A 65279-nucleotide genomic window follows, 5' to 3' on the forward strand; every position below is an offset into this window, starting at 1 on the left:
AGCATGGATGAAACACACATCATGGTGGGGCCCACAACACCGACTAGTAACAACTGGCTACTACCAGCATCAGCATCACTTTATTTTGAATATACATATAGCCACCTACACTTCAAGGATGCTTTTGAGGGGTCCACGTTTATTTAAAAAAATTAAATTAAATTAAAAATTTTAAATAAATAAATAAATAACTGTTATTGTTGAGTCACTCATGTAATGAGAAAAACGCCTTTATAAAAATTGAAATGGCATAGCCTGTTAGTGTATTTCTCAAAAGAATGATAAGTTCATCAATTTTAACTTTTACAAGCCATTTTCATCATTTTAAATGATGGATGTGGCGGTTTTTTTATTTTCTTCACATTAGGTATTTTTGATACACTATGGGTCCTCTAAAACACCTTTAAAATGTGAGTGGTCATAGCTAAAATAAAGTTGTGGTTTTATCCAATCAAGCAATAATGCGGGTGGTGATCCAAAAGGCCCAAAAATCAATGCTAAGTTGCTAACATCATTCTGCTATTACAAAGTAGTGGGTTGAATTCTTAAGCTGCTCATACTCTCTTGTGGCTCCAATAGCAAGGATGTATATTAGTAACAGGCTGATCATGAATTTCTCAACCCCTACTCTCAATTGTGCTTAGGCAATTCAGCACACACAACATGCCTTCTATTAAAGCTGGATTGGACCATAGTGACCAGCATGCATAAATATCAACAAGATGTCCATTGAAGTGTGTTAGTAATCAAGAAAGACCATCTGCTGGGTAGAACGGGAGGAGAACCTCATTCCACACACTTTCGGCTTAGCTTGCCATAGAAATATAAGGATGTGATAATACTCAAATTCCAAAAGCAAATTATATTTTAAGTTTGATGGTGGTAAAGAATACAAGTGGATTATCTTTAATAACTTGTCACTTGTGTTGTGTTGCAAGTTGATAAATACTATTATATGGGGGAATCTAATTGGTGATAAGATTGATGACTTCGCTATATAAGTAATTCAGAGTTCTGAGTGCATCTATTGAATTTTTTTTGTATTTTCCATTGTATCAATAATTGGAAAACCTATCAAATCAGATACCTATCAAATGAATGCATTAATTACATATACTCAAAATTGTGTGAAAGATTACAGCATTAGTGTAGTAAGAGAGAGAGTAAGAGAGTTTACGCTTAAGAAAGAATATAAGAGTATTAGAATGATGAGAGAGGGTACGAAAGCAAGAGAGTTAAAGAGAGAATGAGAATATGAGAGTATTGGAGTGATGAGAGAGTTAAGAGAGTTGAGAGAGATTGAGAGTATCATCATGAGTGAGAGCGAGGGGCTTTAGGGAGTTGAAAATTGTTGTTTAGGGGTGTTCGATACTACGACACAAATGTCTTCAAGTTCATATTAATAATTCTAGAAACTTTGTGTAGTTGTCACAGGATCTTCTCCAAACAAATCTGTAATTCAAAATCGATCAAGCCACTTTCCTAGCGTAACGAAATCCGACCAATCTAGGGGCCTTCATCATTGTACACTAAAATAGCAATACTCAATCCCATCCTCATATATACAAGAGGATATCTAAGGACACAAAGTCACCTACAGGACTGGCTACTTTCACAATGCAATGATTAAATCAAATCAAAGATATTTGTAGGTAACAAGTCCACACAAATGGCTACAATCCACATCGTGAAATAGACTATACCAGGCATATGCTGGGACTACAATACATAAGTCATCAGACATGAGTCATGACTCATCTCATATCCTCACATATGATGGGTGAGCCCACAACATCTAACAGTATCTACACAATCTTTGGGGCCTTCGCAAAGTCGAAGATGGACGGCTCATGCCCAGTGGTCTGCCTAACTACTACAAGATTGAAAAGAATCTAATCACCTCTCTGATTTTACAGTCAGGATAGTCCTAAGACACGATCAACAGTTCAGACGATCTAGAAGCAACCTAATGGACAATGGTTTGACTCATTATTCTTCTTAAAATTCTATCTGGGATTCTCTTATACAGGGATACATATACCGAGGCAATGCCTCCCTTTTTATAAAGGGAGGGAGGGATGGAGAGGATATGGGAGCAGTTTGGATGCGATAGGGCTTATCCCTATCACAACTAATCTCTCTCCCTTATCTCAATCCTCTTCTTGTTTGAATTTGATGTTCCAGAGAAGAGGGTTAGAAAATGGATATTCGGCCAAGAATCTTCTGAGTTCTAGCCGTGGGACCCACCCACTAGTGATTGCTCACGAGCGGGCCCCAGAGACCCATATCCAACAAACAACTCAACCCGAACCCCACCAAATTTCAATTCAGGTCGAAGTTTTCCAACCCTAACCCCACCTGAGGACCCTAACAACCCAATCTAGACTTGGGTTTGGTCACCCAAACCCAATTTGCAGCCCTATTATGTAATAGAAAATCAACCTTTACACACACATGATAGTTGATACCCTGACATAATGTCATGATTCTTGTAAGAACATCAACATTAATCTCACATTGACATTAGCAATACAAAAGCTATTTAATGTGACAGGCAAAATAACCTATGCACAACACAGACAAGAACTAATAGAGCAAACCTCAACAAACACGACGAATCAAATGTGATCTAATAACCTCTCAGGCCACAGGGACTTAGTTGCATGATCCTTCTAACTGGGTGCCACTCCCACTCAACCTTTACACACACATGATAGTTGATACCCTGACATAATGTCATGATTCTTGTAAGAACATCAACATTAATCTCACATTGACATTAGCAATACAAAAGCTATTTAATGTGACAGGCAAAATAACCTATGCACAACACAGACAAGAACCAATAGAGCAAACCTCAACAAACACGACGAATCAAATGTGATCTAATAACCTCTCAGGCCACAGGGACTTAGTTGCATGATCCTTCTAACTGGGTGCCACTCCCACTTTCAATCATACTTCCAATTCCAGCTCCCACTTCCAACTTGCTGATACTTGCCAACATTCTGAAACTGATGCTTCCCCGCTCTCGCACCCAAATCCGTTGCCACTTTTGTGTCACTCTTCGTACAGCTATAGCACAAATGCCATGTCAATGTTTAAATACTTGGACTCAGAATGGAATGCACCCAAGTCAAGTCAACTGCCTTTAAGTCACGATTGACCTACCAAAGTCAAACGAAATTACGGGCCCAAATCAGATCAGATTTTACTAGGCTTGGTTAGGCCAAAACCAAGTTGCTTCAGTTAATCAACAATTTGATCGGAGCAGCTTTTGGACACTGATTTAGAACATCAATGTGCAACCAGTGAGGCATATCCTTCATTTACTATGGTAGCCTTCAACCGCCGATCTTTCTTTGAAAAGAAAATGCTACGATAATTGAATTAACTTGTGAAGATCAAAAGGGGAAGAATACATGTTGATTTACCATCTAACTCATCACCCCATTCCATCTGTCCACCAAAGGAATAGATCCTAATTCATCTTTCTTGAGAAAGCTATCGCTGTTCTAGTAATTTAATGAACATGGCCTTCCACCATATCTAGAAAAAGCTCATCAAAATAACACCATTTATGTGTTTTTTTAAAGCTTAACACCATTTGTATGTTGATCTGTCTTCCAAAAGAAACAATACTGACAGGAATTATTGACCTCCATTTTCCTAGGGTAATTCATGTTTTCACTCATACAAGGCGCTCAAGAGCTTTCCAAAGACCTCTCAGGCACAATAAAATAATATTCGTCCATACCATCTTAGCACAAAAGCTGCGTAATTCACTTTTTAGAGTGACAGTTCAGTAGTAACTCAGGTGTTCCAGCAGTTTTCATCCATGTCATTTGATTTCCCAACCACGTGCCATTCTCGACTACAAGGAAAATGTTCGCTATACTGCCATGTCTAAAAGTCACAATGAACGAAACCAATGATGTGGACCAATTTGGTGAACACTGATGCTATGACTCAATTTGTTAATCCTCAAAAACTTTGGGTAAATAATTGTAAGAAGATGAAGAAGAGTTGTGAGAGTTAACCAAGAAGACAAGAAATGGGAGGAGTCAATCCGAGTTAGAACTAAGAGAGCTTTAGCCATATTAGCATAATTTGGTTTTGTTATGTTATTACATAGCATTTTACATAACATTTTATGTCCTACTCTTTTCATCCTCAATTGAACTCCATTAACTTTTACAGTACCAATATCCAAAGGGCTCATCCTTTATTTGACTAGGCTTGAAGTCAATTTGCATCATGGCTACTTTTATAGTAGAGTTGGATTATTATTGGAGGTAGTTATCTTCCTTGACTTTTACTTCTTGCATCTCACTCGCAGTTCCAAATGCCCTTATTTACATATATCCAACAATATTTTAAACCACGATCACTCTGGTCAATCAAAAAAAAATTATGACCACTCCATGCCGAATAGAAAGGACATCTAATGCAATAAATAAGACTTCAAATATTAATGGAAGTAGCAAAATTTAAGAACCAATTATAACTTAAAAACAAGCAACCAGCCAACCACATTCATTCATAGTATCCACCAATACTCAGGCCCGACACCTGAAGTTGAGAAATCTTAAGCAATGGAAGTGTTGCAATATTCATGGAGTATCGGAGATGCAAATGAGCAGCACATAATTAGTTGAGGAAGTCTCTGCATTTCCATTGAAGAATCTGAGGGTTGGTTTACAAATCATGGGGTGGTTCTTCATTCCCATAATTTGTTTGGAATCATTAAATAAATAAATAAATAAATAAAAACTCATCACGAAAGAACCTCCTCCCCAACTGATTTGTAGACTTTTTTTTTGTTAGCTTGTTAGTACACCCCACTGTCAGTTCACACTTCACTGTTAGCCACCCCCACTAGGGATCGATACCAAGACCTCAGTGTTGAAACAAGGTATCTTTCACTCAGTCTACCACTTGAGCTATGGATCAGGGTGTAACTGATTTGTAGAGGCACAGAATGTATTCATAAAGAGCCCCAAAATGAAGGATCTTTTTTATTTCTTATTCTTTTCCGAACAATGATCCCAAGGTAGATGGCATTTATCAAAATCAGAAATGCTTTATCTTCCACGCAAGAAAATGAAAGAATTAGATTCCAATTGTTTGTTGAGAATGCTACACAACACATAAGACTGCATGCATACCAGTCATAATTAGAAGTTCATCAATATCTTGTCTCTTGAGACTCCATCTGTGGTGAGAACAGATATAACGTCCTGCCAAAGTGCAGATATTACCAACATGAATTCTCAAAATTTGGATTCCCAAAATCATAGGAAGAAGGTAGCACTAAATTTTCCGATGTGTCAAGTACTAAAAGCAGTTGAAATTTATTTCAGTCCTTTTCATTCACACCAGCAGCTCTAAGAGGCAAGTAGTAAAAGTTCTTTTAGTGCCTTAGACAGCAAAAGTAATAATTCGCACCTAATTGACCAACAAAACCATGCTACTAAAATTTAAAAAAGCCATCACATGGAAGAACTAAAATATAATTTAGTTATCAGAGATTTTATAAAGAACCAAAACATTCAGCAGATCATCATCATCTAAGCCTCACCCAACTAATTGGGGTTGGCTACACAAATCCTGTTCTGCTGTCAGGAATTATGATAATGGTGGCAGAAGATGTCGGCTCCCAACCTGACGCAACCCTCCTCCTTTAGCAAGACTTCTGATCGGCAATGAGAGGGCAAAACTCCCGCCGGCACAGTTAGATTAAAAAAATAAAAAGAACAAATTGAAAAACACGTGGGATTATTGGCTGTGAGAGGGGTTTTACACGCATTATTGGATACACTATCATTTTCCAGATTGTGCATTGATTATTTAAGTCCAATTTGTCTTAACTCTCCATCACAACTCATAGGTTGAACCAAAGTGTTTTATGTTTCCCCTTTGCTGGCAAAAACTAGTTAAATTAGGGAATAAAAGGAAATGTTCTGGGACTAAATGCCAATGTAGCCAAAAGTGAGGTAGCACATAAGGGAACTCCAGACTCCAACTAGTGAAGCAATGAAGCTAATAAAGTAAGAAAATACAAAATAACAAGCAAATAGTTAAACCTAGTAGCATCCCATCAAAATTTGGCAAGAATATATCGGCACTTAACACTCAATTCATACTGCGAAAAAAATGGTGTTCATGCCACTTTATAGAATTAGCTGAATATATGAGATAAGCGATCGGCAGCAGTCATTTTCCTCGGGGAACAGTTTATATTTATCGAGATTAGAAGTTCATTATCCCCTCCCTCTCAAGCATTGGGTAATCACATGCAGGTAGTGGAGGTATATTTCCGGTTGTGGTGATGCATGTGGTGCACCTCATGAGGCACTAGATCATTGGCTCAGAAGCTATGCATATCGATGCAAGATCAAGGATCAGGATCAGATGTCATTTTTGGGATGGTTGGGGTGAGCAATTTTCATGTCTACAAACGTTGTTCACACAGCAGCTATCGTGTAGATTCAAAGCACTTGTGATTAAAATTACCTAGACTTTCCAATAAATTTTCTACCAAAGTCTCATCTCTAAGATATTAAAGGACTCACTTGGATGCTGTTTGGGATCAGTAAACGAGAACTTGACTTTGGCAAAGCCATAAACTTGTTAAATGCATGGATTTGCATTGGATTTGGATTTGGCATGGTCCGAAGTCCACTGTTTGGGAACCAAACTACAAATTCATGGATTTGGGGAGCATTTAATGCAATGGCAGGCAATTTATTGCAAGGAAATACCATAAAGGGAAGGTCTCATATGTGAGTTGTAGATGAAAAACAGTGCAACTAGATGCACGTGGGGCTCATCATGGTGTATGTATGACATCCAATTCATCCAACAGGGTTGGCCCATCATGAAACTAGGATGACCCAAAAATCACGTTGATCTAATCATCATGTGGGCCACATGATAGAAAAGACTGGACAACCACCCAAAAACCTTGAAATTCACATGGTGGCCACTTGATGGTTGGATTGACACAAGTTTGTGGGCATCCAATTTTCATTATGGGCATATGAATGAGGGGATTAAATGGCATCGGTATGGAATTGCATTAGATGGAATTAACACCATTATTGCACAATGATTGCATGTCTGGAAATACCATAGTATTTTGACCGTCCAATCCCCCGTTTGGGATCAAATTCTTCATTTGCAAAAAAAACCATGCACAAACCGACATTTGGTGGACCATGGAATTGTAATCAATGGACCAGATTTCACAATTGATGCCGGTCACCTGTATGCATATGCAACTCAAATGTCACATGGGAATGACGCATATGGATGGACGGCGTGGATAAAACACATGCATCAACATGGGGCCCATATATGTAGTGGATTTCAAAATCCACCAGACATCCAGCAGTATCTACTATTGGGACTGGATGAAATGATACCTCAATTACTCCCATCCTTCCTGTCGTTTCCAAACACTGGATGGAATTTGCATGGGACCAAATGCAATTCCATCCCACCTAATCCCACGTTCCAAAAAGCCCCTTAGTATTTTTGGGTATTAGGACTTGCTTCAAATCCACGGATTTATGGAGGTGTGAATATCGAAAATCCATGGATGTGGCAAATCCCCAACACAAACAACTATTTAAGTGAGGGATTTGAGGTGGGGATTTGTAAAATCGATGGATTTCAAATCTCCTCTATTGGTGTTTTGATGAGGATTTGTCAATTCGTGGATTTCCAAAACCACACCCACATAAATCCATGGATTTGGGGCAAATCCAAATCCCCCAACATACTAAAGACTTTGCAAATCCACAAAATGGGAGACTTGCTTAAAAGCAATAAAAGTTATTCCATTGCAATAAATGCTTTGACATCACCATAAATGCTCTCAAATACAAGGATTTATTGCTTGATTTCCAAACAGTGGATTTTGGGATTTGCCAATTCCAAACGCAATGCAAATCTATGAATTTGACAAGTTCATGGATTTATCAAATCCATAGTCTCATTCCATGACCCTAAACATGGCCTTAGAGTTTTTCGCCAGCCACTAGCTGTTAATGGAACCTTCCACCAACACAACCATATAGTGTATCTCATGATGCCATCTAGCAGAAAGTATAGTCAGCCCAAATTTGAGCACCCCTGGAATGAGACTACATACCTAGGCAACTATACCAAAGCTCAAGTACTTGAACACATTGACAGCATGCTTCCCTAGAGAAAAAAGAACATGCCAATGCAACAGGTATGTAAATTATCAAATTGATCTTTCAATTTCTTAAAACAAGTACACAGCAGCTCCATGGTGAGAAAGTTTAAAATGAGTTAGCTATAGGTGAAGGTAGCAATTGAGCTCCTGCGGTAATTATCCATAACAACAAATTGAATCCATCTCAACCAAGCTACAAAAAGAAGTTCGCAAGACTTCTCTTCCTAAACCATAACAAACCATGGACCTTGGTAGGTCACTTAACTTTTGAAACTAGTAACAAACGACCCTGTTGGTGAACACCTTAAACCAAAAGACATATCCAACAAGTACTGCAACTGCTAAGGCAAGCTCTAACTGGAATTACTAACAGAAGCATTTTAATTCAAAAAGGAGACAAACCTCAGTCATTTGTTTGTGCCCACAAAGAACTGCACCAGTGGACAAAGGGTTGGATATTTGTTTGGCTCTAGCAAAAGCAACCTGCAGATAGTTACTCAAAGATAATTAGCATGATGTAGAAATTATGATTTGCTTCTTATAAGTAGAGCCCAAATGTTGATATCAACTAATAAATTAAAAGATTAAAAACACTAACTGTACATAGCCACTTTCGCCTTTCCATCTATCATCCGGTTGTGATAATACGGGTACGATTCGAACACCAGAAGATTTCCAATCCTTGAACCTATCCTATTGTCAGAGAAAAGTGCAAGAACCTATGTTAGACCTGTAAATAAATAAACAGGTAAATATATATATATATATAGTTTTTCATGGCTTGCAGAAATCTGTAAATATTTGAGGAATAAATTTATAATATGTTGAATTCTATCTTCCGAACCTGATAGGCCATTCTCTAAAGGTTTCTAGCCCCATAATAAAGCCGTACATCTGATCTCTTATCAGCATTGAAACCTGTCTCGATAAGGGACCGGATTGGACTGCCAACAAGAAATAAAAATAAAAACCAGATCATGAAAGGATAAAACAGAACAGTTACATTCCATGTGTCAGATTCTAACATGTTACAAAATGAAAAGGTTGGAGACATGCCCACTTATCTATTCAAACACTTTAAGCCCACTAGATAAGAAATACATATGAGCCCCTTTACTTTTATGAATGGTGAAATCTTTTATGAATAACTCTACCAGGTAGCAATGCGCCATCTAGTCCCAGCTTGGATAGAGGAGGGTTGATGTAGGGTAAGCAGCTATCATTTAAATTTTGGCAAGAAATCAGAACCCCAACACCTAAAAGTTAGGACAACTCTATGATGATGAGAATGATGTGAAGATGAGAAGGATACATCAAGGAAAAGATTCCCCAATACAAACCACACTTCTCAACAGACCCTCTCTTCTCTAAAGTATCAGCTATCATGTTAGCGTCTTCATGAACTTGGCAAAAAAGCAGCTTTAGTCTGGAGGATATGTTTGTATGTCATAAATCACATGGAAAATGAATGTACCTCCATGGTTGAGAACCCATGAGAGAACCCAGGAAATGACATTACTGCAGTTGATAAGCAGGAAACCTCCAAAGGAGCTTTTACTTCTGCCTCGTTATAATCATCATGTACTCTGGCTGATCCAGATGAAGTTTATGTAATGGTGTTTGGAAATGTTGACAAGACAGTCTAGAACTCTGGATCTTGCCTCTTTTAGTGGTGGACTGATGAGATAAGGGCTCCATCCAAATGCTAAATAGGATATAACAGCAGGACTTTCCAATTCTTATTCAACTTGAAATTTGATGTGGAAAAAGGTGGAAAAACAGAACCCTTCATAATACAGTGCCCATTTTCACGCCATATGCGGATACATATTGATCAGGAAGAACAAATTGGTAAGGGAGAAAGACTTCAGCAACAGTTTATAGATCGACTTTAATATGGATCCTTGGAACTCTGCAATGAAGATTCCAATGAAGCGTGTGATTACATACTCTCAAAATTCCAAGGTGAAGATAGTTATGTCAGCTACTGAATTAACTATTCAAGAATGACTGAAGAGGTTATTGAATGCCTGCTCATTGCATCAGACACTGTGCTATTAACTAAATTTATACACCATTTTTTCCAAGATAGTTAGTCAAGCAAATATTTTATTTTCTGACTAAAATACCCTTTTTCAACACCCCGGTGTTGTGGGTAGGGCTGAAGATGGCTACTGAGATGTTGGATCTAATTCTCTAGAAATGTGTTGTAGCGGCAAGTGCGTGCAAGCTCTTCATTTAGCCAGCCTTCTGTGACAGTACCATGGCCCAAAAATTAGGCCACTTTGGCTATCAGATGGACCACACATGTATTGAGAGAAATGGATGGCTGCCCAAAGTCCAAATTTACACATGCATTGTACAGATCAGATGTATTGTGTCTGGCCACATGACCACATGTGCTGATCTTTCATCTTTGCAGGACAACATCAGGTAATCCCCACTGTATAGGTGATCTGGCACAAAAACCTGGTCAGATACCTCATTACTCATTAGGTGGGCTAATACTAAAATGGATTGTTTTAAAAATTTTGCCACTGATCCACATTCAGTAAACGCTTTCAGCTATCCAGACGTGTGGATTGATCTTATTTGAGCCAGGCAATCTACATAGTGTGAATCACCTGACTCATGGTTCAAATGCCATCTCCATTTGTAGCCACACATACAGGTGCATGCACCCTAGAAAGACTCCTTGGTATTGCTCAATTATGCCATGTTATCATCAGAACATGTGCCATCCAGTACAAGAGCAGGACAATTGATTTCAGGGGGTCCACCATGGTTAGGTCAAGGACCAAAAGTTACACCTTTTGCATCATCATGACCATCCAACTAGTGACCTTCAAATGGACTGCAAACAGAATTAAATAAGAAACAGCCCACGCTCCACTGGCGATCAATGTCAACATCAACTGCAAGCAGATTACTAGCAGATTACCTGCCTCTAATGGCATAACATTTTTGTGCCTCTAGATTGTGTAACACACATGCGGAACATGCGTATAATGATCTGAACCAAGCATCCTGTAGGCTCAGCCCTTAATTGGCCCCTATATAAATTTTCCTATGATTGGATTATCTTGACCATCTAATAAATTGACATTTCCTTGCCTAATGGGAGCAGTTTCTGATTTCCATCTTTTAGTGTTCATTTGTACACCACCAATGAAAGGGCCTGTCCAGACACTGATTTTTAAACCATGGCACATTGGAGATAAAATAATGAGGGTTTCAATCCCATTCATCTGTTCCATGTGTTTAGATACACCCCGATCAGGACTAGTTTGATTTGTGTTCAATGGCCCTGTAGAAAATAATTGGTCCGAATCTTGTGTCCTATTTTGTATTGCATTATATAATGCTTGGACAAAGAGTATGTATATCACCATTTGGGTTGTTAGTTAGTACAAGTGAGATCATGGCCCAGTGATCAAAACCACTAACATTACCGGTCCCACTAAGGTCGGCCATGCATGATACTCCCTGGAATGGAATATTTTCAAACCTTTAAGATCACCAAGATCGTCAAAGAGAACAAATCAATGGTCAACATTCAACCCGCAACGTTAAGGGGAGAGTAATTAGAAGTAAAATATGAACAAATTTTCGTCTTGAATAGAATGTTTGCTTGATTTATCAATGTATAGAAAAGTAATTATCTCGAAAAAATTGGTGTATCTTTAATTGGAAGAGAAGTAGGCATATCAGTGTAATTACACAACAAATACAGAGATACATCTGAAATTTTCCATAAACAAAACCCAGATTGGTTTTCAATCTGACATACCTGATTCCGGACCCAGTTGCGAAGATCAGCACTGTCTGGAACAACTCCGGCTGTGATATCGCATCGACGTCAAATCCCTTCCCCATCACCGGACTCAATTCGACCACATCTCCTTTCTGGAGACCGCACAGAAGCTCAACAGTGGAACCCGCGACGGTCTTCACCAGGAACTCGAACTCGCCTTTCGAAGTAGCGAGAGACGGCGGGGAGGCGATGGCGAGGAAGGCAGGCATGGCAACATCAGGGACGCGAAGCTGCAGGTACTGCTCGGGCCGCGAGTGGGATGCAGCGAGATCGGGAGAATCCGAGACGTTGATGCTGACGTGGAAGAGAGACTCGGCAGCAGGGGAGATGAGGGTCCAGACAGTGGTGTCTTGGCGGACAGCGGCGGAGATTGAGGAGAAGCTTCAGCGGCTGCGCAGGTTAAGTCGTGGGTGCAGGTTAAGGTGGCGCAGGATAGACATGGAGGAGGCATGAGGGTGGAGAGGGGAGAGCGAGAGGTGAGCCGGTGAGAGTGTGAGAGCCATTCCTTTTTGAGTAATGGATTTGGGGAGTGGTGAGTGACTCCGTCGTCGTCGCGCTGAAATTGGGGCAGCTGAAATTTGGAAGGAGTGGATTAGGTGTGACCAGGGTAACACGTTAGTTAGATAGTGTTGCCCTGACCGTGGGGACCACCTTGATGAATGTGGTGTATATCCACGCCATCCATCAGTTTTTCCAGCTCATTTGAGCACAGGTTGCCTAAAATGAAGCAGATCCAAATCTCAAATGGACCACACAGTAGGGATTTGAATGCCAACCATTAAAAACTTTTTGGGACTACAAAAGTTTTGGATCAAGCTGATGTTTGTGTTTATGGTGACCTTATCAAAACATTATGGTGGGCCTAGGAAGCTTTTAATCATGGGAATTCAATCATCAATGTTTCATGTGGTGGGGTCCATTTGAGATTTGAATCTGCTATGTTTTTCGGACCATACCTTTAAAATTAGCTGGAAAAATTGATGGACGGCGTGGATATACATCGTGTTCACCAATGTAGCCCCATTAGTGGTAACAACTGAATCGCTCCAGGGGACTGACAGGAGTTGAAATGAACCCGGCTACGATCTTGGTTGATCTAGCCCAGCCCTATTGGTTAAGGAGTAATGTGACCAAAGGGTTGAAATGGGCCGATCTCTGGGGGGGCGGGTTGGGCGGGGGCGAGGAAGTATCCCTTCCATGCAGAGTCGCACAATATAAAATGATTTTAAGTAAGCATGGGAACATTACTGCAAATCTAACCGTGCTTTCAAACTAATTAAATAGGAGCCACCCAAAGTGTCTTTAAATCATCCATTCTTTTTATGCATATGTGGCCCCATTTAATGATTGGACTGGTAAACGGGGTGTTTTATAGTTGATCCAGGCCCCACCTTAGGTGATGTTTAGGACCCCAAGCCCCGACACTAGTTAACAAGGTAATCTGATCTCCCATGCACCCTACCATAAAAAGGGCCTGAGCATACCCCCAATAATCTAATATATGATAATAAACTGCCTAATTGATACCACGGAAACAGACAATTACAAATATCCAATCAATGCAAGTTTTAAATCATAGCCTACACATTGGATTCCACGGTGCAAATGATGGGAGAAACCAAAGGTTGAAAAGATAAACATAGCCTATAAGATGAATGATCTAGTTGGCTAAGTGCGTAACAGCATTACAATGCAACAGTTTCATCTAGTGCACATTTTGAAAAGAAAACACCATGGTATGCTTCATGACAGCGTTTGCTGTTACACAACGGTCACAACAAATGCCAGGCGTAAGATACCCATTGGACCATCTGGTTCAGCCAAGCTATCACCATCACCCAACTACAAATCAAGATAAGAAAATCACTTTTCCTTCCACAACATGTGGTGATGCACGCATCTCATCCGTAAGGTAAGGTCCAACCTCAATGAACCACTTGGCCAGGTTATCAGAGTTTCAATACCCTCACAAGGTAAACATTCGCTTGAAACAACGGTCGGAATCTATCAGATTTCAACACAATAGATCTTGATGATCATAGACCATCCTGAGATGGGCCATTACATGAAAGGATGGATCACAACTTTGAAAAAGATGCAAACCTCCCTGCTAAACCTACTACGTAATAACAAATTTCACAGAAGGTTTCAGCATATCTCAAATGGAAGCTGATAGTAACATGATTGATTAGCTGGGCCGTTCACCTGCAATAGATGTCACCGGGTGGCCCAGCCCCAGCCCTTTCTCTGCATTGTCTAAATTGTCAACAAAAATCAGTTATGCTTAAAAAAACAATTACACCAATAAAACATCCAACCGACTGGCACAAAACAAAAAAAGCACCAGAAGCCAATGCATATGAAAGGGATTCAATGATCCAACACAAGTACTTATGAACATGTCCGCCTCTTTTTTATTCAGATAAAAAGGAGGCGCCCCTGAGGGCCAGCCATTGCTCTTTTCCTGAAACTAACACAATCCTGTCAAAACGAAAATGGAAAGCCAAATAGCAGTGACCTCAAAAATGCAAATTTGGATACAGGCATTGACTGTATCAATCAAATTATTCATTAAAACAAGAAAACCAGCCCATTAGGTCGTAGACTCCTTGGCAATCTTTTCAGCCTTAGCGATGACCTCCTCAATTCCTCCCACCATGTAAAATGACTGTTCGGGAAGATCATCAAATTTCCCATCCAAAACACCCTGTCAACCATGACAAAACCATGTGCATTAAAAGACATGATAAGAAGTGAAGAGCCAAGTGTTAAATTAATAGAATCTGTATGCTGTGTATGAAACAATTTGACCAGGAAAAAAATTAGATTCAACACAAGTCCGTGAAAGGCAAGTAACACACTAACTGATAATTTACTAATAAATTGGGAATGCAAAGCATCCAACACAAAGTGCCAATATATAAGCTCATTATCTGTCAGGCCTACACTGGTTACTGTCAGGTGTGGTCAAAAAGCAATTGCTACAGCAAAAGTGTCACTGAAGCTTAACATTAAAGCTCGTATACTTTACGCCAGTCATCAAGCACTCTAATATCCGTACATTCAGTCCATTCATCTGGAGGCCCTATTGTGGATGGTGCGGTCACAGAACTAAATAATTGTGGCCAAAATCAAGTTTGGCTACAATCTAAGTGCCACTAAACATAAAAGGTATTGTTGCCACCATCAGAACGCAATGCAGGCGGGACCTACGTTGTGTTCAACAGTCACTTAGCTTGCCAGCTACAAATCTTCAAAGGCAATTAAGACACCACTTTTAGCAAGAAATCCTACCCGAGTAACTCCGAACTTTGAGAGAAAAATGTTCCATGGATATGACTAGTCATGGTGATGATGGAGTATGGACCCGACTTGGAGCTACTTTAACAATTGCAATATTGCTCGTGTGACCCATCATCACAAAATTTAGCAGTGACATTCTTTTCATTGCTATCGAAAAGAGCCACATCGGAACTTACTCTTCTTTTTTCTTCCTTTTGTCTTATAGGTAATTGTATACCTCTATAATGCACATACAATGAAATTACAATGCTTCTACAAGTAACATTTTAGAACAATATATATGTTAAATGTAGACAACAGAGAAGGATGAGGATACGCTAATGCTATCTGCCAATCTTCCACTGGTCCAAATTTCTTAATATTCATATTCTAGACAGAAAAAGAAAACTTGAAAATAAATGCCCATTCAACGAGGCAGAATTTCTTTATTCCTTACCTGGAAGCTGGCAACGGATTCCGTCAATTCAACATATTTTCCAGGAGCACCTGTGAACACTTCAGCAACATGGAATGGCTGACTCAAGAACCTTTGAATTTTACGGGCACGAGCCACAGTCAACTTATCATCTTCACTGAGCTCATCCATTCCTAAAATTGCAATAATATCTTGAAGATTCTTGTAGTTCTGGAGAACCTTTTGGACACCACGAGCAGTATTGTAGTGCTCTTGTCCTAAAATACGGGGGGAAAGCATACGAGATGTTGAATCAAGAGGATCGACAGCAGGATAGATACCAAGCTCTGAGATCTAGGCACAAGTAGAAAACGACCATCAGTGTCATCATAGCCTTGTCCCAGCTAGTTGGGTCGATTAGAAGACAACCATAAATTATGGGGGGCCAAACACAGAAGAAATCCTTCTGTGAAGCAGCAACTTAGGATCAGTCGAGAAATAAACAAACCTGTCATGACAACACAGTCGTGGCGTCAAGATGAGCTAAGGTCGTTGCAGGAGCTGGATCTGTTAAGTCATCAGCGGGCACATAAATAGTTTAGACAGAGGTGATGGAACCTTTCTTTGTTGTGGTAATACGCTCTTGCAGGCCTCCAAGATCGGTAGCCAATGTTGGTTGGTAACCGACAGCAGATGGGATACGACCCAGCAAAGCAGACACTTCAGAGTTTGCCTAGAAAAGAAAATTCTCATTATGATAATACCATGCAAAAGGATGACCAGATCTTCAATAAATTCATAAATAAGGCAACTTACTTGGGTGAAACGGAAAATGTTGTCAATGAAGAGAAGCACGTCCTGCCCTTCAGCATCTCGGAAGTGCTCAGCTACAGTCAGCCCGGTCAGCCCAACACGAGCACGAGCACCAGGGGGCTCATTCATTTGCCCGTACACAAGAGCACACTTGCTTTCGCTCTGCAGCATATGAAACAGAGATGAAGAGAATGAATGCATAACCTATGAGAATAATGAACACCGGATGGATGTGCCAATCATAACAAATCATGAATAAGATGTAATGATACAGACCTGTTTGTCTCCAAGCTTAATAACGCCACTCTCAATCATTTCCCTGTATAGATCATTACCCTCACGGGTACGTTCACCAACACCAGCAAAGACAGAGAAACCACCTGATGCGATGAAATTAATTTTTATTTTTTTATTTTTAAAGTAAGCAATAGAGAAATCAAAGATGCATTCAAAATGGGCTTCCCCATTATTCCGTGACCCACCATGAGCTTTGGCAACATTGTTAATCAATTCCATGATAAGCACGGTCTTCCCAACACCAGCACCACCAAACAACCCAATCTTTCCACCTCTCTGGTAAGGTGCAAGCATATCCACGACCTGGGCAATTACAAAGTCAGATTCAAAGTCACTGAAATAGGCACTAAGATCCAACAACGCCGAATGCCATGCTTGTGAAACATGCAAAAAAGGGAGTCAACTACTTGGAACTCTCCAATACGTGCAGTTTTAAGAAATAAATAACAAACATCCAATATATCAGATAGAATATAAAAAAATTGTCAAAAGAAAAGCACACCTTAATTCCAGTCACAAGAATCTGTTGTTCAGTTGCCTGTTCAACAAAGGAAGGAGCTTCACGATGGATGGGCAGAAAGTGGTCGGTCTCTGTTGGACAACCAAACAGCAATATAAAACATGGTGTGCATGAAGCAAAATTACAATAAATAAAACAGCATTTTCCAATTAATAAATGAAACTCAGCAAGGGCACAAAAATCTTACTTATTTCACCCCTCTCATCGATCGGCTCCCCAATGACATTCATGATGCGGCCGAGGGTAGCCCTACCCACAGGCACCTAAACAACAATCAAACATAAACAAGAAAAGGAAAAGAAAATTCATCATTGATATCCCAAGAACAGATGAAGCAAATACAACACAAACATCACATAAACAGCCAGGAAGTCATAAAGTAAAAAACTAAAAGAACCACATCCACACATATCAACAAAGAAAATCAAATAAAAAAACTATAGATCAATAGTTTCAAACCTATGAAACTCATGAAACCATTATGTACTTTCTAGTAACAACTCAAAAGGCATAGATCTTGGCCAACATCAAACTCAAAATTGAAATTTTAAAAGTGTGTTCAGACAGCCTCACATTTTGGACAACAAATGCATCACTGTCCAAATACAAACAGCAAAACTTCAAGCCTTAACATACTTTTCTGCCCACTATTTAGGACAGAATCATGTTGACTACCCTGTCCAGATGGCATTTTCTAGACAGATCCCAAAAGCTCCCGAAACACCATTGGGGGAGAACAGCATTGTACAGACTGTAATGCCCCTCAAAATGCATCTAGGTTTACACCAGTATTAGGACAGAATTAAGTTGTCCCCTCACAAATGGCATTTTTATACAGGTTGAAAACAGTCAAAAAAACAGAAGACTTCATTAAGGGGTCGTTTGGATGCCTGTAAATGGGGCTAGTTGTAAATGATTTACAGGGAAGTCATTTACAGGCGGTGTTTGGATGCTGATTTATGCCTGTAAATGATTTCCAGCTTTTACCCTTTAGATTTCCCAGCCAAAAACTGGGATTTCATTTACAGCTTTTACCTCCTCTTTTTTTTCTTCTTTCTTTTGTTTTTTTTTTAGAAAGATGCTTTTACCCCCTTTTGAATATCCAATTATGGGATTTTTTTTTCTTCTTCCTTTTGTAGTTTTTTTTTGAAGGATGCTTTTACCCCTTTTTGAATATCCAATTACAGGATATAAATAATTTACAGACTATCCAAACACAGACAATCATTACGTGTAAATCATTTACAGCTTAAAGCCAAACACGACAGGTTGTAAATGATTTCTGTAAATCATTTACAACTTAAACAATTTACAGGCAACAACAGCAAAACAGACTGCAAGTCCCTCAAAAATGCCATGGGAGGAGACCTCATACCTCATAAATCTTACAATTTACTGCTACAATTTCAATCCAAATACAAACACTACATTGTACAAACTGTGATACCCAAAATGCCTCCAGTTTTGCAGCTGCAATTTTAGGACCGAATCATGTCAGCTTCACTCACAAATACCATTTTTCTAAATATGTCCCAACCATTCCCGAAACACCATCTATGGGAAAAATGCATTATACATACTGTAATTCCCCCAATATGCCATTTGAGGGGAAATCCAAACACCTCAGAAATCTTAAAATCAACGAATTTCAATCCGAATACCAACATTAACATTCACTGTAAATATATCCATCAATCATCAAATCCATGATAAATCAGTACTAATAGCAATAAATCTTAATCCCGATCTGAGATCTACATACATCAACACATAATCTAAGAGATAAGCACAATCAAAGTGATGAGTCAGCAGAAACCCTAAATCCCAATCCACATTTGCAATCAACCCGACAACATGATCAGCCAGTCTCAACCTACATTTCAAATCAACCCTAGACGCCGTAAACCCATACATCTCATCATATATGCAACCGATCGAGGGAGCAGGAATAGAAAAACTCACACTAATAGGTGACCCAGTGTTCAAGACCCGCTGCTTGCGGACAAGCCCGTCAGTCCCGTCCATAGCGATCGTCCTCACCGTTTTCCCCCCAAGATGCTGGGCAACCTCCAGCACCAACCTGATCGAATTGTCTAAGACCTCGAGCGCCATCAGGATCGGCGGCAGCCCGTCGTCGAATCTGACATCGACGACAACACCGATGACATGGCAGACTTTTCTGACCGACCCGGCACCGGTGAACTCGTCAGTGATCTTGTCGGTGGGCCCTGGAGTGCCTTTCGCAGGGGGCGGAGGGGCAGGGGCCGCTGCCGTCGTCGCGTAGTCGACGGCGCGGGTGAGGAGGAATCCAGTGGGAGAAGGGCGAGAGATCGGAGATGGAGATGGACATCTAGGGTTTGGGATGGAGTGTTTGGATGGGGAGCGACGCAGAGAGGAGCGGATGAGGGTAGATAGTAGCTTGCGAGAAGCCATAGATCTCTGTATGTAGATAGATAGATTTCAGAGGGAGAGAGAGAGAGAGAGGCGCGTTGATTTGGGATCTCGCAGATGAGAAGACAGCGAAGATGAGAAGAGACGGCGGGGTTTTGGGATCTCGATTTCAGCACGCGGATTTCCTACCGGCGCGGATTGGATACTGACAAGGTCAGTGGCTAAATCGCTACTGAAGTGACGTCACCAAGCTATGTGGACCCCACCATGATGCATATGTTGTATCCATGCCGTCCAACCATTTTTAGAGATCGTTTTATGGCATTAAAAACAGAATGAGATAATCTAAAGTTCAAGTGGACCCACCACGGAAAACCGTGGGGGCCATCACACCCACCGTTGAAACATTTATAAGGCCCACGGTGATGTATTTTTGAGATCCATCCTTTTCATAAGTTAACATATAGATAGATGAAGTGAAAACAAAAATATCCGCTTCATTGGAAACTATTGTGGCCCGTAAGAAGTTTTGAACGGTGGATGTCACTATCCCCACTATTTTGTATGGTGGGATTCACTTGAACTTTATATCTATATCATTCTCTTTGGAATGCCATAAAAAGATCTCTAAAAATGGTTGGACGGTATAGATAAAACACATGTATCATGGTGGGGTCCACAGAGCTAGGTGATGTCACTTAAGTAGCGATTTGGCTACTGAGCTTGTCAGTATCCAATTCGCACCGATTTCATATGCTCGAAACTTAGGTGGGGCCTACCGTGATGTTTGTGAGAAATCCAACCCGTCCATCCGTTTTTTGAGATCATTTTAGGAGTTGAAAGAAAAATTGAGAAGGATCCAAGACCCAAGTGGGTCGCAATAAAGGAAAATGTATACAGGGAAATTCTTGCCGTTGAAACGTTCCTAGCGTAGACAGTGATGTTTATATGCCATCTACACAGTTTATAACGCCAGTAGTTATACTGGGATGAAATGAAAACAAAAATATTATCCTGATTCAAAGCTTTTGTGGCCACACAAATATTTCTACCGTTGACATTCAATACTTACATTTTTGGCTCACCTGAGTATCGGATACGGCTCATTTTTATCCTTGCGTCCTAAAATGAACTTGAAAAACGGATGAATGGAGTGGATTTCTCACAAACATCACAGTAGGCCCCACCTAAGTTCCCGGCACAAGAACTTCCTGCGAAAGCCTTTCGCAGGGAATCCCCGTCCGTGAGTATCGACTTGGGTTTGTTGAGAAATTCTCTAGTTCTCTTAGAACACTATAAGTTATAGTCCTCCTTGGTTGTACGTGGAAACTTTTATAGTTCATTCAATTGATCTTGACCATCTAATAGGTTTATAATATATTTTTAAGCTAAAATTTTCAATAATTTATAATCACAGATGCCCTAATTTCGAATATAATTGTTTTAGTCATTCGTTTTGCAGCAGCGTATGAGATGGCGAGCATAGGACACAGGTTACCTGGATTGGATTGCCTAGGATGCTCTATGGGCCCTGCCATGACATATTTGTTTTATCCACGCCATCCATCATTTTTCCATCTCTATTTATGACATTATCATAAAGGTAAGCAGATCCCAACCTTAGGTGAATCCCAACATAGGAATCCGTGGTGATTAAAGGCCCATTATTAAAAGCTTACTAAGGGTCAAAGAAGTTTTGGTTCAAGCCAATATTTGTGTTTTGCCTTCATCCAAGTCCGCGTGACCTTTTCAATAGGTTGTATGACAGATAAATATTACAGTGGGCCTTAGGAATTTCTTAATGGTTGCCATTTAATCACCACTTACTTTCCTATGGCATGGTCCACCTAAGATTTGGATCTTACTTGTTTTTATATTATGCCCTAAAATGAGGTGGAAAAGTAAATGGACGATGTGGATAAAAAATATTCATTATAGTGGGCCCATGGAATACCATCCAGTAGCCAGGTGGCTACTAGCACTGTCGGTAGGCAATCCACGTCCGGTCTCCTAGGATCCCTGCAACGACAAGTGCTATATATCGACCCCACTTGTGTTATATCCACTCGGTTGATGGGTTTCAGTAGCTCATCTTAGGACGAGGGCACAAACAGAAGGGAGATCCATTACTCAAGTGGGCCCACCAGAAGAATAGTGAGCCCACCGTGTGATTCTTTGTAAATATAAAATAACTGGTAATGATCCCAATAAATTGATTGCTCATCTTGTTGATTAGTACCGCTTTCCATGAGTGATCTTAGACGTCCGTTTTACAATGCTTTGATCAGATTGTTGCAATTGTTCGACTGGTGTGACTTTGATCCAGGAGTCTAGAATGTGTTTAGACCTAATGGACAACTCAGATTCGTCATCTGAGAGCTACGGATCATTCTCAATCTTGTTACTTCGTGGTTCGTGACCAGGTCCCACCGGTTTGCATGGACGGATTAGTTGGGACTATTTATCTTGAAAGAGTATTGGGTCTTGCCCTACCTTGACTAGGCGCTATGTGGGGCCCACCATGATGTATGGATCTAATCCACTCCATCCATCTATTTTTTTAGTATCATTTTGGGATATGAGCCCAACCAAAATATGAGAATGGCAGTGTCAATGGTAATGGCACCTATAGTTGAAACCTTTTTAGGACCACCCTAATTTCTATTTGCGGTCCAGCACATTCATAAAGTCACATGGACCTAGATGAATGGAAAATGCAAGTGTCCGTCAAAACTTTGGTTGCTTCTATAAAGTTTTTAATGGTGGGCATTCTGTCCCACTGTGTGGTCCATTTAAGCCTTTGATTTACTTCATTTTTCAACTCATATTACAAAATGATTTAGCAAAATAGATGGAATGTGTGGGTAACCATGTCTTGAAATGTATTGAATTTCAAGCCACACGTCAAGTTGATTTTGAATTCTCAGCTATGTTTGGTAGCTTATATTTGGAACACACTGATACATTTATAGACATTTGAATTTGATTACTAAAATAACTTTAAAAAATCCTAATTAAAGTACATATGTTTGACATAATAATTGTAATAACTTAAACCAAACAAATTAGAAAACACAATATAATGGTGTATTTCAAATACATTCGATTCCAAAAATTTATAAATTCGCATTGCCAAATGCACTCAAATATGATCAAGGCTTTGGTTTTCTAATTACAATGATAAATAGATGTGAATGGATGATGATTGTTCATTCGTATAATTATGTAGTCTTGTAACTTATACTTACTGTATTGATAATTTTGCTACATTATTTGTTTCACCTATAAATTCTTGAAAATGTAGTGATTACAATTACTTATTTTATTTATAAATGTATTTGACTCTAACTTATGAACCATAATATAAATTTAAATGACCAACTATAAATAATAGCAGTGGCTTGATTACCTTTTATTTAATAAAATATTGAAAAATCAAGCAAGCTCTTAAATCCATGATTCCAGACAACTCCCAAGGGATTCCTACAACCCTAAGCTCCATGGGGCATTCAACTCATTATATTCACAGCTTAATTTTAGCCATGAGCCCAAATATGTGATATATCCAAATCTCAAAGTAGAACACACCAGGTGAATGAAGATTAAACATCTACTATTCTTTTAATCTTTTTTAACACACTAACTATGCTCGGGACCATGAAAGGTTGAATAACAAAGATAAAGAAAATGAAAAAAGAAAAAGAAAAAAAGACAAAGCTAAAGGAAAGATACGAAGAGGAATTTTTTAAAAATAAAATAAAAGAGAGATATAAACAGCCAATCAAGACACCCAATCCCTAAAACAAAGATTCAACTTATCAATAACCTTAAAAGACAAATATTTTTATTCTAAGTAATGATCATTCCTCCCACATAGTACTAAAGAAGAGCAAGCACAGCCACACTCCATCTCCTCTCACCCTTATCCACGTACCATAAATGAAACAACTCTTTGATAGAATTCGGCGTCACCTAAAAGATATTAAAAGTCAAAGATGAATAAATTAGTAATCCAGTAATTATACATTCTTAGAGAAGACAAAAAATTGAACTGAATATAGCCCATTAAAACCTTTTTTAGGCCATGAATGAATGTCCTGGACTAAGTTGAAATTTGCGTGTTCCCTTGTATATGATCGAAATCCACCCTAGAATAGGTCACATGATAAATAAGCATCAAGGTGGCCCAAGGAAGGCTTTTGAGTTATTTTTGCAATTGTTTCATATGGTGTAGTTCACTTAAGATTTGGATTTGCCTCGTATTTGCCTAAATTAAGCAAACCCAGCAGCATAGATATAACACCGTGGACCCCACAAGCTTTGCTAAAGATATAACCCAGCAGCATAGATATAACTCATACCGTAAAATATCCTTTGCTAAAGATCCGTGGATAAAATTAGATGAAAAATATAAAACTGAAGAAATCAGTACTCATAAATTCTGATCGACAATTATGTCCACTTCAAGTTTAAAAATGATCAGCCAATTCTCTCCTAAGTAACCGAACTACAAAACTTGGTTGATGAATTGAAGATTAGTGGATAGATCTTCCTGAAGAATTCCTAGTCGGTGTGGTAATTACAAAATTACCCTCATCTGGTTTGATTATAAAAAGAAACTGAAACATGATGAAAGGAAGTACACTCTTGAAGGGCTTCAATGACATCTTCGTATAGAAGAAGAGTTCAGAAACCGAGACAAGAAAGAAAGTGCTTCGGAAAATCATTCCAAAAGTGCTTCGGAAAATCATTCCAAAGCAAATATAGTAGAAGATGACAAGCCAAAATCTCAAAACTTCAAACGAACAGTCTACTCGCCCCATTTATTTAAACATGACATACCCAGAGCATCAGAAAACAAGCAAAGCAATTCTTCTCTACAAACGAACATGAACTCTATCTTCTCTTTTGACAAGTTAATAACAATTTGAGTTTATAACTCACTAAGTTTCTCAGTTCTAGAGCTCACTGAGTCCACCTGATACTAACCACATTAGCCAAGTTCTTATAGTGGTCCCTTCGTGAATGTTGCTTGCAGTACCAATAAAAGGCCTATCATATTTTGTAAGAAATTTATCAATAACCTGTTAGTGATCTTTAATATGAGAGGAGAAGTGGCAAATCACACTTTAAGAACAACATATCTAACACGTATTTTCGGTCTAATTGAATTATTTTTCTTTTTTTTTTCAATATCCAATTTATCATTTTTTTTTCTTAACAATCTTAGAGCGTAATTTGGAGGATGAATATTGAATCCGTTGCATCAATCAACTGATGAACCAGGACCTAGTATGGCTTGACCAGTTCGATAGCACAAACTTCACCAGATAGCAAGACAGGTTGAAATCCATTCTCAATGCTTTTAAGATATTATACATCTTAGACCTGTACCTACCATCACTTTCAGAAGTGACAGTGATACTGTAAAAACAAATAGTTGCCAAAACCAAGCAACGAAAAGATGAGTTGTCATGTCGCGGCCACATCCTAAACGCCTTATCCAACTGCCTTTATGACTTGTACACGGAAAAATCTTCAGCCACAGAAATATACAAATATAGGGCTGAAGAAGAGGGAACATCGAAATTTCTAATTGCCAGGTACTTCGATTTCACGATAGTAGACAATAGGTCACTTTTGACATAAGTCTAAGAATTGCAATTGATCTTAAGTAAGATAAATGTCTAAAAAATGACCTGCGTGAATCTTTTTAAATTGGGGTATAATAGCCAAATTGCCTCCAAATTTGAAAGATTACAAGAAGAAATTATTGCATAATCTGAAAAATTCAATTTAGAATATTTAAAAGCATATTTGAATTAATGAAGAATCTTGCAATCGAGACAAGAAATATGATGCAAATGGTATATCCTCATACAAAGTGAATGCAGTAGAAATGCCATCCCAAGATAATAATATTGAAAGAATGAATCCTTAAAACCCAATAAAAATAATGAGAAATTCAAAAAGTCCAAAAAGAAAAAGAACAACAAACCCAGTGGTCATTGCTATGTCCGCAGAAAGACCAGGTATTTCACTTGAGTCTATAGGGAACACAAATGACCTAAGAAAGAGGCTAGTGCAGTGGAAGACAATACTATTGCAAATGATCATTGAGGTTAACATGGTTCGAGGAAAAGTCCCTGGTTAGTGGTACAATACAGCTGCCACAACCATTGTATGTTATAACAAATTTGTATTTAAGACCCATGAAGACATAATCAATGGTTAAGATGTCCAAATGGGGAACGAAAGTCGTCGACAAAGGAAACATGGAACTTATGTTTGCCTTTGGAAAGTAAAATTGCGCATGGTGGGCCCACGAGCTATGCATGCAGAAGCTTAGCAGAGCTAGAGAATTAATGGTTATGTCATAGAGGGGTGAGGTGAATAGAATGACTTAAAAAGTTTACCAATTAAACAATAATTACTTAATTAAACTAATATTTCAATTTAAAATACGGCAAATAATATTAAAGCTTCTAAGCTATAGTGGGTCCAATCACATAAACTATAATAGATATGTCAACGAAGCAAGTAATATATAATTAATGGTGTGCTTGTGTGTGCTTTACAAGTTAACTGCCTTAAAACACAAGCAAATTCAAGTATTCAACAGATTTAACTAATTAAACACATAAGCATGAATTAAACATGTACGCAATTCACGATCTCAAACACAAGCATATATGGTGGTTTTATTTTCTTGCTCCACTTTCGGTGGACGTACTCTCACTGAATGTATCGATATTCACTATCAGATGTTTTAAATAAGGTTCATCTATGACCTATACAAGTATACACTCCTGCCAGAGGCCTACACAAAGAGTTGTCAAGCATACACTCCCGCTGTCAGAGGCTCCCACAGGAGACTTTAGCTGGTTTTTCATCAACTAACCAATAACCTCGATCATAGTATAAAAACATACGTTAACTCCCACTGAAGACTCCCATTGATATTAACACATACGCACCTATTTCTGGTGTATTCAGCAATACACAAAAGCCGAGGTCCTACACAAGAATCTATCGAGTTTGGGTCACATACTCTTACCCTCAATCATACACAATGAGAGTATGTATTCGTACATGTCACTTATCGGATTGAACTCCATTGATGCGCCTTCTTGGGTTGCTTTTTAAAGTTCTCCCATGATTGAATCCACTCCCCTTTTGCTCTCTCGATTGTTGATGTCGATGTTTGCCAGTGCTTCAGCTCAAAGATCAAACACCTTGCATATGATTCTCCATTAAGGTAACGAAGGTTATGGGAGGGTTGATTCTCGTACAATGTATGGAAAGGTTGTAATCCAATAGGATTCACCTATATGGGTCTTATAAATTATTTAAATAAAGGATTTGCCAAGAGGCTTGCGTCTAAACTCAAAAAAAAATATGATCGAGTTCAATATCATATTCAAAGTAAATATTAGAATTCTTATTATGGCAAAATTTTTAAAGAAGATGGCTTGAAACTCATGGGATTAGAGGTATAGTATGATTGAAAAAATTACGCCCTAAAAGATTATTATAGGTGTTCTGTTTAGGAATACTCCTGAAAGATTACAGAGGTTCACTTTCGTATTTGAAATTATTTTGAGATTGTTGGATTTTAATTACTTGTTTACGCGATTTAGTGAGATATTACTTATAATGAACTCCTTTCGTTATATTGAAATTGTGTTTGGTATTGATGTGACATTTTTAATTTGGAACAATATGACCCTACAAGTCATCACATTCACACACATTTAAATTATTTTGCAATGTTTGAATATGAAGAGCCAGCTTGACAAGACCGGAGGTTTTCTTTTTGTTTGTTTGAGAATTAGTTGATTTTTAATGTATTTGTTGATTAGGTTAAATTGAATTGAATTTCAATGTAATGAATATGATTGGTGATAGTTAATAATAAATTTGTGAACATTTTGTTAATGGTTGACTTCAGTTATTTTCCATATTAGTTTGGATATGATTCATATGAAAATGAATGGAAAATCGTGTGAAATGCAATTAAATATGATTTAATATACATCGTTATTTCAGAATTCGAATTTGGGTCTGGCCAACTCAGGTACTGAAATTTGGGGTGTAACAGCCTATAACAGCAAATACAATGGAAATTCAAGACACATGAGTCCGAGACATAACGATATAAGTCAGTTGATTCGAAATGGAATTATTGCGATCTCATATGTGAAAAGTATTGGGGGACTGTAGAAGTACACAGAGATGAATCAAGTGAAGTAATCCAATCGCACCAATCTAGCACAATGTAAACACACCGAATTTAACGTGGAAAAACTCTTTCGAAAAAAAACCATGGCACAAAGCGACAAGTAATCACTATGAAAGCATAAATTACAAGAGTTTAGAGAATACCTGATCCGAACAAGCCTTGAATTACCCCAAACTATACCATTGAAACCCTAGGAACGAATTGGAAAAGGTATGAGATACACCCCAATCCCGATTACACCCATATGTATAACCTTAGGAAGAATCACAACCAAAATCATAAATAAAGTCCGCGAATACGCAACTCTGTGATACGTTCGATGACTCATTCGATGAGACTTCGATGTCATCGACAAACCGTCAATGGCATCAAACCCACTTCGATGACATCGAAATAACGCCAAAATAGTCTAAAGACAAAACATATAAAATTAGATTTTATCTATTGCACTTTAATGAGTGTCGATGGCATCGAATTTAAGTATCGATGTCATCGAAACTAAGCTCAATGGTATTGAACAAGTACCCAAATAGTCCAGCAACCGATTGGAGAAATTATGAATTTCTTCGATGGGGATCGATCAACTATTCGATGGTATCAAATGGTCTGTTGATGACATTGACAAATCCTGATTTTGAATTGATTTAAGACATTAAAAACAACAAAAAGTAATAACTTGATTGATCATTTCACTAAATCTATAACAAAAGAGGTAGTATGGATGTCATCTAGAAGAATGAGGTTAAAATTATTTACTAAAAGTTCCACCAGTGATGGAAATCTAACATAGCATTAGAAAATATCAAAATTCGAGTTCAATGAATGAGAACAAGTCACTGATAAGTGAAAAATTTCAGTACCAAGTACAATTAATACCCTCATCCATGATGAATAGTACTAGTCGTTAAAATTTGAGGGATGAGTTATAGAACTCTTAATGAAATTCAGTTTAAAGAATAATTGTTTTAATTGTAACAGGGCCACTAAAAATATTTTCCTTATGTTAACGTAATGGCGGTACCACTTCTCATGAGAGTTAGAGTTTCTATAGGGATCGCTCATGAAATATGATAAGCATATAACCATTAAATGTGTTAAATGATAAATATGAGGGAGACCATATAACATAATGTGATTATATATGTGGTATCTCTGAACTCTGGTTATTTCATTAAGAAATAACTTGTTCAAGGTTACAGCTATTGGAGATTTTGATAGAATTCTAAAATACTTACACTATGGGAAGATTCAAATTGAAATATATATTCATTCATGCATAAGAATTATATTTATTCTCTGCTAAGATTTTCTATTATTTAATTTAACCAAGTAGATGATTGTTGAGATTTTGGTTAAAATCAAAATAATTGAAAATTTGAAAATTTTAATTTGTTTTTCATTTTCCTCCCCAAATGTTTTAAAAAAAACTATAAAAAAGCTTCATCCCACAACGCTTAGAGATTAAAAGTTATTTTTTCCCCTAGTTTATGAGCTATCTTGTGGTGTGTTTAGTTAGAGAAATGGAGAGAGAAAACTTAGGTTGCATGTTTTAATGCGGAACTCTAGAACACACGTATGTGCACATGCTCGTGATGGCGCGGTTGCTGGAGAGGACGAGGGCATTGGCAGTAAGGCGGTGTAGTTGTAGAGGCACTAGTGGCACACCCGCATCGTGTCACAAGTGAGCGCTCCCTTACGAATAGTTGCGAGAGATGCTAAGTATGAGAAGTGCGATCACGGTGTGAGAGGGGCTAAGTATGAGAAGACAAGCTTCAAGTAGTCGTTCCCTGACGACCTTATGCGAACCATCGTGAGATGGTACGATCGTGGTGCGAGATGTGCTGAGTTTGAGAAGACTAGCTTTTATAGTCTATGTCAAACAGTGAGATCCGTCAGTTGCAAAGAACGACTAGAAATTGACGTTGGTTAATGTTGACGGTAGAAAAAAAAAAGAAGGCTAGCCATTTGGTGATCCAAGTGGTTGGATCAATGATCCAACAGATCTAAACGGACAAATGATTGATCCAACGGTATGGAACATTTGGATTAATGAGCCAATGGTTGGAAACATTTCTCGCAACATTATAACCATTGATAGCCTCAAATACAATGGTCCACTTGTCCTATCTGTATAAACATGGCCTCTTTAGGTACAGAGCAACAAAAAATCAGCAAACCAATCATTCTCTATAGAAATACAAGCTCTCTATTCTCTTTTGATAAGTTAGTAACAAATTAAGTTTTAGAACTCGTGGAGTTTCTAATTCCCATAACTCACCAAGTCTGCCCAAAACTGACCGCGTTAGCCGAATTCCTACTGAGGTTCCTTTAGCATTGTTGCACACAAGACCATTAGAAGGCTTGTAGTATCCTAAAAGAAATTCATCAATAACCCATCAATGATTTCTAGTTTGAGAGAAGAGGGAGATAAATCACTCTTCAAGGACAATGTATCTAATATGTGCCTGATTGAATTAATTTTTTAATATTATTTTTGGTATTTATGTTATCATTTCAATTTTTTCCAACACTGAGCTAATTGGTTCTCGCATTTGGGCTTCATATCATGTCACTAAGCCTATTTGGGCAGGCAGTAGGGGTGCAACTCAGGTAGGTTGGGTTGTGTTGAAGGTCAATCCAAGCTCAACCAACCCTTAATATGAATCCACTTACAAGCACAACCTAAAATCCAACTCAAAGTGACTAACCCAGATTCCTTTGTATTTATAAACTTAAACTCGTTCAACCCGATGCATTTTTCAATCCAAGCTTGGCCCGAGGACTTAAACAACCTTACCAGGCTGGTCAATTAGGTTAGGGTTGACCCAAACCTAAGTTATAGCCCTACGCCCCGACCCTACCTCAGTCATTTTAAATACTAAAAAATGGAATTATATTAGGTGAGACCCCTATCCACTTGGGTGAGAGAGACCCTTGACTGCGGGGTTCATAGTGATGTATGTGCCCTGTCTAACCATTTTAAAAGATCATTTTAGGGCATAATTCCAAAAAATAAAGCAGATTAAAATCTTACGCGGAACGTACCACATGAAACAATAGTGATTGAATCCCCACCATTAAAAACTTCATGGGGCCACCGTGGTGTTTACTTTCCATAAAACCTGTTGATAAGGTCACAAAAATCTGGATGAAGAGACCACACAAATAACTGTTTGATCCAAAACTTTTGTGGCCCATGAGAAGTTTTTAATGGTCAATTACCATTGTTTCCTATGTTATGGTTTACATGGTATTTGGATCTACTTCATTTTTTGAATCATACCTAATTTGAACTTTCAATATGGATGAACAGTGTGGATGTAATCACATATATCACAATGGGCCCTATGGGCTCCCCTAGAAAATAGAGTGGATTAGGTGAGACCCTGGCTTCACCCAAGACGGTGTGATCCTCATCGTGGGCTATCGTGGAGTCCACCATAATGTAGGAATTATGTATCCACATTGTCCATTCATTTTTCCATATCATCAAGGCATTATCTCAAAAATGAAGTTGATGCAATTATCAGGTGGACCATACCATAGGAAACAGTGGCGTTCGATCGTCATACCATTAAAAACTTCTTAAGGTGTACCTTAATATTTTAGTAGGGTTTATTTACCATCCAATATGAAGATAAGGTCATAGAAGCCTGGATGAACTAAAAAAACAAACATCAGCTTGATTTAAATCAACATTGTTTGTTTTCCATGGTACAATTCACATAATTGAATCTATTTTTTTTTGGACAATGTTATAAGATGATTTAGAAAAACGGATGGACAACGTGTATACATGATACATACATGAAGGTAGGTCCCACAGTAACCCCATTTTAAGGGCCGGACTGTCTTTGGTGAGGCCGGGTTCTCACCTAATCCACTCTCTAGAAAAGAAGAGTGGTTTCGTGGAAAACCACGCTGAAGGTCCCACAGAAGGAGCCTGGGAAGGAATCCAAAGGTGTATAGTAGATAGATAATATACTGTATTATTTGGTCCTCGGAGGGTTTTGATGGACACAACCCAATTTTAGAGGGTCCACACCCATTATTTAGGACCCATCAAATGGGTTCAGATTCAGGTCCACTTCATATGGTGTGGTCCACTCAAGCCTTTGATGCCTCCTTTTTGGGCTTATCCCCTAAAATGATATTTCAAAATGGATGGACCGCGGGGATAAAACACATAAATCACAGTGGGCCCCACAGAGCCCCTATCAGGACCGTCCGTCTCTAGCCAGGTCCTGGTGGGGTAGTATCCGCGTCCGTTAATATGATCACCAGTCCACATCAGCACACACGTGTAGCTCGCCAGTGGGCAGACCAGCCTGGGACTTCCTAATCCAACCATTAACTGCTCGGATCCCGCACGGATGAACACTGCACACAGCCAAGGGCGTGCGCGATATGGCCGCACGTGCAAGCTCACTCCCGCGAGTCCACTTCCACTTCCTGTTCCCCGTTTTACCCAACCATACCAAGCTTTCGCGCCATCTCTTATTGTCATCTCTCTCCTTTCAAATCTCCATTTTTGTCATTCCAGAAAAAATCAAACCCTAACCCTAATACCCCAATCCCATGCCTCCTCTTTTCCCCACCAAAACCCTAACCCTAGATTCATCCACCCTCTTCATCTCCTCCTACAAATCCTTCACCGCCATCTCTTCCCAAACCACCCCTCCTATCTCCTTCAATCTCCTCTCTGTCGAATCCCCTCTCCCTCCAATCCCTCCCAACTTCCCCCAATCAAAAATCATCCCCAAAACTCGATTCGTGATTGACGGCTTCAAATCATCTGGGGATTTCTCCGTCTCCTATTTCCTCTCCCACTTCCATGCTGACCACTATGCAGGCCTCGGCCCTGCCTGGTCGAAAGGCATGATTTTTTGCTCCGATACCACGGCCCGCCTCCTCGTTGAAATCCTCAAAGTTACTCCTCTCTTTGTTGTCTCACTGACTCTCAACGAAAGCATCATGATAGACGGCTGTGATGTCACTCTCATCGATGCTAATCACTGCCCAGGCGCTGTTCAATTCATGTTCAAGGTTCAGGGTGAGAGGTATGTTCATACTGGTGACTTCCGTTTCCGTAACTCAATGAGAGCAGACCGGCTCTCAAGGGTTTTGTGGGCGCAGATGCAGTTTTCTTGGACACGACATATTGTCATTCGAAATGGGTTTTTCCATTGCAAGATGAATCGATTGAATACGTGGCAAAAACGATAGAAAGAATTAGAACTGAAAATAAGGGGCTGGGCAATTCTATCTTGTTTCTTGTCTTAACATATGTTGTTGGGAAAGAGAGAATTTTGCTTGAAATCTCGTGTCGGTGTGATTGTTTATTGCATGTAGATGGTAGGAAAATGGAGGTTTTGCTTGTTTTGAGGTTTGCAGATTGTGGGTTTTTTACAGAGGATGCTTCTGGCAGTGATGTTCATGTGATTGGTTGGAATCTGTTGGGCGAGACATGGCCTTACTTTCGACCCAATTTCGTGAAAATGAAGGAGATTATGGTTGAGAGAGGATACTCAAAAGGCTGTGGGATTTGTTCCCACAGGGTGGATGCATGGAGCCAAGAGAGACGAGTTTGCAGTGTGGGAGAAGGATTCATGTGAGATTCATCTCATTTCGTATAGTGAACATTCAAGCTACGATGAGTTGAGAGATTATGTGAGGTTCTTGAAGCCGAAGCGGGTCATTCCTGCTGTGGGTTTGGATGTTGAGAAGCTTGATAGCGAGCATGCTGCTTCAATGCAGAAGCATTTTGTGGGTCTGGTTGATGAGATGGCCAATAAACATGAATTCTTGATGGGCTTTCATCGGAAGTTACAGGAGACTGATGACAAGGAAGTGGATGTTGGCGTCGTTGATTCGAACAAGGGAGTTGATATGGAGAAAGAGGATAACACACCTTCAACAGATATAGAAAATGTCAATGGTTTAGAGGATTCAATTGCACTGAATGAGAAATATATAGGATTATTAGAAGAGCTTCAAGATTGTTCGCCGAAATGGGTCACCCGGGAGCAGATGTTAGATCTGCTAACTAGATCTCGTGGAGACATTGTTGAAGCAATTTCTGACTTCTATGAACGTGAAACAGAATTACGTGAGCAGGCAATTGCCAATACTATGTCTGTCACCAGCTGTCAAACAAGCCTGTGTAAAGATTCCTCTTCCCTTCCTGAAATAAAATCCATCAATGGCACCCCTAACGAAAACATTACCACAAGTCAAAATAACAAGTCACCTAACACAACTAGCTCTATAAAAAGCACTGTTTCTCTGAGAAAAAAGGGTATGAGCACTGAACATAAACCAAGGAAGAAAGCAAGATCAAGTTTAACTTCAGAATCTACTGGATGCAAACGCTTTCTAGTGCCGCGGCCAAGCAATGTCCCAATAGCTTAGACTTGCCATTAAGTGATGCTTTGGGATCATACAAAGAGTTGGGTAAATGGCAATATATTGAGAGATGATGCAGCTTCTATATTGGAGAAGGCAAAAGGAGATGTTAATCTGGCTGGTGTATCTGACAATGACGAGGGGAGTTCAAAGCTCTGCAGCACATCAGTTTAAACACAATGCGATATTGCTACGAATGAAAGCAATCGCCCTGAGGAAACAGCAAATGTGCCTAATGTATTTGCACAGGGCCTTTCATCACGGGATATGAATGCAACTTTTGTATCACTACCACTTGAAAAGTATTGTCCTGTTGAGAATGGTTGGTGCTCCCACTGGATTAGCAGTTAGTTGAGAGTTTTGTCTGTAATTGCGTGATTTATTATACTCCATAGTCCATAGGTTAGGACTTCCTGTTACAAACCTTGCATGATGGTGTGATGCATTTGCAGCATGCTGGAGGGCTGGACAGCCTGCTCCCTATTTACATCTTGCTCGGACATTTGATTTGGTGGAGCGAGAAAGAGGCAAGATAAAAGCCACTGGTATGCTGTGCAACATGTTCAGAAGGTTTGTCCTGATGGGTTGCTTTGTCATTTTTGACCTAGTTGTCTTATTTGTTGATATGGAAGTCAATCTTTTTATTTTCAAGGGAGTCCAATGTAATATTATTGATGTATTTTAAGGCAACGTGTTTGCTGCATTGCCTCATAACATAGCTTGCTTGCCTTATCGCCTGAAGATGTGCTACCTGCCGTGTATCTGTGCACAAATAAAATTGATGCAGACCATGAAAACATGGTTCGTTTACATCCATCCTAACATGTATACTATCGTTTGACAACAATGTTTTGTTTTCTTCCTTCTTTTGTATTCCATGTCAATTATTTTCTTTCTTTTGTATTCCATGTGAATTATTTTCTTTGACAACACCAGATTTCTTGTGCACATGCTATTAAGAGCTTCGTTTTAGGAGCTTGTATGGTTTTTTTTTTTTGTACCAAGATGACTATGTGGAAATTAAATAAAAGTTTACAAATTGAAATGGGAATTAGCGAGTTTTTTTTATACATTACATTGTTTTTTCAGTTAATAATGTACAATTAATGCTCCCCTGCCTACTTTTTCAACTGGATTTCTTCATTTATTCCCTTGCATCTGCGATATTTTCAGATTTCTGGTGTCTTTTGTTTTATCGTTATTTATTCTTGACTGAATTGACCTTCCAATTTTTTGTTTTTTTTTTCTTGTCTGAATTGTCATTTGACTAGTGATTTTCACCATCACAAGTTTCTGGAATTCCAAATCCACATGAAAGATCAGAAGAAGATTCAGAACCAAGTTTTTTTTTCTTTTAATGATAATCACAATCAAGAACCATACATGTTAAAATGTAACCCTAGCAATCCTTCAAAACCTAGCAAATTACAATTCACATCATCTAGTACTATTTGCAAAATATCAACAATCAATCTTAAATTAAGTCAATGAGCAAAGGTACCCTGGAGAGCTGGAGCCTTGCATTTTGATTATAATCCACACGTAGTGAATTCTCATTTAGCCAGAAATCAATTTAACTTATCATGTGTCTCCCCCGTCTAAGATTTCTGGGAACTTTGAGTCAGCACCAAGAATTATAACGAATGCGAATAGTTACCTTTTCCAGCCTTACCGAATTACAGTTCATGTTATTAAGGCACCATAGCCTTGCCATTCCCATTTCAGATGCCTATTCATCATAAGAAATCCTAGTAACAGGAGCCTCACATTTAAAGTAAGAGTGTTTTTGAATCGATGAGTTTCTTAGTTGCCGTCTATTATGGAGCGGAGTTATACCTATGAGGCTACTGATTGAAGAATACCAATTGCTTGTTGAGTCTGGAACTAAAATGTATGTTATGAACAAGGTAAGAGATCTACTATAACTTGACCTGTTATGTTGCTGCTCTAGGTCAAAACATTCTCTTAGCAAGAAAGAAAGCAATGCGATGCTCTAAGATAATTTGGTTGCATCTTTTTATTTATTTATTTAAAATTTATTTTTAATTTTCATTTTCGAGAAGTAAAGTTTTGTTGTAGTATATATAAGTACAGAAATTAGGACTATAATCTTATCAGTGCAAGTGACTAGTGTTCACTCAATGCGCAAAGTTTTTTTTTTTTGGAAGGATCTCAATGGTTAAAGGTTGCAATGTACTTTATTATTGTTGTTGTTGTTGTTGTGCTTGTTATTGTTATTATTTATATTCATATTTAATTTGACCGTGGTGTCATGTGTATTATTCCCAAAATTGCTCTTCAAGCCATCTGAATCCCGTCCCTATACTAGTTTTTAATTGATTACCATAATGCCTTCTTTATATATCTTCAGTTCAATAAAATCAGTGTGATTATTCTTTCATAACATGCTACTTAACTTTTTGACGATTAAGGAATTTGAAGTTTTCTCCAGTTTGAGCTTTGTTTATTTATTTCTTCATATTTATCACGAGCTGTTAAACTGTAGTCGAGGCTGTTTGTTACCAAGTCTGTTTCTTTCTTTTGTTTTTTCCTTTTCTTTGGGGAGTTCATTTTCTGTTTTATGTAACTTTTATCTGGCAGACTTGTAGTTAGACCACTACCTCCACTTATTCTTCTTCTGTATTTTTGTGAATGGTGTTAAACCACTTTGTAATATGTAATCACAATTCCAGGAACTGAACATTGGTGGAAGCTTGGTCTCAGCTGCACTCGAAGAGGCATGTGGAACAAACAGGTCCAAAATAAGAGACATGTATAATAACTTGGGTGATCTGGGTAGAGATGAATAGTTCTCTGCAAAATCTATTTCTTTTTCTTGTCTACATTCTCTTGCATAACTTACTGATGGTCTGTGATCTTTAAAGGTGATGTTGCACAAATATGCCGGCAGACACAATCATTACTTGCTCCCCTTCACCCACTTTCAATCCAAGAAGTATTTGTTGTGCTTCGAAAGATAAGGTATTGAATTATTTTAATTTCAATTCAATTTCTAGCACTAAACCCTGCAGTCTGATGCTGTGTTGGTATATTGAATGTAACCTGTTTTTTAATCTTTGGTAACATGAGAAATTCCACTATTTATAATTTGCTTCTTTCCAGGTGTCCACTTGAATTGGTGAATTAGGCTTATACCTCTGTTTCTGGGTGTTAATGCATGATAATTTTTTGTTTGTTTAATAATTGTTATTCTATGAGGACACTACCATCAAAATTGGGAGAGACGAGTATACCTCTGTTTCTGGGTGTTAATGCACGATAATTTTTTGTTTGTTTAATAATTGTTATTCTATGAGGACACTACAATCAAAATTGGGAGAGACGAGTAACAAACAATAACATGGGAGAAGTTTCTTGGTTTGAGTAATTTATTTGTTTGGGTATTATTTGAGACTGGAAACAAACAATCAAAAGGAGGTTAGAGTATTTTATCTGTATTGGTGTATGCACTATATGCTATTCCTTTACTTTTTCCGATTATGTTGGTCCATTTTTTTTAAAAAGACAATTGTATGACAATTTTGACATTCATTATTGTTCCACGCTTTTGCACGGACCAGCGAGTCATCTTCAGCTAACACTTGTCTACAAAATGGACCAAATTTAAAGCTCAGCTTGTCGGGTTTGAAGTTAGAAAAGAACTTCAAGGATCCAAAAAATTGGGATGACTTAGATGAGTCACATGTCCGACTCACTGAGCCAATGTGACGACTTGCCTGCCTCACGACTTCTTATATTTCCTCAACCTAGAAAATAGTGAGATGGGAAAAAAGAAAAAAAAATATAGAAAGCCTAAAGGTCTTCTCACATTCTCTCAAAACGTTCATGGCTTTGGGATTATCATTTTATTTTGCCAGGTAAAAGGAGACATGCTAGCCAAGAACATTCAACTAGGAAAACCTCAATGATCTCTTCTGCATCTTTATCATAATTCATAACGAAAATAACACTTATGTCATTGATGTTTGAGTCAACAAATATTTGCCTCCCAAAAGCTGTGATAGTATGATTTCTTTAATCAGAACAAAATTATGGCATAACCAATTGAACATAAAATTCATATCCGATCAGATCTGGTCAAATTCTGAAGCAGAATGTACATTCTTTTCTATATTCATCTACATTTGTAACAGTCGAAGAAGGTTTTTAGTCGGAAAAGGGAAAATGAGAGTTCCACAAATTTCCATCTATTCATGTTTCCTCTCCCTTCCCTTTGCTTATATTTTCTGTTGCCTTCAATCAGATGAATTGCCATTTTCTTTTCTTTTCTTTTCTTTTCTTTCTTTCTTTCATTCTTTCTTTTTTAAATCATCATCATGTGAGCCTTATACCAACCCAACTAATTGGGGTCAGCTACATTAATCCTTTTCCATCATTCTACTCTTTCAAGGGCCATAGCCTGAGTTAGAACATAGGTCGTCAGGTCTTTCTTACCACCTCCACTCATGTCCTTTTGGGCCTTCCCCTTGCCCTTTTAGAGCCTTTAGCTTCTACCAACTCACTCTTTCAAACCGGCGCAATTCCTAGTCTCCATTGCACATGAGCAATCTAAGTCTACTTTCCATCATCTTATTACCTATTGGTGCTACTCCTATGTTCCCTTATATGCATTCATGTCTAATTCTATCCTTGTCTTGCCACTTATCCATCTCAATATCCTCATTTCAGCTATGCTCATCCTGTGAACATGTTGTTCCTTAACTGCTCAACATTTTGTCCCATAAAGCATGGCTGGTCTTATAGCTATCCTATAATATTTCCCATCAGTTTGAGTGGTACATGTGATCACATAAAACTCCCAAGGCATATTTCCATTTCTTACACCCTGCTTGAATTATGTGGGCAACGTCCTTCTCAATATCTCCACTCCACTCTCATGAATTATCGATCCAAGATATCCAAGGGGTCATTTTGGGTAACATTTTGGTCAACAATCTTAACTAATTCCTCGTTCCCACTGTTATTGTTACTAATATTGCTCTCTATACACTCTGTTTTAGTGTGTGATTAATTTTAAATTCTTTAAGATTCTAAAGCAACCCTCCATAAATTTATCTTTGCGTTTACACCTTCCTCATCTTGTCAATCAAAACTGTCATCTACAAGCAACATACACCATGGCATCTCTTCCTACAAATGCTTTGTCAACCCATCCATAACCAATGTGAAAAGGTACAAGCTCAATGCCAACCCCTAGTGCAAGCCTATGTAATTGGGAACTCATTGGTCTCTCTACTAGTGGGCCTCACATTTGTTAGTGCTCCTTCATACATATCCTTAATCAAGTCAATCTATCCTCTTGAATCTCCTTTCCCAACACCCACTAGATTAATTCTCTAAGGACCCTATTATAAGCTTTCTCTAAGTATTAAAAAAGAAGAAGTCGGGATCCTTCCTCTCCCTATATTTCTCCATTAATTGTCCAAGTAGAAAGATAGCTTTAATTGTAGACCTCCCTGCAATGAAAGTAAACTGATTTTCCGATACGTTTGTCTTATGCCTTAGGTGTCGTTTGATAAACCGAAAAATAAGCTATGAAAATAAGTAAAGTGCTGAATTGTAATTCTGAAATAATTTTAGGGATATTTTAGTCAAAAGTGATTTTTTTAAAGCACCATTGCTTTCAGCATTCAGCCTTCAACATTGAGTGAAAGGAGGGGAGCTGAAAAAATGACCCATATTTTCAGTGAAAATTAATTTAAGCACTTAATAATTGTGATTCGATAAACGATCTGAATCATATAAAATTACTGAAAATATCAAATTTCAGTGATAAGTACTAAAAATAAGTTTTATCAAACTACCCCTTAAGTCTTTTCTCAACCACTTTTTCCCAAAGTTTTATAATATGGCTCATAAGTTTAATCCCACAATGATTAGTGCAGGTTTTTCTTATAAATAAGTACCATTGCACTTTTCCTCCATTCATCTAGCATTTTCTTCGATCTTATAATCTTGTTGAGCAACTTTTTATTTTTATTTTTATTTTATTTTAGAGATCTAGTTGAACAACTTTATCAACCAAAATATCCCAATATCTCCTATACACTTTGAAATATCTGTTAGTATACCATCTGGTCTAAGGGCGTTTCTTATTTTCATCTTTCTCAAAGCTTCTTTCACTTCAAATATCCTAATCCTACGGAAGTATCTATGGACTCTTGCGTCATTCAAGTTTATGGTTCATTATATCCCTATGTTCTCAAAGTGATTGTCATTAACAAGTTATGAAAATAACTTCTTCACCTTTTGACTAATACACTCTGATCATCCCTTTTAATGCATCTCACATGATTCGGGTCCCTACTTTTCTCCTTTCTCATTTTTGCAAGTTTGAAGACATCTTTCTCACATTCTCTTGTTTCTAATTTATTTGTAAAGATCATCATAAGCCTTAAGTATAGCCTCGCCGCTTTCTTGGCAATCTTTTTGACAGCTCTATATTGTTCAAGATTTTCATGGTTTCTAGTCCCTTGCTAGGCTTCGAAACATGAACACTTCTCGTTAATAGCTTTTTGTACATTGTCATTCCACCACCAAGTTTCCTCATATGATTGGCTTTTCCCCCTAGATTCTCCTAAAACTCCTCTCTCTCTTCTTCTTCTTCTAGTTCTTCTTCTAAATATAACTAAAAAATATGAGTTGATGATTGAATCATAGGGATCAACTTGAATCGAAGTGACGACCTCAAATCAGACACATGAAAAAAGCTTGTCATCTCATAAATGTCTGTAGTTTTTCTATAGAATAGTTTTCCTGTTGAAGGGTAACTTTAGAAGTGCCATTACCTCTGGTATCTATAATCCATGACATAAAGAAGAGATCAATGATACTAAATGATTCATGTGAATGAGGTAGTGTCTTTTGCAACAAAGATCAGTTAACTATCTTTTAATGATGGTAACCAGGGGCATCAATGTAATCGTCAATATTGATTCATTCTCATCCATTCTCTAGCTACCTTTTTCAATTCAAGTATGCCTCACCTCATCATGTGTTCACTTCCTAGTCTTTGCATTTCCATTCAATGTCAGTGCGTAACATTCTACCATCAGTTCCGTACCCATTCTCCGTAGGAAATGTGTTTTTTTCATAATTTCTTGTTAGGTTACTATCAGTTCCATTTACAGCCGCAACTTGCTGGTCTCAATTTCACCAAAAGTTGCCTCTAGGCTTCCACCTGTGTCAATCCTTCCAGTTCCCTATCAGTTCTAAAAGTTTCCAATTCCATTTCATCGTCTTATTGCTCCTTATCTATCCCAGTCAACACCTTTTCCCTCTGGTCACAAGTCACAACCATTATCATCTGTTTTCTTTTTGTCACTGAATCATTTGACCATACCATCACTCAGAGTGGGGAATAGAGAGAGGAAAATAGTACCCCTGTATCTTCCCAGCCATCAGATCTCTCTCTCAGCTGGTCAGTCTATCGGATGTCTTTTTCATCATTGCATCTCCTTTTTATTGCACCAAAAAAAAAACACACACACACACGCATTACACACTAAGTAATACATGCCCTCCATGCAAATACAAGAGAACGAGCATAACAAAATACCCCCACTGGATTGTCCATAATGTCTGTAAAGCACCTTCTGTTTCTTTCCTTCTAGATGGCCCACAACCCCGCTAATAAGAATAATCTTCACTCCTTAGAAGCTTCCCCACCTATACCCCCCCTCTGCCGGTGCCGGAAAAAATAGTTGATGTGATCCGGAAGAACCCAAGCGATGCCAAAGAACTGAAAGTTGAAAGACCACACCTCCCTGGAGAAACTGCAATGCATGAACAAATGTGGAACCAACTCCTCATCCTTCAGGCAAAGAGGGCACTCATTGGTAAGGAAGTGGGCCCTCTTAAGAAGGTTGTCCATAGTAAGCACCTTATTCCACCCCACTAGCCAAGCAAAAGCCACCACTTTAGATGGAGCGCCATAGGACCGAAGGTGTAAAGTGTGTGCCTTAGTTACTACTCCGCTTTGGCCAGTAGTAACGAGGGAAGAGTGGAAAGATCTCACTGAAAATATCCCGGACTTATTACTAATCCAGTGCACTGAATCAACCCCATCCGAAACCGAGACCCCTTCCAACAGGATAAGGAGTGCCAAAAACTCTTGAAGCTCTACCTCTCGGAGGGCTATTCCGCATTACGGATTCCAAACCCCATTGCTACCTATGAGCGAGAAGCAACAGCTGATAGAAATATCTGGATCCAAAGCAGCGAGGGCAAGATTTGGGAAAATGTTTTGCAAGGCTTGCTCACCAAGCCAGATATCCTTCCAATGCCCCATCCCCCACTACCTAAACCACTTTTTGAATTATTGCTCGAGTATTTTCATAACTTATTAATTAATTCTTCATCCTTTCTAGATATTATTTTTTGTGCTATAACCTACTTTCTTTTGGAACATGTTTTTGTTAATAGTGTTATTAACTGGTCAGGCTTAGTTTATGCTAGTTAATTCATCAACACCTGTGTATTTATCTCAGAATTCATCAGTACTGAAGCAAGCAGTGGAAGTACTGTTCGTAAGAAGAACCTCGTTGTAAATCTCATGCGTTCTTGTAGAGAGAGGGAAATGAAGTTCCTTGTTCGAACTTTGGTGAGTTACTCCTGAATTCATTTTATTTGATTTCTAGTGATTCTTTATATTGGCTTACTTGTATAGGGATCCTTGCAAACATTCAAGTAACCAGCTTGTTCTTACTCTATACACTATGGAACAATGTTAAAATCAGTGAGTCAACTTGTCATAACTATTAAAAAAAGGAAAAAAAGAAAAAGAAAAAAACTTGGAACTGGCGGCAGTGTACAGGTGGACTAATTTGCCAGAGGTCTCAGGGCTACGAATATGCTGAGTCATTCAATGTTTGAAAGATGGTAAAAAAATAGCACCATAAAGAATAGAAGAGGCAGAAATTCCTTCTTTAGTACCATTTGAAACATGCTGAATTTGTAAATTTTGATTGCACATAACAATAGCACGGTACTGTAATCATACTCCAGTGAGTAAAAATAGATGAAGTATCATTAAATGGGGCCCTTATCTCTCTCTTGTTCCATTGCAACTCTGCTTCAGGTGTGCTTAGGGACTGGTATCTATCACTATGGCAATGAGTGGGAGGTACTTTGAAAGGCGAGGCCCCATCCCAAGCAAATTTTGGTGGCCTTCCTTGGGCAACCTGGGGCCTTCAGGCATCATATGGTTGCGAAGAGATGACAAGGGATGGTACGAGGTGTCTAACCCTGAACCATGAGAGCTGTATTTTCTGTTTAGTTGTAGTGAGATATGGCAGATAGCCTCCAGGTTACTTTTCGTTTACCCATGTTGTAGACAGCTAAATAGTATATTGTAGATTTGCTGATGTGTTGGCTGGGGAAGGCATGAGTAGCCCTACTCTTTGTATTAGGGATTCATTCCTTATTTTAGATTTTTGTTTCTTTCTCATGAAAAGAAAAAAGGAAGATGAAGCACCATATCTTCATTTCATAGTTGTCTTGTGAATTATTTCCTAATAAGAATATGAATCATATATTTCAAACCTTGAACAATTCGTCTCAGGAATTGTGAAATAGGGCATCACTGACATCTTAACCCTTGTCACAAGCACAAATTCACGAGGAGAGGAAGCCAATAGCCTTAACTTTTTCATCAACGAGTACATCAACGAGTACTGGAGATTTCTTGGACAAGGAATATATAACTCAGCATTATACACGGAAAAGATGCAACAAAAACAACAACAAGAATAAATTAAGTTCATAATTTGACCTATGACCTAATAACAATCGGAAAATCCCCTACCACTGTTGGAGGCTTATATGAGGAACCGAGGGAAATATGCAAGCCCTATAAATCACTCAAGGCTTTGTTCTCATTTTGGTAAGAATAACTGCTAGCTGATCACTAGACTGAACATATGGAATACAAAGCAATCCAGACAATATCTTCTCATGCACAAAGTGACAATCAACCTCAATATGTTTCTTCCTCTCATGAAAGATCGAATTGAGCGCAATATGAATGGTGGTCTGATTGTTATAATGTAATAGAACAAGAGTGGACATCTCTATGCCCATGTATTGAAGAAGAGTGGAGACTAAAGCCAAACAACTAGTGCTGCAACTTGGGTTCAGGTAAGGTTGTCAGGTTAGGGCTGAAAAAATCCTACCCGACTTGAAATTGGGTTGGGTCCGAGTTGAGCAAATTTGGATCAAGTTAGGTCGGGTTGGGAATAATCATATGTATTTGGGGTTGGGTCGGGTTGGTTCGGTTTAGGGTAAGTATAGAGGAATTTGGGTTTGGGTTCGTGTGAGGCACCTTGGCTTGTAATTTGGGTCAGGTCAGGTTGTGGGTTGGGTCCTCTTGAGGTCTGTCGGGCTCAGATTGAGCATTAATCCGATCCAAGCTGCCTGAGTTGCACCCTTACAAGTAGTTTCACTGCAACATGAGCCATGGAACAATATTCAACTTTTATAGGCAAGTGAGCGATGGCATACTGCTTCTTGTTATCTTAGAGACAAGATTGCCTCCTATCAATGTGCAATAACCAATTGTGGACCTCCTATCATCAGAAGACTCGTCCCATTGCGTATCACGATATGCCTAGACGTGAAGATCACCATTATTGGCCTCACAATAACTAGTTGTGGATTTATATTAATTTAAAATTTTAAATAGATGGTATAAAATGAAACATTTTAACCTCTAAATGATTTTTGCATTAAATCGTTATAACTTCCCGAAATCCACCAGAAATCCCGCAGTTTCTACTATTGGGACTGGATGAAATGATACCTCAATTACTCCCAACCTTCCTGTCGTTTCCAAACACTGGATGGAATTTGCATGGGACCAAATGCAATTCCATCCCACCTAATCCCACGTTCCAAAAAGCCCCTTAGTATTTTTGGGTATTCGGACTTGCTTTGAATCCACAGATTTATGGAGGTGTGAATATCAAAAATCTATGGATATGGCAAATCCCCAACACAAACAACTATTTAAGTGAGGGATTTGAGGTGGGGATTTGTAAAATCGATGGATTTCAAATCTCCTCTATTGGTGTTTTGATGAGGATTTGTCAATTCGTGGATTTCCAAAACCACACCCACATAAATCCATGGATTTGGGGCAAATCCAAATCCCCCAACATACGAAAGACTTTGCAAATCCACAAAATGGGAGACTTGCATAAAACAAATAAAAGTTATTCCATTGCAATAAATGCTTTGACATCACCATAAATGCTCTCAAATACAAGGATTTATTGCTTGATTTCCGAATAGTGGATTTTGGGATTTGCCAATTCCAAACGCAATGCAAATCTATGAATTTGACAAGTTCATGGATTTATCAAATCCATAGTCTCATTCCATGACCCTAAACCGGGCCTTAGAGTTTTTCGCCAGCCACTAGCTGTTAATGGAACCTTCCACCAACACAACCATATAGTGTATCACATGATGCCATCTAGCAGAAAGTATAGTCAGCCCAAATTTAAGCACCCTTGGAATGAGACTACATACCTAGGCAACTATACCAAAGCTCAAGTACTTGAACACATTGACAGCATGCTTCCCTAGAGAAAAAAGAACATGCCACTGCAACAAGTATGTAAATTATCAAATTGATCTTTCAATTTCTTAAAACAAGTACACAGCAACTCCATGGTGAGAAAGTTCAAAATGAGTTAGCTATAGGTGAAGGTAGCAATTGAGCTCCTGCGGTAATTATCCATAACAACAAATTGAATCCATCTCAACCAAGCTACATAAAGAAGTTCGCAAGACTTCTCTTCCTAAACCATAACAAACCATGGACCTTGGTAGGTCACTTAACTTTTGAAACTACTAACAAATGACCCTGTTGGTGAACTCCTCAAACCAAAAGACATATCCAACAAGTACTGCAACTGCTAAGGCAAGCTCTAACCGGAATTACTAACAGAAGCATTTTAATTCAAAAAGGAGACAAACCTCAGTCATTTGTTTGTGCCCACAAAGAACTGCACCAGTGGACAAAGGGTTGGATATTTGTTTGGCTCTAGCAAAAGCAACCTGCAGATATTTACTCAAAGATAATTAGCATGATGTAGAAATTATGATTTGCTTCTTATAAGTAGAGCCCAAATGTTGATATCAACTAATAAATTAAAAGATTAAAAATACTACCTGCACATAGCCACTTTTGCCTTTCCATCTATCATCCGGTTGTGATAATATGGGTACGATTCAAACACCATAAGATTCCCAATCCTTGAACCTATCCTTTTCTCAGAGAAAAGTGCAAGAACCTATGTTAGACCTGTAAATAAATAAACATGTATATATATATATATATATATATATAGTTTTCCATGGCTTGCAGAAATCTGTAAAAATTTGAGGAATAAATTTATAATATGTTGAATTCTATCTTCCGAACCTGATAGGCCATTCTCTAAAGGTTTCTAGCCCCGTAATAAAGCCATACATCTGATCTCTTATTAGCATTGAAACCTGTCTCGATAAGGGACCGGATTGGATTGCCAACAAGAAATAAAAATAAAAACCAGATCATGAAAGGATGAAACACAACAGTTACATTCCATGTGTCGGATTCTAACATGTTACAAAATGACAAGGTTGGAGACATGCCCACTTATCTATTCAAACACTATAAGCCTGCTAGATAAGAAATACATATGAGCCCCTTTACTTTTATGAATGGTGAAATCTTTTATGAATGACTCCACCAGGTAGCAATGCGTCATCTAGTCCCAGCTTGGATAGAGGAGGGTTGATGTAGGGTAAGCAGCTATCATTTAAATTTTGGCAAGAAATTAGAACCCCAACACCTAAAAGTTAGGACAACTCTATGATGATGAGAATGATGTGAAGATGAGAAGGATACATCAAGGAAAAGATTCCCCAATACAAATCGTACTTCTCAACAGACCCTCTCTTCTCTAAAGTATCAGCTATCATGTTAGCGTCTTCATGAACTTGGCAAAAAGGCAGCTTTAGTCTAGTGGATATGTTTTTATGTCATGAATCACATGGAAAATGAATGTACCTCCATGGTTGAGAACCCATGAGAGAACCCAGGAAATGACATTACTGCAGTCGATAAGCAGGAAACCTCCAAAGGAGCTTTTACTTCTGCCTCGTTATAATCATCATGTACTCGGGCTGATCCAGATGAAGTTTATGTAATGGTGTTTGGAAATGTTGACAAGACAGTCTAGAACTCTGGATCTTGCCTCTTTTAGTGGTGAACTGATGAGCTAAGAGCTCCATCCAAATGCTAAATAGGATATAACAGCATGACTTTCCAATTCTTATTCAACTTGAAATTTGATGTGGAAAAAGGTGGAAAAACAGAACCCTTCATAATATAGTGCCCGTTTTCACGCCATATGCGGATACATATTGATCAGGAAGAACAAATTGGTAAGGGAGAAAGACTTCAGAAATAGTTTATAGATCGACTTTTATATGGATCCTTGGAACTCTGCAATGAAGATTCCAATGAGGCGTGTGATTACATACTCTCAAAATTCTAAGGTGAAGATAGTTATGTCAGCTACTGAATTAACTATTCAAGAATGACTGAAGAGGTTATTGAATGCCTACTCATTGCATCAGACACTATGCTATTAACTAAATTTATACACCATTTTTTTCCAAGATAGTTAGTCAAGCAAATATTTTATTTTCTGACTAAAATACCCTTTTTCAACACCCCGGTGTTGTGGGTAGGGCTGAAGATGGCTACTGAGATGTTGGATCTAATTCTCTAGAAATGTGTTGTAGCGGCAAGTGCGTGCAAGCTCTTCATTTAGCCAGCCTTCTGTGACAGTACCATGGCCCAAAAATTAGGCCACTTTGGCTATCAGATGGACCACACATGTATTGAGAGAAATGGATGGCTGCCCAAAGTCCAAATTTACACATGCATTGTACAGATCAGATGTCTTGTGTCTGGCCACATGACCACATGTGCTGATCTTTCATCTTTGCAGGACAACATCAGGTAATCCCCACTGTATAGGTGATCTGGCACAAAAACCTTAGGTGAATCCCAAAAATTAGGCCACTTTGTTTTATCCACGCCGTCCATTATTTTTCCATCTCTATTTATGACATTATCATAAAAGGTAAGTAGATCCAAACCTTAGGTGAATCCCAACATAGGAATCTGTGGTGATTGAAGGCCCACTATTAAAATCTTACTAAGGGTCAAAGAAGTTTTGGTTCAAGCCGATATTTGTGTTTTCCCTTCATCCAAGTCTGTGTGACCTTTTCAATAGGTTGTATGACAGATAAATGTTACAGTGGGCTTTAGGAATTTCTTAATGGTGGCCATTTAATCACCACTTACTTTCCTGTGGCATGGTCCACCTGAGATTTGGATCTTACTCGTTTTTAGATTATGCCCTAAAATGAGATGGAAAAGTAAATGGACGGTGTGGATAAAAAAATATTCATTATAGTGGGCCCATGGAATACCGTCCAGTAGCCAGGTGGCTACTGGCACTGTCGGTAGGCAATGTGAGACCCGTATCCTAGGCCGTACCATTCCGTAGGCTTCCGCGGTCCTTCCGGTCGAATTTCGATGACCCGCGATATGTTATCGGCATTTGCGCGCAACCTTGAGTCGTATCCTGTATTGTAGAGTCTGCTCAACCTGAGACTTGTACCCTTGCGACAGCGCCATCGTCGCGGTTCTGATGTCGCGTCTCGCACGCCGAGGCGATACCCGGGCAAGGAGATTATCATGGCCGATTACCGATTATAATTGTTCATGGCCGATTACCGATTATCATCGCAGATTACGATTCTAATTTGTCATGGCCGATTGCCGATTATCGATCGAGGCCGATTATCGTGGTCGATTACCGATTCTGATTCGTCATGGCCGATTATTGATTATCGATCGAGGCCAATTATCATGGCCAATTACCGATTCTGATTTGTCGTGGCAGATGATGGGAGAAACCAAAGGTTGAAAAGATAAACATAGCCTATAAAATGAATGATCTAGTTAGCTAAGTGCGTAACAGCATTACAATGCAACAGTTTCATCTAGTGCACATTTTGAAAAGAAAACACCATGGTTATGTTTACATCTGGACTTCACACATTTTTATTGCTTGGCTGCTTGATGACAGCGTTTGCTGTTACACAACGGTCACAACAAATGCCAGGCGTAAGATACCCATTGGACCATCTGGTTCAGCCAAGCTATCACCATCACCCAACTGCAAATCAAGATAAGAAAATCACTTTTCCTTCCACAACATGTGGTGATGCACGCATCTCATCCGTAAGGTAAGGTCCAACCTCGATGAACCACTTGGCCAGGTTATCAAAGTTTCAATACCCTCACAAGGTAAACATTCGCTTGAAACAACGGTCGGAATCTATCAGATTTCAACACAATAGATCTTGATGATCATAGACCATCCTGAGATGGGCCATTACATGAAAGGATGGATCACAACTTTGAAAAAGATGCAAACCTCCCTGCTAAACCTACTACGTAATAACGAATTTCACAGAAGGTTTCAGCATATCTCAAATGGAAGCTGATAGTAACATGATTGACTAGCTGGGCCGTTGACCTGCAATAGATGTCATCGGGTGGCCCAGCCCCAGCCCTTTCTCTGCATTGTCTAAATTGTCAACAGAAATCAGTTATGCTTAAAAAAACAATTACACCAATAAAACATCCAACCGACTGGTACAAAACAAAAAAGGCACCAGAAGCCAATGCATATGAAAGGGATTCAATGATCCAACACAAGTACTTATGAACATGTCCGCTTCTTTTTTATTCAGATAAAAAGGAGGCGCCCCTGAGGGCCAGCCATCGCTCTTTTCCTGAAACTAACACAATCCTGTCAAAACGAAAATGGAAAGCCAAATAGCAGTGACCTCAAAAATGCAAATTTGGATACAGGCATTGACTGTATCAATCAAATTATTCATTAAAACAGGAAAACCAGCCCATTAGGTCGTAGACTCCTTGGCAATCTTTTCAGCCTTAGTGATGACCTCCTCAATTCCTCCGACCATGTAAAATGACTATTCGGGAAGATCATCAAATTTCCCATCCAAAACACCCTGTCAACCATGACAAAACCATGTGCATTAAAAGACATGATAAGAAGTGAAGAGCCAAGTGTTAAATTAATAAAATCTGTATGCTGTGTATGAAACAATTTGACTAGGAAAAAAATTAGATTCAACACAAGTCCGTGAAAGGTAAGTAATTGTCTGTGGCCAACACACTAACTGATAATTTACTAATAAATTGGGAATGTAAAGCATCCAACACAAAGTGCCAATATATAAGCTCATTATCTGTCAGGCCTACACTGGCTACTGTCAGGTGTGGTCAAAAAGCAATTGCTACAACAAAAGTGTCACTGAAGCTTAACATTAAAGCTTGTATACTTTAAGCTAGTCATCAAGCACTCTAATATCCGTACATTCATCTGGAGGCCCTATTGTAGATGGTGCAGTCACAGAACTAAATAATTGTGGCCAAAATCAGGTTTGGCTACAATCTAAGTGATACTAAACATAAAAGGTATTGTTGCCACCATCAGAACGCAATGCAGGCGGGACCTACGTTGTGTTCAACAGTCACTTAGCTTGCCAACTACAAATCTTCTAAGGCAATTAAGACACCACTTTTAGCAAGAAATGCTACCCGAGTAACTCCGAACTTTGAGAGAAAAATGTTCCATGGATATGACTAGTCATGGTGATGATGGAGTATGGACCCGACTTAGAGCTACTTTAGCATTTGCAATATTGCTGGTGTGACCCATCATCACAAAATTTAGCAGTGACATTCTTTTCATTGCTATCGAAAAGAGCCACATCGGAACTTTATACTCTTTCTTTTTTCTTCCTTTTGTCTTATAAGTAATTGTATACCTCTATAATGCACATACAATGAAATTACAATGCTTCTACAAGTAACATTTTAGAACAATATATACATTAAATGTAGACAACAGAGAAGGATGAGGATACGCTAATGTTATCCGCCAATCTTCCACTGGTCCAAATTTCTTAATATTCATATTCTAGACAGAAAAAGAAAACTTGAAAATAAATGCCCATTCAACGAGGCAGAATTTCTTTATTCCTTACCTGGAAGCTGGCAACGGATTCTGTCAATTCAACATATTTTCCAGGAGCACCTGTGAACACTTCAGCAACATGGAATGGCTGACTCAGGAACCTTTGAATTTTATGGGCATGAACCACAGTCAACTTATCATCTTCACTGAGCTCATCCATTCCTAAAATTGTAATAATATCCTGAAGATTCTTGTAGTTCTGGAGAACCTTTTGGACACCACGAGCAGTATTGTAGTGCTCTTGTCCTAAAATACAGGGGGAAAGCATACGAGATGTTGAATCAAGAGGATCAACAGAAGGATAGATACCAAGCTCTGAGATCTGGGCACAAGTAGAAAACGACCATCAGTGTCATCATAGCCTTGTCCCAGCTATTTGGGTCAGTTAGAAGACAGCCATAAAATATGGGGGGCCAAACATAGAAGAAATCCTTCTGTGAAGCAGCAGCTTAGGATCAGTAGAGAAATAAACAAACCTGTCGTGACAATACAGTCGTGACGTCAAGATAAGCAAAGGTAGTTGCAGGAGCTGGATCTGTCAAGTCATCAGCGGGCACATAAATAGCTTGGACAGCGGTGATGAAACCTTTCTTTATTGTGGTAATACGCTCTTGCAGGCCTCCAAGATCAGTAGCCAATGTTGGTTGGTAACCGACAGCAGATGGGATACGACCCAGCAAAGCAGACACTTCAGAGTTTGCCTGAAAAAGAAAATTCTCATTATGATAATACCATGCAGAAGGATGACCAAATCTTCAAAAAATTCATAAATAAGGCAACTTACTTGGGTGAAACGGAAAATGTTGTCAATGAAGAGAAGCACGTCTTGCCCTTCAGCATCTCGGAAGTGCTCAGCTACAGTCAGCCCAGTCAGCCCAACACGAGCACGAGCACCAGGGGGCTCATTCATTTGCTGTACACAAGAGAACACTTGCTTTCGCTCTGCAGCATATGAAACAGAGATGAAGAGAATGAATGCATAACCTATGAGAATAATGAACACCGGATGGATGTGCCAATCATAAAAAATCATGAATAAGATGTAATGATATAGACCTGTTTTTCTCCAAGCTTAAAAACCACTCACAATCATTTCCCTATATAGATCATTACCCTCACGGGTACGTTCACCAACACCAGCAAAGACAGAGAAACCACCTGATGCGATGAAATTAATTTTTTTTTAAAAAAAATTTTAAAGTAAGCAATAGAGAAATCAAAGATGCATTCAAAATGGGCTTCCCCATTATTCCGTGACCCACCATGAGCTTTGGCAACATTGTTAATCAGTTCCATGATAAGCACGGTCTTCCCAACACCAGCACCACCAAACAACCCAATCTTTCCACCTCTCTGGTAAGGTGCAAGCATATCCACGACCTGGATAGTTACAAAGTCAGATTCAAAGTCATTGAAATAGGCACTAAGATCCAACAACACCGAATGCCATGCTTGTGAAACATGCAAAAAAGGGAGTCAACTACTTGGAACTCTCCAATACGTGCAGTTTTAAGAAATAAATAACAAACATTCAATATATCAGATAGAATATAAAAAAAATGTCAAAAGAAAAGAACACCTTAATTCCAGTCACAAGAATCTATTGTTCAGTTGCTTGTTCAACAAAGGAAGGAGCTTCACGATGGATGGGCAGAAAGTGGTCGGTCTCTATTGGACAACCAAACAGCAATATAAAACATGGTGTGCATGAAGCAAAATTACAATAAATAAAACAGCATTTTCCAATTAATAAATGAAACTCAGCAAGGGCACAAAAATCTTACTTATTTCACCCCTCTCATCGATCGGCTCCCCAATGACATTCATGATGCGGCCGAGGGTAGCCCTACCCACAGGCACCTAAACAACAATCAAACATAAACAAGAAAAGGAAAAGAAAATTCATCATTGATATCCCAAGAACAGATGAAGCATATACAACACAAACATCACATAAACAGCCAGGAAGTCATAAAGTAAAAAACTAAAAGAACCACATCCACACATATCAACAAAGAAAATCAAATAAAAAACTATAGATCAACAGTTTCAAACCTATGAAACTCATGAAACCATTCTGTACTTTCTAGTAACAACTCAAAAGGCATAGATCTTGGCCAACATCAAACTCAAAATTGAAATCCTAAAAGTGTGTTCAGACAGCCTCACATTTTGGACAACAAATGCATCACTGTCCAAATACAGACAGCAAAACTTCAAGCGTGAACATACTTTTCTGCCCACTATTTAGGACAGAATCATGTTGACTACCCTGTCTAGATGGCATTTTCTAAACAGATCCCAAAAGCTCCCGAAACACCATTGGGGGAGAACAGCATTGTACAGACTGTAATGCCCCTCAAAATGCATCTAGGTTTACACCAGTATTAGGACAGAATTAAGTTGTCCCCTCACAAATGGCATTTTTATACAGGTTGAAAACAGTCAAAAAAACAGAAGACTTCATTAAGGGGTCGTTTGGATGCCTGTAAATGGGGCTAGTTGTAAATGATTTACAGGGAATTCATTTACAGGCGGTGTTTGGATGCTGATTTGTGCCTGTAAATGATTTCCAGCTTTTACCCTTTAGATTTCCCAGCCAAAAACTGGGATTTCATTTACAGCTTTTACCTCCTCTTTTTTTTCTTCTTTCTTTTGTTTTTTTTTTAGAAAGATGTTTTTACCCCCTTTTGAATATCCAATTAAGGGATTTTTTTTTTCTTCTTCCTTTTGTCTTTTTTTTTTTGAAGGATGCTTTTACCCCTTTTTGAATATCCAATTACAGGATATAAATAATTTACAGACTATCCAAACACAGACAATCATTACGTGTAAATCATTTATAGCTTTAAAGCCAAACAGGACAGGTTGTAAATGATTTCTGTAAATCATTTACAACTTAAACAATTTACAGGCAACAACAGCAAAACAGACTGCAAGTCCCTCAAAAATGCCATGGGAGGAGACCTCATACCTCATAAATCTTACAATTTACTGCTACAATTTCAATCCAAATACAAACACTACATTGTACAAACTGTGATACCCAAAATGCCTCCAGTTTTGCAGCTGCAATTTTAGGACCGAATCATGTCAGCTTCATTCACAAATACCATTTTTCTAAATATGTCCCAACCATTCCCGAAACACCATCTATGGGAAAAATGCATTATACATACTGTAATTCCCCCAATATGCCATTTGAGGGGACATCCAAACACCTCAGAAATCTTAAAATCTACGAATTTCAATCCAAATACCAACATTAACATTCACTGTAAATATATCCATGAATCATCAAATCCATCAAATCCATGATAAATCAGTACTAATAGCAATAAATCTTAATCCCGATCTGAGATCTACATACATCAACACATAATCTAAGAGATAAGCACAATCAAAGTGATGAGTCAGCAGAAACCCTAAATCCCAATCCACGTTTGCAATCAACCCGACAACATGATCAGCCAGTCTCAACCTACATTTCAAATCAACCCTAGACGCCGTAAACCCATACATCTCATCATATATGCAACCGATCAAGGGAGCAGGAATAGAAAAACTCACACTAATAGGTGACCCAGTGTTCAAGGCCCGCGGACAACTCTGATGACAGTGAAAGCAGAAAATCTAGGTGGAAATCGAAGAAATGGGGCTCCAGCTCAAGTGGTGATAGCAGCGGTGATGAATATGGAAGTGGGTCGGAGGAAGATCACCGGAGGAAGAAGCGCAACCACAGGAGGAGACAAAGACGCTGCCATTCATCAAGAACAGATTCCAGCTCATTGGAGTCCTCAAGCGATGAAGATGGTGAAATCCCAAGGAAAAATCACATGAAGCACCACAAACATCATCATCACCACCACCACCACCATCACCACCACAGATCAAGCGCGGAAGACTTCACATCATCAGATTCTGAGGATCACAAGCATAAGCAGAGGAGCAGGTCCCTAGGTAAGTCATCTGACGACAACCATGAGGACTCAAGCAAACCAAGAAAGCATAAGAGGTGTCATCATCGGCATGGACACCACCATCGACACCATCAGCACCATGCAAATGATCGCCACCACAACCAGCACCCCGAGGAATTAAATGGGAACCCCTCAGAGTAGGACAACAAGAAACGGAGTGCAGCAGATGTCGATGGTGGCTATGACAGTTAAATCGGTGGAGTGATCCATACGATCATAGAAGTTGTGTATGTGGTTTCCTCTTCTTTTTCACTCTATTTTTGGAATCTTTTCTTGGTGGAAGAAAGTATGGAAAACATGACCACTTCATGAACTGTGATTTTGGAACTGTTCTTTATGGGGGAGAGCTCAAATGGATGCCATATTTTCTTTTCGGGTTTGAATGCTCGAATCATGCAAATGCTGGGACCTTTGAAGACTTCACTGACATGGATCATTATCTGTTGGGTTGATAAACATGTTTTTATCTTTCAAATGTGGAAATGCTTGCTTCTTTCTTGTTCCTTCTATGTTAATGCTGCGATTCTTTATTTTGAGCTTCATTACGGAGTCTACCCATTGCGACAGATATTGCTGAGGTTTTGAAAATCTCACAATATTACTGCTTATCACAATAATGTTGGGAGAGCTTCAAAATCTTGGCAGTTAATTTTGTGCAATTTTATTGGAAAATTTATTTAGAAGTAAAAATAATTCAGTATATACTTTTAATTCACTTTCATAGTTGGCTGACCCTACTGGACATGTTGGCACATAGCTAGTTTCATAGAGGAACCAAAACCTTGAGAAGAAACCATGCATTCCAAGTATCATGCAATTGAAAGATTGAAAACAAGGAAATCCATTCCACTAGATCAGGCCCAATTCACCAAGATCAGCAAGTTTCAACCCAATGGCTTGGAATTGGGCTCTAATCAAAAAGTTCTTAGAGACACCAGATAGCCCGACCCACCACGATGAGCAAGTCCCTAACCTGATAGCCTCATATTAAGGCTTTAATCGACTGAGTTCATAGAGATACATTAGATTTGGATATAGACACTCGTATGGTTCTGTTCACTATCTGTTATAGAATGGAAGCCACGGATTCACTTATGAGGGACCCAGATCAACTTTGAATGGGAATCATTGGCAGTTATTTAAGACCACCCATTCTTTTGATGTCCACATAGGGGCATCCCGCCTGGCATGACTAGACCTTACCTGATTTTTGTGCAAGAGAGAGTACATATGCAAGGCTAGTAAACCTCAAATCTCAATGTCTAGAGTGTTGAATGGTGCATGTATATTAATAGAAATGCTTGAAATGCTAATTTACTTCTAAATGGTATGCCTGGAATTGAATGGTCAATACTTGATGATTTTATCATCCCACAAGCTCCTAACTCTCACATTCAGCATGTGTATAACATCCCACACACCCGACAAGTTAGCCCCACTATGAATAGCACATCTAACTCATCTTGTGGTCCTGACCACATAAAACGTTGGATAACCATCAATCCAGTTGGAGTACATGTTCAAACCAGCCAATTAGTGGATCAGACCGATTTTTTCATCATTTATTCCTCAAGGTGAGCCAACCTGTTCAATGTCATATAGGTGAAACCTTGATAATTAGGCACTTGTTGGACGATAATATTACCATCCTGACCGAGTGAGACAACACTTTTGCAATAAAGTTTGGTCATCCAAATAGAGTCGACAAGCAATAAATAGTCCAGTATCATGAGAAACACTGTTAATTTAGGTGAGTAGAGATTGTCCACTCCAGTACTAGTGAGATTCTCCTTTCATTTTGAGGCTCAATAGAAAATGTATGAAAAACTTTGCATTTAATAGCATACATATTTCATGACAATTTTATTGACAGTTGGTCTCGCATTTAATAGCATACATATTTCATGCCAAATTTCTTAATTTGTCGAACATGCTCTTGTGGCAGGATATTACACCATTTTCTCTACTTTCTAATGTATGATTTTTCATTTATATATAAATGAATTTAAAAATTAAAAATAGAGAAGCACTAAGATATTGGAGCAAACCAAAATATCAAATCTGGGGCCGCAATAGATTCAGTATTCAACTTATGTGATTGATTTCCAAGGCATGTTGGTCTCAAGCTAAATGGAAAATGTATTAGATGGCTACTAAAAATAAGCAGATAAAGCTCACGTGTAACCTACCTGACCGAAACCCATCCATATAACTAGGTTTATTAGTTGTTACCCAAACTGGCAGTATCTAGTATACCCAAATTATGAAAGAACTGGTTTAATTGTATTCTTTTATGTTCGATTATATAAATCAGGTTGAGCTGATTCTAGTAAATCAAAACCATTTGAAAATCAGGTCAGGTTGGATGCTGATACGTGTTGGGTACTCAAATACCACTAAACGGATCAGGCCCAGTCGTGTCGAGGCAGGTTCTACCGGATTAGTAGGTTATACTAATAATTAGGAGGCACATTGCTGTATAAGTCCTATATTGATAACCTTATTTTACAATTGATTCTTATATAAGTCTTGTTGTGAGTAACCTTATTCCAACTTCGTTACAGATATCCGATATCTTTGTAACTCACTGGGCCCTATGCATGTAAAGTTAGCAAATTTATTCATTTTGGCATAAAAGTTATTCACATAATATTCTGTTGTTATCTATCTTACCTATTCACCTATTTCACCGGAACCCACTATGTTATGTATACTCCATTTAACTGAGCATTGAGCCCCACCATGGTGATGTAATACTCCAAAAATCGGCCCTATACAATCATTAGGCAGGCCACAGCATTGAAAACAATTGACAACCACCCAGAAACCTCTAAATTCAAGCGGTGGCCCACATGATCGTTGGATCAACCTGACTTGTACCCATGCCCAAACTTGAAACAAACCCAACACAAATCTATTAACACTCTATCCTTACTAGTTCCCAGGTACGGAATGTCAAGTTTAGTACTTAGACATTGTGGGACCGAACCACAACACGAACTAGCTGGTATGGGTACCCCTTCACTGACCCGCTGACAAACCAACATATAGCTTATCAATGGGCCAAATGAACCAATGCATCCCGACCGAAAATTCAAAACAAATTAATAGACAAATGGCAATAGGTAGATACATTCACATGATGGAGTTAACTTGGAATGTGTTTACTAATTGGATTGTGCCAGCATACCCTTAGCCCCATATACCATTCTTAAAACAAGTGCGGTCGTGCCAGGTCAAGCAGGGTCGGTCAAGCTGGACCCATTTACAATTAAATGGGTTGGTTTGATGAATTTTTAAGTAGGTGGGATCAGGCCACAAGGCAATGGGTTATCAATCGGGTTTGGGTTAAAAGTCTTGGCATGTTTAGTAAACATGTTAGGTTTAGGTTAACCTTAACCTCACCCATACCTGACTCATTGATCCCCTAATCAAAGCAAATGAAGAAATAAATCTCTATTTATGTCTATCGAATACATACCATAAAAATGTTTACTAACATTTATTTAAGGATAGGTATAATACATTTATTTGTTAATCATCATGAATTGACTATGTATAATGATATCTGGTGTGTGAAATTGAAAGATATCTTACATATGGATTTCATCTTCTTCTTCTTCTTCTTCTTCTTCTTCTTCTTCTTCTTTTTTCTTTTGGGTTAGCTTGTTAGTACACACCCATGTCAGTACACACACTCCATGTTAGCCACCCCCGTTAGGGATCGATACCAAGACCTCAGTGTTAAAATGAGGTATCTCCACTCAGTCTGCCAGTTGAGCTATGGATTTCATCTATTTTTCATTGTAGCACATGAAATGTAGTTAGACCTACTTGGCAATGAGGATCATCACAAATGAACTCATCTCTATATTATAAATTATACTTGTTTTTAATATAGAATAGTTGCATATAGTTTCACTCCATGATAATAGTTAGAAAGTTGAGTTATTGTGGCCCATTTTGCATGTGCATGCCAACAAGTCGATACAATCATCAAGTGGGTATGGCCCAAAACTCAGTCAATCCAAGTATCGGGTGGGGCACACCATAAGAGAATAATGTACAACCATCAAGAAGACTCCAAGATAAATGCAACGCCTGTTGTGGTGTGTATGCCATCCAACTTGCCTATCATTTTTCATTGTTTTGTATATTGTGGCCCACCTGATGTTAGATCAGGTTAATTTTTAGGTCATCTGGTCATCATGGTTGAGATCATTTGCTAGATGTCATCCACACACTCGAGGTGCTCCATGACAACTCAAGACCATGATAATTACCATGTAGTGCACTCTGCGTGATCATTCTCCTTTTCAAGGTCATATTGTTCAGATCCATGATGAAAGTTATGGCATAAGTTTGAGGCCAGCTGCTAACCTGATACAACCCTTCTCTATCCAAGCTGGGGACCAGCAATGAGAGCACAAAACTCCCACATGCGCAATGTAATGGACTCTTGCATAGGTTGATTACAATCAAGTGCTATCTAATAGTCTATTACATGAGTTGATTACAGTCAAAAGAGTTATTCTTATTTTCAAAGTATGCAAGAAAGATATGTCACTGTCAAAATATGTATGCAAGAAATACAAGTAAAATATCTTTTTTAATCTTGAAGTATCTCATTTTTCAATAGTAAGGCCTTGCTTGGTATACGCCTAAAAATGATTTGTCTCAATTACATTAACAGTAATTAATTGTGCATTAGAGATCTTGACCTCTAATAAGTAATTCTTGAACTCATTAGTGTATTAGAGATCAAGATCTCTAATACATAATTGTCGTTAACTTAACAAAGATGAATTCAGTTTTTGGTGTCTTCAAAACTGGGCTTAAGGATGTGTGAGAACATTTTTATACGGTGCCCAATGACAATTTCTAAAGACTGATCTGTATTTTTATTACACAAGTCCATGGTTCGCTAATCCAGACCAACAGTATGATGGAACCCACTTTGGATATACCACGCACAAAAGAAGTTGTTCAGATGAGAAAATACATAGAATATTTCAATTGATGGTAGAATATTTCAATTGATGGTCTAATACATGGCTAGGAACAGTCTCCTAAGGATAAGACCACCCATATTATGGACGCGGTTTGGCTAGTGACGCTGCCAGTAGCCAAGTGGTCAGTGCTCTATGGGCCCCACCATGATGTATGCATTTTATCCACGCCGTCCATCCATTTTTCGATATCATTTTAGGGCTTGATTCCAAAAATGAGGCAGATCTAAATCTCAAGTGGACCACACCACAGGAAAACAGTAGTGATTGAATGTCCACCATTAAAAACCTACTAGGGCCCACTGTATTGTTTATTTGACATCCAACCTGTTGATTAGGTCATACAGACCTGGATGAAGGGAAAAAAACAAATATCAGCTTGATCCAAAACTTTTGTGGCCCCCAATAAGTTTTTAATGGTGGGTGTTCAATCAACATTGTTTCTTGTGATGTGGTCCACTTAAGATTTGGATCTACTTCATTTTTGGGCTCATGCCATAAAATGATCTGGAAAATGGATGGACAGCATGGATGAAACACACATCATGGTGGGGCCCACAACACCAACTAGTAACAACTGGCTACTACCAGCATCAGCATCACTTTATTTTGAATATACATATACCCACCTACACTTCAAGGGTGCTTTTAAGGGGTCCACGTTCATTTAAAAAAATTAAATTAAATTAAAATTTTTAAATAAATAAATAAATAACTGTTATTGTCGAGTCACTCATGTGATGAGAAAAATGCCCTTATAAAAATTGGAATGGCATAGCCTGTTAGTGTAGTTCTCAAAAGAATGATAAGTTCATCAATTTTAACTTTTACAAGCCATTTTCATCATTTTAAATGATGGATGTGGCGGTTTTTTTATTTTCTTCACATTAGGTATTTTTGATACACTATGGGTCCTCTAAAACACCTTTAAAATGTGAGTGGTCATAGCTAAAATAAAGTTGTGGTTTTATCCAATCAAGACATAATGTGGGTGGTGATCCAAAAGGCCCAAAAATCAATGCTAAGTTCCTAACATCATTCTGCTATTACAAAGTAGTGGGTTGATTTCTTAAGCTGCTCATACTCTCTTGTGGCTCCAATAGCAAGGATGTATATTAGTAACAGGCTGATCATGAATTTCTCAACCCCTACTCTCAATTGTGCTTAGGCAATTCAGCACACACAACATGCCTTCTATTAAAGGTGGATTGGACCATAGTGACCAGCATGCATAAATATCAACAAGATGTCCATTGGAGTGTGTTAGTAATCAAGAAAGACCATCTGCTGGGTAAAACGGGAGGAGAACCTCATTCCACGCACTTTCGGCTTAGCTTGCCATAGAAATATAAGGATGTGATAATACTCAAATTCCAAAAGCAAATTATATTTTAAGTTTGATGGTGGTAAAGAATACAAGTGGATTATCTTTAATAACTTGTCACCTGTGTTGTGTTGCAAGTTGATAAATACTATTATATTGGGGAATCTAATTGGTGATAAGATTGATGACTTTGCTATATAAGTAATTCAGAGTTCTGAATGCATCTATTGAATTTTTTTTGTATTTTCCATTGTATCAATAATTGGAAAACCTATCAAATCAGATACCTATCAAATGAATGCATTAATTGCATATACTCAAAATTGTGTGAAAGATTACAACATTAGTGTAGTAAGAGAGAGAGTAAGAGAGTTTACGCTTAAGAAAGAATATAAGAGTATTAGAATGATGAGAGAGGGTACGAGAGCAAGAGAGTTAAAGAGAGAATGAGAATATGAGAGTATTGGAGTGATGAGAGAGTTAAGAGAGTTGAGAGAGATTGAGAGTATCATCATGAGTGAGAGCGAGGGGCTTTAGGGAGTTGAAAATTGTTGTTTGGGGGTGTTCGATACTACGACACAAATGTCTTCAAGTTCATATTAATAATTCTAGAAACTTTGTGTAGTTGTCACAGGATCTTCTCCAAACAAATCTGTAATTCAAAATCGATCAAGCCACTTTCCTAGCGTAACGAAATCCGACCAATCTAGGGACCTTCATCATCGTACACTAAAATAGCAATACTCAATCCCATCCTCATACATACAAGAGGATAGCTAAGGACACAAAGTCACCTACAGGACTGGCTACTTGCACAGTTGAATGATTAAATCAAATCAAAGCATTTTATAGGTAACAAGTCCACACAAATGGCTACAATCCACATCGTGAAATAGACTATACCAGGCATATGTTGGGACTATAATACATAAGTCATCAGACATGAGTCATGACTCATCTCATATCCTCACATATGATGGGTGAGCCCACAACATCTAACAGTATCTACACAATCTTTGGGGCCTTCGCAAAGTCGAAGATGGACGGCTCATGCCCAGTGGTCTGCCTAACTACTACAAGATTGAAAAGAATCTAATCACCTCTCTGATTTTACAGTCAGGATAGTCCTAAGACACGATCAACAGTTCAGACCATCTAGAAGAACCTAATGGACAATGGTTTGACTCATTATTCTTCTTAAAATTCTATCTGGGATTCTCTTATACAGGGATACATATACCGAGGCAATGCCTCCCTTTTTATAAAGGGAGGGAGGGATGGAGAGGATATGGGAGCAGTTTGGATGCGATAGGGCTTATCCCTATCACAACTAATCTCTCTCCCTTATCTCAATCCTCTTCTTGTTTGAATTTGATGTTCCATAGAAGAGGGTTAGAAAATGGATATTCGGCCAAGAATCTTCTGAGTTCTAGCCGTGGGACCAACCCACTAGTGATTGCTCACGCGCGGGCCCTAGAGACCCATATCCAACAAACAACTCAACCCGAACCCCACCAAATTTCAATTCAGGTCAAAGTTTTCCAACCCTAACCCCACCTGAGGACCCTAACAACCCAATCTAGACTTGGGTTTGGTCACCCAAACCCAATTTGCAGCCCTATTATGTAATAGAAAATCAACCTTTACACACACATGATAGTTGATACCCTGACATAATGTCATGATTCTTATAAGAACATCAACATTAATCTCACATTGACATTAGCAATACAAAAGCTATTTAATGTGATAGGCAAAATAACCTATGCACAACACAGACAAGAACCAATTGAGCAAACCTCAACAAACACGACGAATCAAATGTGATCTAATAACCTCTCAGGCCACAGGGACTTAGTTGCATGGTCCTTCTAACTGGGTGCCACTCCCACTCAACCTTTACACACACATGATAGTTGATACCCTGACATAATGTCATGATTCTTGTAAGAACATCAACATTAATCTCACATTGACATTAGCAATACAAAAGCTATTTAATGTGACAGGCAAAATAACCTATGCACAACACAGACAAGAACCAATAGAGTAAACCTCAACAAACACGACGAATCAAATGTGATCTAATATCCTCTCAGGCCATAGGGACTTAGTTGCATGATCCTTCTAACTGGGTGCCACTCCCACTTTCAATCATACTTCCAATTCCAACTCCCACTTCCAACTTGCCGATACTTGCCAACATTCTGAAACTGATGCTTCCCCGCTCTCGCTCCCAAATCCGTTGCCACTTTTGTGTCACTCTTCGTACAGCTATAGCAGAAATGCCATGTCAATGTTTAAATACTTGGACTCAGAATGGAATGCACCCAAGTCAAGTCAACTGCCTTTAAGTCACAATTGACCTACCTAAGTCAAACGAATTTACGGGCCCATATCAGATCAGATTTTACTAGGCTTGGTTAGGCCAAAACCAAGTTGCTTCAGTTAATCAACAATTGATCAGAGCAGCTTTTGGACACTGATTTAGAACATCAATGTGCAACCAGTGAGGCATATCCTTCATTTACTATGGTAGCCTTCAACCGCCGATCTTTGAAAAGAAAATGCTACGATAATTGAATTAACTTGTGAAGATCAAAAGGGGAAGAATACATGTTGATTTACCATCTAACTCATCACCCCATTCCATCTGTCCACCAAAGGAATAGATCCTAATTCATCTTTCTTGAGAAAGCTATCGCTGTTCTAGTAATTTAATGAACATGGCCTTACACCATATCTAGAAAAAGCTCATCAAAATAACACCATTTATGTGTTTTTTTAAAGCTTAACACCATTTGTATGTTGATCTGTCTTCCAAAAGAAACAATACTGACAGGAATTATTGACCTCCATTTTCCTAGGGTAATTCATATTTTCACTCATACAAGGCGCTCAAGAGCTTTCCAAAGACCTCTCAGGCACAATAAAATAATATTCATCCATACCATCTTAGCACAAAAGCTGCGTAATTCACTTTTTTGAGTGACAGTTCAGTAGTAACTCAGGTGTTCCAGCAGTTTTCATCCATGTCATTTGATTTCCCAACCACGTGCCATTCTCAACTACAAGGAAAATGTTCGCTATACTGCCATGTCTAAAAGTCACAATGAACGAAACCAATGATGTGGACCAATTTGGTGAACACTGATGCTATGACTCAATTTGTTAATCCTCAAAAACTTTGGGTAAATAATTGTAAGAAGATGAAGAAGAGTTGTGAGAGTTAACCAAGAAGACAAGAAATGGGAGGAGTCAATCCGAGTTAGAACTAAGAGAGCTTTAGCCATATTAGCATAATTTGGTTTTGTTATGTTATTACATAGCATTTTACATAACAGTTTATGTCCTACTCTTTTCATCCTCAATTGAACTCCATTAACTTTTACAGTTCCAATATCCAAAGGGCTCATCCT

At 38.6% G+C, this 65279-nt stretch overlaps 4 pseudogenes; 1 reads left to right on the forward strand and 3 right to left on the reverse strand.

The window, feature by feature from the left end:
- Positions 1 to 4984: 4984 nt before the first annotated feature.
- On the reverse strand, positions 4985 to 12706 carry LOC131227909 (fruit protein pKIWI502-like; annotated as a pseudogene).
- Positions 12707 to 14298: 1592 nt separating this feature from the next.
- Positions 14299 to 19838, reverse strand: LOC131228045 (ATP synthase subunit beta, mitochondrial-like; annotated as a pseudogene).
- A 12657-nt stretch (positions 19839 to 32495) lies between these two features.
- LOC131226907 (DNA ligase 6-like) lies at positions 32496 to 44002 on the forward strand (annotated as a pseudogene).
- Positions 44003 to 50138: 6136 nt separating this feature from the next.
- On the reverse strand, positions 50139 to 55311 carry LOC131226908 (ATP synthase subunit beta, mitochondrial-like; annotated as a pseudogene).
- Between the last annotated feature and the right edge of the window lie 9968 nt (positions 55312 to 65279).

This window comes from Magnolia sinica, chromosome 15, assembly GCF_029962835.1.
Source record: "Magnolia sinica isolate HGM2019 chromosome 15, MsV1, whole genome shotgun sequence".
NCBI classification, from domain to species: domain Eukaryota; kingdom Viridiplantae; phylum Streptophyta; class Magnoliopsida; order Magnoliales; family Magnoliaceae; genus Magnolia; species Magnolia sinica.